The following is a 59,615-nucleotide window of genomic DNA, read 5'->3' on the forward strand; positions in this document are numbered from 1 at the left end:
GCCCGGTTGCAACATCTGTCAAATAAGTTATTTAACAAAGTTAGAAATAAATACTATGAAAATATATAAAATCAAGAAGTTCAAATTTTATGACATACCTGAATTAGTTTTTGCCAAACTTTGAGTTCAGTAAGCTATCACTTTGTGTTTGAATCTCATGCAAATCCACTTAAATTTTTTAAGATTTCATAACATTTGGTAAAACTCCTTTCAATAACTTCCAACTATCTTTCACCTTATCCTTTTTAAAAGGTCTGTTGAATTTTGCTTGCAACTCTTTAGTTATGGAGTCATAAGCCTTTGTTATAAAACTTCTACCCATCTTATTTTTCTTATTTTGTTGATGTAGAAAGACATCAACAAGAGCATTATCCAGTTATGGTGTCCATATCTCTCTTTTTGACGTAGACATAATTCCTATGTAGAAGATCTTAGATTAAATTTTAAAAAATATAAGCATGTTATATAAAAAATGTATATACCAATTAAGATCACAAAAGTAATCATCATAAAATATATCAAATAAATACATAAGTTAAGAAATATAATCTCTCCATATAGAATCAGCTATAAAATTCTTTGAATTCTCCCCTAAACGAGTATGTTCTCTTTCTTGAATATCATCTACTAAGATATAATCATTTTAAGGTGCACTGTGATTATCAATTTCTTCATCCACCTCATCAATCAACTCTTCATCAGGATCTACTACTAACAAAATAATTATGTAGAATATAACATGCTAGATGATCATATTTTGAGTCTTGATTCCATAAGTTGGTTCTGTGCCACTTGCAATAAATGAAAATATTTTTTTTAAATTTCAAAAGCTTTTTTAACAACATTTTACAATGATGAATGTTAATGGTTGAATAATTTTTTAGGTGTATGAGGTGGATTTCTATGGGAGAATTCTTTCAAATGATAACAAGTTGATCTAAATTGTGTGATTAGTTCCTTTCTTAACATGAATCCAGGATAAAAAAAATATAATATTTATCTAATAAAAAGAATATTATTATTGACACACACACATATATATATAGAGAGAGAAAAAAAAAATTGTAATTACGTTTAGGAATTTTAAGACAATTTGTTCTAAGTAGTGCATCTTTTAATACTCTTAAATCAGATGCAGTGTCCTCCCATCTAGGCAAAACATAAGTAAATTTTAGGTCAAATGAACATGTAACTAATATGTTCTGTGTTAGAAGATCTTTTCTACTACCATATTTTGCAGCTTCAGTTGATGACACTTTTACACAAACATGTGTACAATCAATTGCTCCAACACAATCCTAGTATTAGCATTTTGTTATCAATATATATATATTTTATCATATGTATTTTTAATTTTTATACAAAACTATATTTACCTTAAGAAAAGGTAAATATATTTTTGTATAAAAATACTCGTGTCTATTGATATTCATAATAGAAAAATTTATAAATCTTAATCAACTATAGTTAACAATAATTGATTTTTGTTGACTATTCCACATCTAATTAATTACTTCTTTTCCAAGTTCTTATAAGTATTTTATATTGTATATTTTTATTATTTTTTTAAAAATATTTCACACCTTATCTATCATAGTTTCACATCTCTCCTTTAACTTGAATTTTAAATTTTCATTTTAATTTCTTAAGTCTATTGGTCAAGAAGAAGTATTAATGATTGAGTTTGAAAATTATTAATTTTAAAATTTTGATTATTTTTAAAAATAATTTTGTTTGTGGAAAATTTAATAAAATACACAAAATTAATTTTTAAAAAAATACTTGTTTGTTTATTAAAAGAAATCAGATTATATTGTGAAAGTGTAATATAATAATTATACGTTAAATATAAAGAGATATTGAAGCAAAATAATGATTAACTTGTAAAACTATAAAGTTAGTTATAGAAAAATAAATTTAATTGTTGAAATTTAATGTTACTTTGAAAAATGTAACATCCTTATTTATTTAATATAATAGGAAAAATAATTTGAGTTGAAAAGAAAAATTAAATTAAATACTAACATATTTATATAATGCGTAGATATATAAATATTTCATTTAATTTATTCATATTTATACAAAAGTTTAAATGACAAAGTAATGGAAATTAAACAAACTTAAGTGAAAAGTTAAAATAACATTAATATACATTATTTTTATAAATTTACAAGAAGTCAACATTACAAAATATAACTTCAAAATACATTAGAACTCGTCCACATCATTTACAAAATATAAAAATATGACAAGTCCTAATGAGCAATCTATCTACCAATGGACTGAAGACATTACTAGTCATCATCCCTAAACTACCCTTCTATCTCTACTATTTTTTCTGGAGATAAGTCTTTGTCTTCACCAAGGTCACCCTCGTCAACTACCAGTTCAAAGCCCGTAATCTGCTCGACAGTACAATGACTTGGTCTCCCATGCTGATCATGGTCCAGAAAAGTATACACATAATTCCTGCATTTGGTGGCATAATCAAACCTCAGTATATAACTATGCATACAATATGGTGGATTCTACCACTGTCAGGGTAATCTAAGGATACATCATATCCTATAGTCATTTCTAAGGTAAATATAATACTAGAACCATCATTATTACGTACAATAAAACTACAATGACATAACTGCTGTCAATTTATAGCTACATGATCTATTCTAATAAGTATCGAAGATAAACTAACAAGTCCCTGTGGTTTGTCATCTTTATTTCTTGAAAAGTTATGTAAAGATGAACATCTCTTCTCATTACCAAACATGAATTTACATTTAAATCAAACAATACAAGCAAGGATACTACATTAATCAATCACACAGTACAATCATATTCATATAATTATCAATTATTTAATTTATCACAGTTCCTTTCTACTAATTCTTGGAGTTCTCGCTTTATAATTTCACTACCCTTGGGATCTCTTGAGGTCTTCCTTAGCATAAATAGTTACTGGATAATTGAAGCTACACGGATACAATGTGTTTCGACCTGGCCCTTTTTAGCAAAAGCATGGTCAGGAGTTTAGGTCAGGAATTGAGTGTAAGGGTGTGGTGCTCATACTTTCAGTTGTTATGTGTAATTCAAGAAGAGAAATCACCACTTTCATTTTCTTAAGATTTCTCAAATTGTCTCTATCTTTCACACTCCTAGTGTATCTTTGAACTATCCATAATTGTCTTTATTATGTTCTTTTCTCATTCCATTTCTTTTTTCATATCTCTCATATCATTTCTATGTTTTTCATAATGAGACCTCATACATACATTTTTTTCAATACACATACCATTTCAATTCATCAAGAACAAAAAAAACTTATGTTAACATCAAAATTATTTAGACATATATTCACAAACAAGGACACATAGCCAAATCCATACAAGTACAACAAATCATGTTTTCAGTAACGGAATAAAGCTCTCCTTACCTCAATGGACAAGTTTAGTGAAGAAGTTAATGGAAAGGGTGATCCAATAAGCTAAGATTTTCTTACACCTTATTGAAAAGAGTTCTATTTGAGAAAAGAGAAAACAAAGATGGAAATGAAGAATCAAGCTTTAAGATACTCACCAATGATTTCGTAGAGTCGAGGTTCAAACTTGGATTTGAAGTAACTTTGAAGTTTCTAAGGCTTTTCTCTAGAGGAAGGAAGAGAGAGTTCAGAGAAAAAGAGTTAAAAAATGTTTCTTAAATTGTGATGTAAGTCTCAGGTTTAAAATCTCTTTAAATACCTCTTGAACCTTGCGCGCTCTCGCTTGAGCGAGCAGATTCTTGCTTGGACATGCTCCATCTCGCTTAGGTGAGATATGTATACAGTGGTCTCCCCAACTATTTTTTGATATTCTCACTTGAGCAACCTCAATCTATCCTGAGTGAGACGATGTCTAGAGAGTTATACATTTTTCTTGTAAGTCCTCGCCTGAGCAACTCATCTCGCCTAGACGAGTTGACAATTGAGCTAAGTTTATCTCATTCTCGCTTGAGCAAGACTCATTTGGCTTAAGCGAGAATGTCCTGAAATCTTATGATTCTGGGTGCTCAGTCTCGCTTGAATGAGACCTATCTCGCCTAAGAGAGATCCGCTACATCAAACTTTTATCAAAATACTCATAACTCATTCCCAAACGCATTCTAACACTATATAATATCAAACAATTTACCAATTAAATAACTAATGAAGAAGAGAGTGTTACATAAAACATAAAATTTACCTTGTATAATATAAATTTAGTGATAAAATATAAAAGTTAACTTGCAAAATGTGAAAATTTGTTTTGTAAATATACAAGTTAGCGTTGCAGAATAAATAAGTTAGTATTGTAACATAAAGTTAGTAACATGTGTAAAGTTTATGACAAAAGTGTAAAAGATAATGGTAAGGTATCAATATACTTAAGTTAATGACAAAAAATTAGTAGAAAAATATAAAGTTAGTAACATATACTTATAATAGGTACTCCTGTATACATGTACAATAGTAGTATATGACTTATTCTTTCATGATTTTTTGGTTAAGAAGTGTTCCTATGGAACATTCTACATTTTTTAGCTACTTTGGATAAAGTTTTGACTTCTATTTAACTTTAACCTTATTCCTTCTTATCCTCACGGTTAATATTTATTCCTTCATTAATATTTTAAACTTAAATTATTATCCACTTTGATTGCTTATTCATGTAGTATTCTATTAATCATTTCATCAATTTCGTTAAATTGAATATTATTATTTTAAACTCATTTTGTACGAATCCTTCTTTTGTCCTTTACAAATTTATCTAAAATTTTTATATTAAATCCCTTATTTAATCTTTAAAATTATTATCATTGGATAGTTTAGTTATAGAAATTTTAAAATATTTTTAATAGTTCCTAATATTTATTTTTGTATATTAATTTATTCCTTCTATCATTAAAAAATATTAATGAAATATTAAGATGTTATATTAAGTGACTTGTATAATTGATTGTGTTACAAAAATAATATTATAAATACTAAATAGTGTGATATATATATATATATATATATATATATATATATATATATATATATTATTAAAGTCTTCTAGATTCTTAGTACATTTTATTTACCTATCTTTTTTCTTTTTCGTCAAGATTAAACACTAATAAAAGATCTTTTAAGAAACACATATTCCTTTATGATTAGACTAGAGCGTAGAGAGTCTTAATTTATTTTTAATTAGGCCTTTTTCTAACTTCTTTAACAGTTATTACTTCCATGGTAACTCAACACATGCACACTTTACCTTATATGCATTAATAGTGCAACACATTTAAATCATTTTGTTGATATATATATATATATATATATATAGGGACAAGATCTTCTTACACCAATGTAAGTCTAAAAACTCTCATAAATTTGAGCCTTTCAATTAACTTAAATCTAATGAGTTATAATTTATTACTTCACTGGCCATTAGATTTAAGTTAAATGAAAGACTCAGATTAGGTGTAAGAGTTTTTAGACTTACACTAATATAAGAAGATTCTTCTCCATATATATATATATATCATAATTAATCTAATTTTTATTAATATATTATATTTGATTAGTTTTTATAATTATGCAAAATTTTCAAGTTTTATATTTTCAATCTTTACAATGTATTTTGATGTTTCATCATATATGTGCATTACACGTGCTACTAAATTAGTTGAGAATAGTGTAAATTACACATTTTTTTTATAATTTCTTTTTATTCACAACATTATTAATTTTATTTTAAAATTTGAAAATTAAATTTGTTACTTAACTTTTTCTTATTATCTAATATAATTTTTAAATTTTTATAAAATACATATTTTTACATTTATAAAAATTATTTTAATTATTTCTATTTTTCAAATTTAAAATTGAATTTTATCTCTTAAATTATAATTTAATATATATTAAATATTGACATTTAATTAACCTTTTCTTTTGATTCTATAGGATAAAAGTATTATTTTAAAATAAATAATATTTTAAATTATTTAATTTTAATAATTTAATTATTTTATTACATATTATTTGCTAATATTGAATTAAGTAAAAATAATATTTTAAAATTATTTTAAAATAATTTATATATGTGTAATTTTGTATATATAATTATTTACAATTTTAATCATTTTTAAACTAAAATATTATTTAGAGATATCTTAAATGACTATGTCTTTGAGATTATCTTAGGTGGTTTCATATGTATTCAACATCTATCTCTTTTAATTAATGAGTTATTATGTATTATATAGCATTGTTAAACTAAAATATGTTTTGAAATAAAAAATATATTACATGGTAATTTTGAAATTTAATAAATAATTTATTATATAAAAAATAAAATTAAAAAAGTATTTTTTGATTAAAAATTATAAAAATTGAACAATTAATACAAGAAAAATTACATAATATAATAATAAAAAATAATTTCAAAAATATTTTGTTCAAAATAAATTTTTAAAAAATATTATTTAAAAACTAGTGCTCCCATTTGTATATATATATTTTTTCTATTACAGGAGCTCACATTGTATGTAATAATGAAAATTTATTTCCTAATCTTAAAATTTATATTTATATTTTTATTATTTAATATAACCAAATATTAATCAATTATATAATTTTTAGTTATAAAAGTATTTTAATTTAATAATATTTACGGAATATATAAAAATTGAATACTTTAAAGTTTTTTGAAAAAAACTGTTACTACTGTTGGACCATGCTATTATTCCATGAGTTTAATTTGCACGCGCCTGATGCACGCAATAGTTTAAAGCATTAAATCTGTGAGCGGGAAATGACAAGAGAAAATAAAAGAATAGAATATGATTAATTTTTATAAGAGATAAAAAAAAGAAAAGGAGAAGAGTAAGTAGAAGTTACGCGACACGTGCGAGGGTTGAGGAGAGTCGGATTGGGAAGCCAAGGGAACAGAGTGGGTTGGGAAACCCTAAGCTTCACGCATTTGGGGAAGGTCCTTCCTCCACTCGCTCATGCTCGTCGCGTGACCTAACCTTTCTTTCTTTCTTTCTCTCTCTCTCAGATCATCACCACCGTTATCAATCGTTCCTTTCCTTTCAGGTACTCTCTCTAATCATCACGCACTCCAACCTCTCTTCTCTTCGATTTGTTTCTTTAGTTATCCTCATTTGGCGTTTTCTTTGGTGCCTTGCGATCATTAATGATTCACTCACTTGCTAGATATTGGAGTTGAAAACGCGTGTCACATGATAAGCACAATGAAGTAGAATTTGGATTGTAATTGGAAACTGTTTTTGTGCTGTGGGTTTTGGTGCAAGTTTGTTGGGGAGTAGTTTATACCAGGTGGCAGTGTACTGCAACTTCTTGATTTATGGTGTTTGAATTGCTACGTTTAATTTAACCGTTTCTTTTAAATGAAACCCCTCAAAGTTAACTGAATGAGATGGCGTGTTTTTCCAATTTTTTGGTTTGGTTTTTAGAGTTAGTTTACTTATGCTTTGTGTTTCTGTTTGACTTTTGATACTGAACTAAAAAATTAAAATTTAAGTAATGTAGGAATTTTTGGTTAAAAAAGTTTTAGAGATTAAACCCTTTATGAGGTTTCCTGAAGTGATGGTTCACTGTTGGAGAGAATATTAAACTGTCTTAGCATTGGCAGTGGAGCTAAGGCATTTCTGGCTTTCTCTGACGCTGTTTTCATACTGTCCATCTCTGGCTGTTGTTTTTCTTGAATCATGATAACCAAGTCTTTTCAACTTCTTGCTTTTGGGAGGTATGTGTTATTTTCACTGTAAATCTTGGAATGAGGAACTTGAGACCAACAAGATAATAATCTAAACTCATCTTGTTGCCATGCTTGACAGATGTACATCATTTATCTTCCCCTGTGTTCTTGGTATCTCATGTTTCTGAATTAATGGGCGATATATCTTTTTGTCTAAAGGCAATGATTGTATAGTTCCTTAAAGAGAGGATCAGACAAAAGGGTGGAGGCAATTGATGTGAAGGGTCCAAAATCTGGTTAATTTCATTTTGTTCTCTTTTGCCAAAATCCTACAATGTAGATGTTAGTTGTTTTTCTTTCCTTTTCTTTTTATGTGGTAATCTGTTCATTTTGTTGGTAGTAATTATATGCAAATGAGGTGGATTGATTTTCAACTCTTGGGTTCTTGCGCATCGATAAACTTCATGGGAGTGGAAATACAATTCCCCATAAAATTTTAGTATGTGTTTTGGCTGTTGTTGGATCTTGATTATAGATGCTTCATTCTTTTTTAATGTCCTTTGATATGGGAAAACTAATTTTGGTTTGTAGGGACCACCATTTTAAGTTGTGTATATATGCAGAGTATTAGTTACCAACTCAAATGCTAATAATGGGCCTTTTTCTTGTGCTCTCTTTTGTCATTTTACCTTGAATTTTCCTCTTATTCTCTGTGGAAGAAGAAATTTCAACGGAGGTTAAGAAAAATTGTGTATTTATTCTGTTTACCACATCCTTTTTAATTCACTAATGAAAACCATAAACAAAGATAGCAGATACAATAAAGCCATTCATACCCTTCTGTTCTAGTAACAGGGACATGTTCTGAATGAAGCAAGCAAACAATTTTAGTCCTTTGACAATGGCTAAGAGTCCTAAGACAAACTTGCTCTTATATATGCAGGTATTTTGCTCCAGAACAAATGCCCCAAATCCTAATGTAAATGTTATATGGTATATGTACATCACCACAGAACCTTTCTTTGGTTAAGGTTCTTAAAATCCTTAAAATTTAAAACTAGTTATTGAAAATTTCTCATTATTTTGAGATCAAACCCAGTATTCTCCAAAGGATCCTGAAAGCTTTTCTAAGATACAACTGGCATCAAGTCAATTCAAGAAGTACGAACAAGTGAGATGTGTTTTCACAATATGTGCAACATATAATGCTGTGTAATATCCACCTCACTTAAATCTTAGCAATTATATAGTAGATTTACCAACATTAGCACTGTCAATAGGATAGAAGAGGAATGTCATCTGAAGGGTCTCTCCCTAATCTGTATCCATTTTTGTTGGATAAGTTATGGCCTTTCTTTGTTGCTTTACTCTTTGCTTGTGGAAAAGGTTTTTCTATTATCAATGTGGGAAGACTGGATAGCTTAGTAACTTGTTGCATGCTTGAGCTAGTTGCTAAAATCTTTTCTTTTCTTCACTTTCTTTTCCCTGTTATTAGGTCTTCGTATTCTCCCCAGAAATGCCTTCTCTTCTCTTCTTTTGTTTTGTTTTTCCTTCTAATTTAGTATGCTTTATCTTTAAGAAAAAACACGAGAGCAACATTTCATATAACCACTTTTGTTCAACTACATTAAAGATACGGCAGCCTGGTGATATAAATCCCCCACTATGCACAGGGTTAACGGAAGGGATGGTTCTATTATGTGAGTCTATGGCAGGCAACCTTGCTGTTGCAAAAGATTGAATGCTTCACTGAAATCTATGAACATGAAGTCCCACAGCAACAGCATGAATGATTACACTTGGGCTCCCATTTTCTCTGATATTTATCAAAGTAAAATAAAAGTATAGTTTTATTTGCACTAATGGTATTCCTGTTATGACTAAAGAATATTATTGGCTGTTTCTGGATGTTCTCATTATCTAATTAATCATTCTTGGCATGATTCCTCCCATAGCTGTATGGGGTTTGTGCCCCATGCTACTCTCCTACTTTCTATTATTTGATCAAGTTATGCTTTTGTTTACTATATAGTAAACTTCCTTTTTCAGGAGGATAGAGAAATTTCCTAGGCAAAAAAAAGACACATACAGACACTAGTTCAAAAGATCTCTTTAATCTCTGCATATCAGATAAAGAAACACCCTAAAGAAGGCATGGATAGAATCTTGGACTTTATAAGTACATGTTGTAAATCTGTTTTTTCGGATTGTAACTGTACAAAAGGGGAGATGTTTCCTGGTATAACAGCTCTTTAGAAATCAAAGGCTAAAATTCTTACATTTGGACGTCAATGCACAATATGATTGATACAAATGAATTTTTACAGAGCCCCAGGTCTGATATGTCCCTTTCCCCTTATGTTTATATTGTGCTCTGCTTTTACTGAGACTAGTAATCATCCTTCTCTACCCTTGTGTTCATGATAGAGTTAAATGAGAGATAGCCTGAATCACAAGTAATACCTGAAACATTCCTCCATTTCATCCAGCCAGCTTGAATTTAGATATTCTTTCTTCATTACTCTATGATATATCTTCTTGCTTGACTTGTGGTATTATCTCCAAATTTTGCCAGCAAGATGGTGCTAGCTCATGTCACTGAGCTTGCATTCCATGTATGTACTTTCTGTAAAAGTTCATGTCATAAACCTTAGGAAAGGGTTGCAACACTATCATGTAGCAGAAGTAGTGAAGTACACTAGTTTGAGGTTTAATCCCTCTTTTATCTTCAGCGACCTTTATCACCTGTCACTGTAACCATCATGTTTCTGCCCTCATGTTTTCTTCGCTTTGTTCAACTTAAGAAATTGTGCAGGAAAAAATGGCTTGATTTCTGTGGCAACCTTTGTTTGCAGTTTGCAAGATCCTAATTGGAGAATTTGGGACTCTCTGTATAAATTGCCTTGCGTCTTAAAACTTGCAGAATTAGGTTTTCCCCTCTTCTGTTATACTTATATGTTAAATTTTCTTGTCATGATCTATATTACTTTCTTCAGTTCCTAGAAAACACATTCACATTGAGAGGTAACATATATATTACTGAGGTGGAACTACTTTACTACTTGTAGGCTTGACATAATATCTTTTCTTTATATTTTTCAGTACCCTTGAAATCATCAAGCAGAAATCCGTATTCGTCATGGATATAGATCTTCGGTTACCTTCTGGTGAACATGATAAAGAGGATGAAGAAACAACTACAATTGATAAATTGTTGGACAGTGAAGAAAAGATGCATAATGGAGGTATAGATGGCAGAAATATAGTTGATACTGGTATTGAGGTTCATGCTCTAAATGGAGGAGATTTGAATTCACCAACAGTTGATATGGTAGTGTTTAAGGAAGATACAAATCTTGAGCCACTTTCTGGCATGGAATTCGAGTCTCACGGGGAAGCTTATTCTTTCTACCAAGAATATGCTCGGTCAATGGGATTCAACACTGCTATACAAAATAGTCGCCGTTCAAAAACATCAAGAGAATTTATAGATGCAAAGTTTGCTTGTTCCAGATATGGAACAAAACGTGAGTATGATAAATCATTCAATCGACCACGTGCACGACAAAACAAACAAGATTCTGAAAATTCAACTGGTAGAAGGTCTTGCTCCAAGACTGATTGTAAAGCAAGCATGCATGTAAAAAGAAGGCCAGATGGAAAATGGGTTATACACAGCTTCGTGAGGGAGCATAATCATGAACTTTTACCAGCCCAAGCAGTCAGTGAACAAACAAGAAGAATGTATGCTGCGATGGCTAGGCAGTTTGCTGAATACAAAACTGTTGTTGGTCTCAAGAATGAGAAGAATCCGTTTGATAAAGGTCGGAATTTGGGCCTGGAGTCAGTGGAGGCTAAACTCATGCTTGATTTTTTCATACAGATGCAAAACATGAATTCTAACTTCTTTTATGCAGTAGATCTTGGTGAGGATCAACGCCTGAAAAATCTTTTATGGATTGATGCCAAAAGTAGGCATGACTACATCAACTTTTGCGATGTAGTATCATTTGACACCACCTATGTTAGAAACAAATATAAGATGCCTCTTGCACTTTTTGTTGGAGTGAACCAGCACTACCAATTTATATTACTTGGGTGTGCCTTGATATCAGATGAAAGTGCCGCCACCTTTTCTTGGCTATTACGGACGTGGCTGAAAGGAGTTGGTGGTCAAGTTCCAAAAGTGATAATTACTGACCACGACAAGACTTTGAAGTCAGTTATTTCAGATATCTTTCCTAGTGCTTGTCATTGTGTTTCCTTATGGCATATATTTGGGAAGGTATCTGAAAATTTGGGTCCTGTAATTAAAAAGCATGAGAATTTTATGGCAAAATTTGAAAAATGCATACATAGGTCCTTGACCAGTGATGATTTTGAGAAAAGATGGTGGAAAATTATTGATAGGTTTGAACTTCGAGAGGATGAATGCATGCAGTCATTGTATGAAGATCGTAAGTTATGGGCACCAACATTAATGAAGGATGTTTTCTTAGGTGGTATGTCTACTGTCCATCGATCTGAAAGTGTAAATTCATTCTTTGACAAATATGTTCATAAGAAGACTTCTGTCCAAGATTTTGTAAAACAGTATGAAGCAATCTTGCAAGACAGGTATGAAGAGGAAGCAAAAGCAGATTCTGATACTTGGAATAAAGTGGCAACATTGAAAACTCCTTCTCCTTTAGAGAAGAGTGTTGCAGGGATTTGCACACATGCTGTATTCAAGAAGATTCAAGCTGAGGTTGTAGGAGCAGTTGCTTGTCATCCTAAAGCTGACAGGCAGGATGATACAATTATTGTTCACCGGGTTCAGGATATGGAAACGAATAAAGACTTCTTTGTTGTGGTTAATGAAGTAAAGTCAGAGTTGTCGTGTATATGTCGGCTATTTGAATATAGAGGTTATCTTTGTCGACATGCATTGGTTGTTCTTCAATATTCTGGACATTCTGTGTTCCCATCTCAATATATTTTGAAACGGTGGACAAAAGACGCAAAGCTCCGGAATATAATGGGAGAAGAATCTGAACATATGCTGACTAGAGTGCAACGATACAATGATTTATGTCACCGAGCACTAAAACTGAGTGAAGAGGGATCGTTGTCTCAAGAGAGTTATAGTTTAGCATTCCATGCACTGCATGAAGCACACAAAAGTTGTGTGAGTGTTAACAATTCTAGTAAGTGTCCTACAGAACCTGGTACATCAGGCGCTCATGGTCAGCTTTCTACTGAAGAAGATACCCAAAGTAGAAATATGGGCAAGTCAAGCAAAAAGAAGAATCCAACTAAAAAGAAAAAGGTTGTTTGCAAGAACTTGACTTCTACACTTTATGTTTTTGCTATCATGACCTCCTCTTTGAACTGCAGGTGAACTCTGAAGCGGAAGTGATGACAGTTGGGGCACTCGACAACTTGCAACAAATGGTTTGTCCTCCTTTTCTTAGTTAACCTCTCAAAGGGTGTTTGATCGTAGAGTCTTAGGAACAAAAGGCCTGTAGCTGAAATACGGGCTTCATGTTGGGATTTATGAATTTATGTGAACCAGTAAGGGGAAAAAGTAATGAAGCATTACATGAGAATTCCAACTTAGTTAAATGGATACGTCTCTGCTTGCTTCAAGTAAACTGAACTTCAACTAAATGGAATGTTCTTTTGTAGGACAAATTCAGCACAAGAGCTGCAGTAACCCTTGAAGGTTATTATGGCACACAACAGAGCGTACAGGGGATGGTATGAATATGATATGCTGCAGTTCTGATGTTCGATTATTTATGATTAGTGAGTAAAATTAATATATTTTTTTTATTTGATGATTTAGTTGAATTTAATGGGACCAACACGTGATGATTACTATGGGAATCAACAGACACTTCAGGGGCTGGTGCGTGGAAGAAATTGTGATTAACTTTTTAAAAATATTTTTGACAGTGCAATAAACTAATGTTTTATTGGTGTAGGGACCAATAAGTTCGATACCAACCAGTCACGATGGTTATTATGGTGCACATCAGGGCATGGCTGGTCTGGTATGGTTCACTTAAGCTAAGAATAATTTTCTTTTCCTCTAAAAGTTTGATGAATTCTCATAAGGTCCAAACATACAGGCACAACTGGATTTTTTGCGAACTGGTTTCACGTATGGCATTCGGGTTAGTTTGGTATTTTGAAATCTTGGGTTGTACTATTTTCTTTCTGAAGAAAACTTTTGCAGTAGTAATGGCTTCTTCGTTGTGGCAGGATGATCCTAATGTGAGAGCAGCACAGTTGCATGAGGATCCATCAAGACATGCATAAGTTTCACTATCCTTTATAATAAGGTAGTTGATATTTTGTTGTGATTAAACGAGTAACTCGTTAAACATGAATAGTTGAAGCAGTGACTCAAATTTTTCATATTTATATAGGCTGGTGAAGCGACGGCTATGAGCTGATTATCCGTCGTTGAGAATTTGAGGTCATAATGGAAAAGCTCCAAATCCAGTATTTTGTAATATAATACTGCTACATTAATAATAACATAGGATAACTGTTAACGTCTATTATAAATATTAATAGATGTAAGCTTTTAGCGTTCAACCTCATGTGGAGATTGTTGTAATATATGCTTATTCTTTAGGCTACTTGAGAAATTGTAATTATGAAATATTTATGTTAGTAACGAAAGTATTAGCATGCTTTTCTCATTGCCATTAGTGCAAACGAGAGTAGAATCTCGTTCGTTTATAATTTCATTCTCTCCTTTTCTTACTACGGTGTTCCTAAAGTTAAAAAATAAAATTTGAAAAGAGAAAACCAAAAACTTACGAGGATGCCAAGTGTCAATTGTGCCCAACAGAAATGTCTAGACTAATGTCCTTCGAGTGAATCGAACAAGCCATTATTACATCTGGTTCAAGTTTCCATGGCTTCTTTCATCTTCTTAGACAAGCAAGAAAAAACATTGAGAGGGGGGCCGGAAGAAGGCGAAAAACAAAGACAAGTGTTTATAATATTGACCAGGAAAAAAAGGAAAGAAAAAGGAACGTGATAGAGATCGAAAGGGGCTAAAGGATCAAAATCAAAAAGTTAATAACTTCAAAGAAGCAAAGGTCTAGTTGAAGTAGTATAGTTGGTATGATTTATTTTGTGTGTGTGTGTTTAATCTTGTTTACATTTTTGTATTAATTTGAAATAAATAGTATAAAAGGACATCAAAACAGAGCTTATTGATTTGAAATTAATATTTTGATGGGTCTAGAATTTTATTTATTTTTATTTTTTTTGTATTGTGCATGATCTGATGAGATTGTTTTATTTTAGAAAATTTAAAAGTAACGTGAATTAAGGGTCAATTTAATGACGAGTATTATAAGATCAATCCATTTGCGATATGATTATACTGTTTGCATAAGCTTGTAGTAGTAATCTAAGAACTCTTTGGTTTAATGACATTATTTTACCATAATATTCTATGATTGATTACCTATATTGAGTGATTTTGGTAGAGAAGGATTATGTATTTGAAGCCTTGATTTGGTTTATTATTGTATTTGTAGTTTTGAAAAAAAAAAAAAAACTCAGATAGGAAAAGTAATATATTTTTCTGGCCTTAATAAGCTTTTCAGGTAAATAATTGTAAAATTTGAACCCTAAAAGTTGACTAAACTAGAAAGTATGGTAAGTATAAAACGAAATATAATCAATAGTTTATTACTATGATTCTAGGATAACATATTAGCATAAGGCTCAAAGAGACTTTCATGTAGGTTTAGTACAATTATTTTTTTACCATTGTTGGTGATTAATCCTGTTATAATGAAAATTTATTTGCTAGTGATGTCTTATCCTTTCTATTTTTTTAAAATTATGTAGCTAATCTTTTTAGTTCAAGAAGTTTTCTTTTGCTTATAAACCTATATGTGTAGTTGTTTGCCTTGGACCCGGATCCTCTGCTATAACCGGACGTCTAGTTTAGTTGATTTTGTATTTTTGCTTATGTAACACCTTAATTTTAATTTTAATTAAATCAAAATTTCACAAATTCGGAATAAAAATAAATTTTATTTCAATTAAGGTTCTCAACCTTTGGTTTCATCAAATATTTCAAAATAAGGAAAGAGGTTACAATTTCTTTATCAAGTCATTGTTACAGGACCATTCAAGTACATTAGTTTCAAATTAAAATCTTAAGTCCTATAGCAGTTTCATCCACCCCTTCACTGAGTCCGGTGTTGATCATCTTAATTACCTGAAAAATGAATGTAAAGGTGAGTAATCTACACTACCCAAAAACACGCAATCAACGTAGAGTTTCACATCCAGAGCATTTTCAATACATTAAACAACACAAATACAGGCAACAATTCACATCCATAAATATAATTCATGAACACATGCATACGCACGCCAGCCACACTCACATTGACACTGTAATCACAGATTTACACCATAAATAGTCGACGGTTACCCCCATCTCACGGATACCACGTGGGCAGTCACGGGTCGCTCAACAAAGGTATTAGAGGTCTAGTCAGGAAGAGAGTGGTGGCCTGTGGTGCACTCGTTCCACAGTCGGTGTCACCACCACTCTCTTTTCTCCAAGATATTTCTACCGTCCTCATCTCCCACACCCCCAGTGTATCGCTAAACCATTCACAGCACATTACAACAGCGTTACACGCCCCAATCACACACATTTCAGTATACAGCACATAGCCCACAATTTATTCAAGACACACGGCCCCTAGCCTATTTCCATTCATATTACACGGCTCTCGGGCTCACATTTTCATAATATACATTCACAATGCTCAGCATACAAGCCCTCATCCTATCATACAACATTTAGCAAATAAATCACATGTCACGGCATATGGCCCACATCATATTTCACAGCAATTTCTTACCCTCTACTTGGCCATACCACAATATTCCACAAAACACAGCAAATCACACATACAAGAGTAGGGTAGAGTCCCCCTTTACCTTGGATTGAAGACCCACACTCGGATTTGACCACGGACGTGCTCCTTACACAGATTTCGGCCTAAAACACATGGAAAAATTCCATGAGAATCCAAGGAAACCCAAAAACAGAGAAAAGAAGATGAGAAACGGAACTCTAACCATTAAAACTCACCTACAAGCATTCCCCACACAGATTCAACCTTCAATCAAGCTCCCGAACGGCTTTGGAGGCAATTAATTGGTGGAATAGGGTTTGGAAGTGAGAGAATCAAAGGGATTTTGAAGGGAGAGGGAGAAATAATCCTTCCCGAACCCTAACCCCCTTTAAATCATTTTCTAGTCGCGACACTCTCGCTACAGCAAGGGACACGCCCTCTTGTTACAGCGAAAAAATCAGAGAAAACTACACTCTGATTTCTGCAGAATCTCGCTACAGCGAGACCCTCTCGCTATAGCGAGATTGCACCAAAAAATGCATCACAAACTGTCGCTCTCTCGCTGCAGCAAGACGTCTCTCGCTGCAGCGAGAAGGCGACAATTTGCCCTTTTCCTCCCAGGGTCCTCTCGCTACAGCGAGAACAGCCCAGTAATACGCCCTACGCTTAGGCACTTAGCTCATTTCAGCTTTATCTAGTCATGCATACACACAATACACACATCCATACACTTAATACACATAGCCAAGTAAATCAACACACGTATATATGTATATGTATTTAGATTTATATAAATAACAATAATCAATATTACAAAATTCGGGGTATTACAGCTTAAGCGAAAATGCAAAAATTTACTTGACTGAACCGTCCAATTTCCATCTAAACAGCAAAGGATCCTGTTTTGTTTGCCTCACTGTTTTATATCATGTTGTTCAAAGACAATCGTCCAATAATGAACTTTAAGTTGAGGATCATTAAATTTAATACAGGTCAATTTCAGTTTGATAACAAATAAAATTTATCTTACAAGTTAGAGATAATTTATATATTTTTTTAACTTTTCTAAAATTTAAAATAAATTATTTTTAATTTACAAAAGAAATTTTATTAATTTTTATAATAATTTTTTTACTTATATAAATTTCTCTAAAAATTAAATTAGTAAGCTTCTACTTTTAACTTTTGTTGCAGCAACACTAATTTTAATAAGAAAATTTATGTATTATTGTTATTAATATTATTTATTAATTAAAATTAAAATTAAAATTAAAATTTAATTAATAATCAATCCTTAGAACCTCTAAACAATTGTACCTAATATTTGTTTTAAAGAGGAGATTCATTCGTTATCTAATAGACTAATAACCATCCCTTTCCTTCAAAGTTCAAAAATAATTTAATAAAATTAATAAAACCCGATCAATTTTAAAAGTTGGCTGAATCAAACTAATTTACTTTTCAGGTTTTAGTTAAATCTGAATCCAATGTAGTGAACGCAGCATTTTTAAGCTCGCTTAAGCCAAGATGGCTTTATTTGGTACCCACTTTCCTCTTCTCGTCTCCTTCATCCTTCCTTCTTCTTGTCCCTCAATCGTCACAAGGCCTTCTCCCTCTATTCTCCTCACCTGTGTGCTGTGTCCAGCCTCCTCTCTCACTCTTTAGTCGTTCCTAGCTTTCTCCCTTTTCTTATCCACCAAAAAAACTTCTGATATGGCTTCAAGAACACTCGACAAGGAAAGGCTGAGATGGAGGGGGTTTGGAGTGGACTAAAAGGAGAGAGCAATTTGGGAACTAAAAAGGTCATCTTAGCAAGTTGAAAATCCTTTAAGGGAGACTCAGTTGTGCTGCCATTAACTGCACTGGATCGATCCTCCATCCTTATAGAGCATCAAATTTAAATATTACTTAAACTAATTAATTGACAAATTCCCTAATTCGTTAAAATTTAATAATAAATTATATAAAAATTATTAAAATAAATTTAAAAAAGTAAGAAATTGTTCCATAAATTCCATCAAAGCCATGGACCTCTTTCTCTCTCTTCGGTCGCACCTAATTGGCTATTGCTATTGTCCTTCTCCGACCGCACTACATAATACTATCGTGTTTGCATTGGTATTCTATCGTACATGCACACACTCTATTGCACTTACACTTTTCACTCCGCGGATCTTTCTCTCTCTTACAAGGTACTTTTCATCATTCTCGCTCTCGTTCCATTTTTCAAAATCAAAATTATTTCCTAGAGCAGACTCTTTCTTCTCATCCTTGAGTTTTTTTTTTCCCTCTTTTTTTTTGGTTATTTATTACCTATGGTGTTAAAAAATTGAACTTTGTCACTACATTTGAAAAACAAATGCTGGGTTGTGTTGTGTTTGCTTTGGTTGATCTCATTCTCACCCTTCTTCACAAACATTCTCATTTACTACCATTGAATTGGTTGCATGCAAACGGTTCTTCATTTTTCTTTTTCTTCCTCTGTTCTTCAAGTTGTTTATTGAAAAATTTTGCCTTGAATTCTGGGTATGCTTGTTTTGCTTAATTGTTTTTTCTCTGCGGATGTAATATTTCTCAATTGATCTTTTTTTGTGCTCAATTTGTTGTTCTCATTATATTTTCCCCATTTTCAACGCTTATGGGGAAATGGGTCCTGGTGTTTTAACCAAAGGATTTTGGAGCGGAAGTTCCAGAGGACTTTTTGTGGTTTTGAAAATGGAGTTTAGGGTTTCCGTGGGAATTTAGTTGAGGTAACTGTGTATTTTAGCCTGCATGCAAGGGATCAATGTTTTTAAGGCCTTTTTTGATGTACATAATATATATGGAGAGAAATGGAAGAATCTTTTTGTGATTTATGTTTCTGAGAATGGTTTTCATTTACTTAAGTTTCTGAATGCTTCTATGAATGATATTCTGACATGTTTACTGGATTTCATTTTCCTTTTTTTTGTGTCCTATTTCACCCTAGAAGATTTCGTTTTTAAGTTGATTATGTAACTTTCACTTGGTTGTCATTTTATTATTCATTTTGTTAAAGGGATAAAAAGAAGATTAAATATTACATTAGTTTTTCCTTTTTTTCAAAATATAAAATTGACAGGAAATGAAATTTACCACCCTGCTGTTAAATTATGGGTACTCTATTTCTTTTTCTTCTTGGACTGGTTTTGAATCCTTTAAATTTCAAATTATTATGATCAAAGGACCTTATTGTTCTATCCCTGAACGCATATGAATTCAATTCTTCTGTCCAATTTTTCTGTTCTGGCCTCGACTTATAAACAATTTCTTCAATAGCTTTTTCTCACTAGGAGGAGTATACTACACAGATCAAATGATGCCATTGTATTTTGTCAAAAACTAAGTTTTCAAAAAAGGTAAAAAACCATTTAGATCAACTTTAGTTGAATGGTTTCATAGGGTTTTCCTTGATCTTCCTTGTTGAGCTATCCACCACCTAATCATCTTATTTTACTTGAGCCTCATCTGTTCTTCTCCATACATAACCAAGCTATTGTGGGGAAGATTCTATCATAACACACAGGGTTGCTATATGGATCAAACAACCCCATTTAAAATTGAACAACTAGAAAGAAAGAGACCAAAAATGCTGCCCGCTAAGAGAAAAATATTCTCAACTGAGATGTGTTTCTTTGCTTAGTTTTCAGGTTGCGGTTGAGTGGGGGGAGGATTGGGGGACAGAAGATTTGATTGAACAAGTGATGCTTCCCTTCAGTTGACTATTTCCTTTTCACTTTTATTAGAATGCATGCAAGGCTTGTAGGTTCTGCAAATGGTAGAAACATTAAGTTGATCAACTCTGAAGTGCTAATTTCAAATTTTGTATTAGTCAGGTTGTGATTATATGGGGCATATGATTGAAGATTTGAATCTGTTGCTTTTAGTCTTTTAGTGGGAAAATCTATGAAGTGCAAAGTGAATTCTTAACTCTGATAATTGGTTGCTGAGGATCCAAACTATGGGATCTCAAGGTGATGCTGGTGATAATAATGGAAAACATTCACAACTCCAGCCGTTGGTGCGGCAAAATTCAATGTACAGTCTCACACTTGATGAAGTTCAGAATCAATTAGGTGACTTAGGAAAACCACTAAGTAGCATGAACCTTGATGAGCTTCTAAAAACTGTTTGGACCGTTGAGGCAAACCAGTCCAAGGCGGATATTGAGGGTACAGCTCAAGCTGGTCAAGCTACTCTGCAGCGTCAAGCTAGTTTGTCATTAACTAGCACTCTAAGCAGCAAGACAGTTGATGAGGTTTGGAGAGATATCCAACAAAGCAAAGATGACAAGGAGAAGAAGTCTCGATCAAGACAGCCTACATTGGGAGAGATGACGTTGGAGGATTTCTTGGTAAAAGCAGGGGTTGTTGCTGAAGCAGCATCTAATAGAAAGAATACTCGTCCTACAGTTGGTGCTGATGCAAATATAGCAGCACCACAACATGGCCCTTGGATACAGTATCCACAACCGCAATATCAGCATCCACAACAAGGTTTAATGGGGATTTACGTGCCTAGTCAGAATATAGCACAACCATTACACATGGGGGGTGGTGCTACATTGGATGTTCCATACGTAGATGGTGAGGTGGCATTGTCTTCACCTATGATGGGAGCCTTGTCAGACACTAAGAAAACTGGGCGAAAACGGGGCACATCAGAGGACATGGTAGAGAAGACTGTTGAGAGGAGGCAGAAGAGGATGATCAAGAATCGGGAATCTGCTGCCCGTTCTAGAGCAAGGAAGCAGGTAAGCTTTCTCTTTCTTTTGAATGCCATGTTATAAGTTTTTCATTTTTTATCATGCAATTCCCCTTCGTAAAAATTCTTAGCCTGAATGATAACTATAAACAGGCCTACACAACCGAATTGGAGAACAAAGTCTCACGTCTGGAAGAGGAAAATGAAAAGCTGAGGAGACAGAAGGTTTGATTCTGCTTTTAAGTACCATATTTGTTCCACAAAACATGTTTTCTGTTAATTCTAAGTGCTCAATCTAGCTTGCTGTATATTGAGTAATATCTTCTTTTCTCTGAGTACAATTTCCAAATAAATTTGGACAATCTTAGCTGGATTTGGCAATTCCTTGTAAACATTTTTCACACTCGCCTCCTCTCAAAAGATTAAACTGCAGTTGCTATATATTGGTGCATTTTTTCTCCTGCGATCCCCATTTTCATTCAAAGGAAAAGGCTTTGCTTATTTCCTTCTCAGTTTTGCTTTGTAATCTGGTTTTTTTCAGGAGTTTTTGAGAAACAACTTGTTTATATGGATAAATGGACCATTGTGGTCAGTGTTTCTAAGACAATTATTTATCCATATATTTTGAGATGACATTCAGCTGGCCAACATTATTGATATCTATGGTAGTTATGCATGCTTGATTGAGTTTGATGAATTTTAAATTCTAAGTAATCAGATGAATTTGTTCAAATTTTATTAAGACTAGCTTATTTTTCTGACAAAACTATTTTGTGATGTTTTGTGGCTTTGCTTAATTTTACCTCTGCTGTTCATGATGTAAATTAGGTTGTTATCACAAATTATTGGCTAAATAAACCCTTTGAGGTTTTCTGTGACTTGTATTTTCAAATTGGGATTTTCTTTCCACTTGTTCAATTGTGGTATACTGAAGTACCTTAGGGATGGAGCATTGATCAACCTGGAATCCTCAATACATTTAGTAAACGTCACTTACTATGTTTTAAAAATTGATTCTGAAGTTATATTTTTTTTTTCTTGCTTTCTTTTCCTTTTCTTTTATTTGGGCAACTTATGAATATTCTGATACCTGAGCTATTTTAATGGGTGTTTGTATCTTAATAACAATTATGATACTTTAGAACTCTTGAGAGTTTGAGGATTCCTTTTACTCCAATAAAGATTTTTATTATTTTGTAGCCAGATACTTCATCTTAGTGGCTATTTACATTAATTAATGGAAAAGTGAAAATTGGGTGAAAATTGGCTTCTGTTTGGAGTAAAACCTGGAGGAAGAAGGTTGGAGAAGTTTATTTTCATTTAGCCTGGTTTTGAGTAGGGATCACAAACGAGTATCATCAACATTAATGAAATTTGTTGCATTATTACAAAGTCACCGTTGCTTCTTGATGTCATGTATTGGTGCATCTCTCCTGTTGTCACTGCTCTAGCTTGTACAGATTTAGTAAGAAGATTTGGTCAGAAAAATATTTGATCAGGTTCAATTGGTCTGATAAGCATACAGAAATGATCAAGTAAAGTGTGGCTTAACTCTGATGTTGGATATAAAACCATTCATGAGCCTATACTTAACAGCTTAAGCTTCTAGGGGAGTTGGTCCTTGATATGGTATCAAAACCTTGGTGACCAATTTGTCGGGAATTGGATCTGTGCCTAATACCTGTTTGCTACGAATTGAATTTAAGCACAACGATGGTAGGTTTATGTGATGTACACACACTTGATCCTGGTGGGCTCTTGCTATGTGTTTCGATATAAAGTCAATAATGAATCTTACATAAACTGATTAAGTTTTGGGGAGTGCTGTGATAGAAACAAGGTATCTTATTAAGAAAAATTATGGATGAACCCCAATTACAAAACACACAATGCAGAACTTCAAGGGTCTGCACCTCCCAATGCCATAAAGGCTTCAATTTCCTTTCACAAATCACATATCCCCTTCCTCTCTAATCTCCCCTCTTATTTATAGCCAACATGCCTTATGGAAACCAACTCACTAATGAGTCCCTAACTAACATCATAACTAATTACAAATGGGAGTTACCTAACATGCTGGTCCTGGGCATTTTGGACTATCACATGCAATTTTACAAAGATACTAATATGACACTAGGGAGTTTTACAAATTACAAAATGTGCCAATTCCAATCTCATGACAAGTTGGAGCATTACAAATTTCCATCTTACATGGTTACACTTTAATGACTGGTGTTATATATCTTGATCTTGAACTATATGCTTATTTTTTTTCTGCTGCTCCATGTATTCTGTTCTCTCAGGAATTGGTGGTATGTATGATTGTTCCCTTTCATTTCTTAGTTTCACACTCTCCCATAATGGAAGTAATTGGTAAGAGGATCATGAAAGGTTCAACTTATAAATCCTTCATGCAGCTGTTGCACTGCACAAAAACCTTGTTCATTAATCCCGTTGCATGAATTTAGATGTTGTCCATAATCATCATTGCCTATTCAAATCATGGGAATGAATTTATCTTTAGTGGTCTCTGATGCATCCTTGTTCCTTCTTTATGACCAGTTTATTAATTCCTCTCCTCAATTTGCAGGAACTAGAGAAAATGTTATCCAGTGCTCCACCTCCTGAACCTAGATATCAGCTTCGCCGAACATCATCGGCGTCATTCTGACATCTGCACCTGTAAATGGAGGTTTGTAGATATGAGCATCAAGAGAATTACCTTCTTGTCTCTTAGGAGTAGCTATTTGAGGCATTAGCATGCAACGGCTTACTTTTTCTTGTAATTAGGATTGTTTAATTGTAACAGTAAAATCCTAGTAGTAAAAATTTCTGGGCATACATTGTAGTTTTACCATTCATTATGTAGCCTTTCTAATATCATAGCTGGAGTTTATTATGAAATATTGGTGATGGCATGCATATTGGGTCTTGCAATTTTTCAAGTTATGGGAAAATAAGGAACTCTCTAATTTGAGATATTGCTTTCTGATTTCGCTTTTAAATTTTAACTATAAAAATGTCACATTGTGTTTTATTTTATCTTCTGTTTTCAAATATATGTGTAGAAAATACTGAAAACAATCTTTTATTGTTTGTACTGTTTTCTATATAATATTTTGAAAACGTGATATTTTTGTAATTAAAAATAAAAAAAATAAAATTAGAAAATACTTTTCTCAAATTAAACGGCCCTTACTTTTAAATTTTAACCCTTTTCTAACACCCTTTTTACATTTAGGGACAGAATTATTATGCTGTATGCTCAAACAATGCATTCATACCAAATGCTAATGTATCACTATGGACTTCGTTGATCAACATAATAGGATAATAAATTATAGATAAGATATAAGAAAAGAATAATTTTTTATTCTATTTTATATATTTTATATTTGATGTATATTAAGTTAATACAATTGATAACACTATATTGGCTTGTTTAATGAATAAATTATATTCGAATAACATTAGAAAAAAAAATTATATTCAGATGACCAAATCATTCTTTTATTAAAATTTTATAATTTTTAAGAGTATTTTTTATTTAAATTTTTAGTTTTTCAATAAAAATATATTAAAAATTTAAAAATATTTTGTGTACATACACATTAAAATTTTGATATTAAATAATAATATTTTCCTTCAATTTTATTACAATTAATTTTTTTGACAAAAATTATAATTAAGATAAAATAAAATTTTTAAATTAGTTTTTGAAGAATATATTTTTTAAAATATTTTTATTAGAAAAATGTTCATTAATATGGTTTTATAAAAAATAAAATCATATTTTAAAAATAATTATTTTTTATAAAATATTAAAATGAGCATATAGTATATTAGTTTGAATATAATAAAAAACATTATTTTATCGTGATGTTTCCTTACCGGTTATTTTCCTTAAGATATGAATTTGAATTATAAGAATAAATTAGGATTGCTCAACAAACACCAAATAGGATAGGATCAACTATTTCATCCTAACCACTAAATAAATCTTAAAACTTTAAATTGGTCAAAAGATAAAAAGAACTTTTGAATTTAATATTAAAAAAAAGAAATATTAGAATTAGTCTTACAACGGATGTGACTTTTCATTTATTTTAGTCTTTGTTAAATAATTTTCATAGAAATGGTGATATAGTATATTAATATAGTAAATTACATAAATATTTTTTTTCTAATGTTTATTAAAAATGTTATAGTTTAAGGTGATTAAAATATTTTTTGTGTGTACGTTTTTAATAAAGTGTTATATGAGAGGCAAAATTAAAATATTTTTTAGTAATTTATATTATAACATTTTAAATTTTATGTTATAAAATTAAAATGATCTTCACCACGTTTGAATAAAAATCTGAAAGAAGCAATAAAGCCTTATCATTTGTATATGGAATATTCTGATTCGTATATATTCTTATAGTATAAAAGAGGCTCCCCATAGAAGATTACTTGCACTTGAGGAAATCAACATACAATTATTGTATCTGACGCTTTTTAAAAAAATCAACAAAGTATAATAAATTATGAGTTTTATTAACTTAAGGCTGATTTAAATATTCATAAATAAAAAAAATTTATAAAAAAATATAATAAATATTTTTTTAATAAAATTTTATTATTATTAACTACTTATTCTCAGCTCTAAAGACTGATATTAACAAAATTTATAAATTATAACTCATTAATTATAAATTAAATAAAAAATTTAAATCAAGTGTAAGTTTTTAGATTTATATTAATGTAAAAAATAATTTTTTTTATGTATGTATACCAAAATAATTAGAATTGATGTGGGAAATAAAAAAATAATTTGATTACAGTAGCATGAATTTGAAAAAATATTAAATAAATAATTAGCAAAATAGATAATGAAAGCCAGCACTCAAGAACACCAAAAAGGTTGCATGGTGTAAATGAAAATGATGTATCTATTTTAAAATTATGCATAGATAAATGTAAGGAAACACCGGCAGAGAGATTTGTCTCAATTTATTTTAATCTTTTCTTCCCTAAAATTACTCAGGCTAAACAAGATTTTAAGAAAAATAACATTATAATTAAAGAAAAATAATAAAATAAAATGCTGGCTTTAAATTAGTATAACTTCAATTTTAATTCCAAAATATTCTAATTAGTGTAAGGAAACTCCTTATTAATTATTTAAAATTCAAATAAAAACATAAATATAATGCCGATATTCTTATACTGTTCTTCATACTAGTATAACACAGAAGCAGTAATGTGAGCAAATAAATAACTCAGAGAATACAAACACAAAACATTCAAAGTATACGAATTGAAAATTATCCGAGATATATTAATATGATAAAAACATTTTGTCTTTAATTTCTATTTAAAAAGATATTAATTAACATTTGTTCAATGATAAATTTTAAAACACTTTTTTTATATTTTATATACATCTTTTTATCCTCGAGCTTTAATATATGTTTTTTTCAAATTTTTTATTATTTATGAAATGTGCATTAAATAAAAAATACATTCTTTATTTTCTAAAAATATAAAAAATATTTAATATTTTTCATTTAATAATTAAAAAATTAAAAGCATAAAAATGAGAATTTTGAGCATTTTTTATTTCTATTTTAAAATAATTTTTTAAAAATATATAATACAAATTATTTTAATTTTTCTTTGACTTTCTCCCCCCTTTTTTTAATCACATTGTTTATCATATTTCTATTTTTTTTCCTATTTCTTTCTTTTTTATTTTATGCCTCAACCAAAATAAGATAAACACATCACACCATCTCTCTCTCTCTCTCTCTCTATATATATATATATATATATATATATATATTATGTTGGCTTAAATTGAAAATTATATATGCAAATATATTAGTAAGTATTTGAATTGCACTTTAAAAATAGAAATCCTAGATAATATATGCAACACCCCTAATTTCTTATTTAAAAATGCATAATAATTTATAAATAAAGTGATAAAAATGAATTTTTTTTAATTTGAAGAGGTATAAAATGTGATAAAACGAGAGAACCTTCTTGTAAACAAGTTCTTTTGCAAAAGTTTACCAAGTATTAAATGATAAAAGATAAACTATGTATCAATAATTATATTTACACAAGAATATGGAAGAAATATACATGCACTGGATTTCATTTATTTACAAAAGATATATATTTACAAACTGTTAACAAAATATAATAAGACTTAGAACATATTTACAATAATAAAAATAAACTGAGTCTTATGAGTAGTCCCTATCCACACCCAATGTACCATGCTAGTGCTTTATCTCGGCTAACTTCTCTAGCATTAGGTCCTCATCCTTTTCGAGGTCACCAAAATTAGCTACGACTTCAACACTCGTTATCTACTCGAAAGTATATTGGGCAGGTCTCCTAAGAAAATTGTGATCAAGAAAAGTGTAAAAATACTTTGCAGTTACTAGAGTCCTAATAGTCCCTCGATATAAAGATTAAGGGTGTGGCGAAGTTGATTATTTACAAGATAGTCGAAAGGAACACTAATCTAATGTCATTTTTAGGGTAAGATGTGCCTAATTTTATTATTACCTTCCACAACAAATTTAAAATAATTTATACATTGATACTCTCTAAATACATAGTTTAGCACGCAATTTACAAGGTAGTCTACTAATCTAATTACTCCTCGAGATTTAGTCATCCTTGCTAAGTGTTTAGTAAGGATGAATATCTTTCTCATCATTAAACATAATGCATTTACATTATTGAATATCATAACATAAATTTTACTTACAAATCAAGGAAAATTATGCCATAGCACATACTGAAATGCATACATAAGCAATTTTCACAATGCATACACATTTAATTACAAAAATTACTACAATTTCACACTTTCTATGCACCGCGATCACAGATATTCGATGTCTCCAACACTTCATGAGGTCTTACATAGATAGGTAAATAGTTGTTGGTTAGCCTATGCAAACAGATACAACGTATACAATAACTGGCCCCTTAACAAAAGTATAGTCAAGAGTCAAGTCAGGAAACAAGTGTGAGGCCATGTGACGCATTCGCTCTCAGAAAGAGTGTATACATATACACGACCCTACTTTTCTTTTAGATTTCTCATTGTCACCAGACTCTATACCCTTAGTGTATCTCTGTAACTATTCACACTAATTCCTTTTATCACTTTGTATTCATTCTATACTCCTTTTCACATCCATCTCATTATTCGGCTAAAAGAGAGTACTTAGTAAAGCACTTCCAAACTAAGTACACAACACATAGGTTTCAATATATTATAAACTTCCAAAATCATCCACAACATATATTATTAACCCTTCACTACAATTAAATATCATTCGACTAAAAGATCATGCTCATCCAAACATTTCTGGACTAAGTCCTTATCATATGTATCAAAGAAATATAGTATAATCATCCAAATAAACCAAATATGCATCATCAACTTTTCACTACAAAATATTATCATTTAAATACGTATTTCCATACAAGAAACATACAATAGTATTCCTATGAGCACAAAATATACACTATATTATATGACAAAATAGAGCTCTCCTTACCTTGAGATGAAGTTTTGGAAAGCAATTTGTGAAAGATTTTGTTCAAAAAAATGAGTTCTTTCTAAATATTGCAAGAGAGAGCACTTTACAAAAGATAAAAAAAAAGCAGAGAAAACAACTGAAGATTGGAAGACTAAACTCCAAGAAATTTACTTAGAGTTGATCGAAATGAATGTTGAAGCCCAAATTCAGAGAAAGATTGAGGTTTAAGAAAGATTTTCTAAGAGAAGAGAGTCAGAGATTAGAGAGGAGTTCGTAACTTGGATTGTAATCCAAGTTTTCTAAGTTAAAAATCCTTAAATACTTCTTAACTCGCAATATTCTTGCTATAGTGAGTTGTCTCTCATTACAACAAAAAAATGTTGTTGAGTCATCTTTATCTACTTTTCGATACAGCGAGAAAGCTATAAAGAGCCTAATTTTGGATTATCTTTCTTGCTACAGCGAGAGCTATCTCGGTACAACAAGATACCCTGTAGTTTACACTATTTAAACACTTCTAATTTCAATCAACTTACACAAACAAATAACATAAAGTACAACAACAACAACAATAATAATAACAAAATGAGGGTGTGATAGTATAATTATGATATAAAAAAAACTTTATAATATAATCACTTGATTTCTATCAAATTTTTTTTGCTTAAATACAATTTTGATTTTTGCAAATGTAACATATTTGTGATAAATTTTTGTAAAGATTTTTTTTGTTAGGATTTAGTTCTTAAAATGTTAAGATATTAGGATTTAGTTCCTACTATCAATGTATCTTATGTTAAATGTTGAATTAGTTAACAAAGAGTGAGCTTAACACCTCATGTCATTGCTATATCATTTAATTTTAAAATATTTTAGGTTTAATTATTTTTTTGTCATTGTAAATATAGTACGTTTCATGATAAATATTTTTGTTAAGATTTAGTCCTTCAAATGTTAAGAGGTTATGATTTAATTTCTATCATTATAATTGTCACTTATTGTCATGTCATTTAATTTTTTATTATTTAAATTGATATTTGCAAACAAGTTCTAAAACATCTTTTAAATATTTATAAAAAGTCTCTTAGAACCTTAATCTCCTTCCTTCTTTTCCTTCTCTATCTCTTTCTTCCTTCTATTCTTGAGACTTTGAAAGTTCAACGAGTATATTGGTGACAGGTTGAAGAACCTATATCTTGTGGAGAATCTCGATTGTGAGCCATGACACTTCTAATATCTTAAGTGTTAGACGGAAGGTCAAATCAAAAGTTAAAGCTAACGCTTACCTCGAATTAAGTCACCACTCGCAAGTTTAGGAGAAAGCAAAGTTCTAAAGAAAAAGAAGAATCGAAGTTGTTGTAAGTTCAAAGGTCTTTTCGAACGGGATTGTTGTTAGCCCATGGATAATAATAAAGCTTGCTAAAGAATAACCCGAAATCAACAAGAACATAGGGAGAAAGAGACAAAGAAGAAGTATGGGCATATTCTTAAGGATTTTTTTATAAATATTTAAAATATGTTATAAACTTGTTTATAAATATAATTTTAAATAATAATATAATAAAAAATTAAATGACATGGTAATACGTGATGAGTTACTTCTCTTAGAGCCAACTCAGCATCCTAACAAAAATAAAATAAAATTTAATCACAGCTACTAAATCCTAACTAATTAATATTTCAAAGATTATATCTTAATAAAAAAATTTATACAAATTTATCACAAAATGCTACAAATAACCAAAAAATATAATTAAAACTAAAATATTTTAACCATAAATTGATTAACTATTCAAAAGAAAATTATCATTAATAACTAAATCTTAATATTTTAATATTTTAAAGATTAAATTCTAATAAAAAACTTTATAAAAACTTATTATAAAATATATTACATTTATATAAATCAAAATTATATTTAAGTTAATAATTTTATTTTATTTTTATTTAACCAATCACATTAAACAATCTAGTTTTCCAGCATTCATGAAGAAACTTTCATACCCTATAACAAGTTTTTTATAGAAAATTTAAATATCAAAATAAAATATAATACCTAAACATCTATAACAAAAGAAAAATCATTGATAGTTAAAAAAAAAAGAAAACAAAGACAAAAGTGAAAAAAGTCATAAAATGAAAGCCGAGGGAAAATTGTATGTAAAATTTTTCGTATACAGGTATTATTAAATTAAAATAATTTTTAATAAATAATTATATTTAAATCTTATGATTTTTTACTCTATTAAAAGTAACAAAAAATATGAAAAATATAATTCTTAAAACTTTATAATTTAAGTTAATTATGAAAATATTTTTAATTTGTACAAAATTACATATAATAAAGAATAATTCATAAATATTTTTTAAAAAATTACAACATTTAATAATATTAATATAAATTAAATGATATATTTTTTACTAAAAAAATTATTGTATATAATTTATTATTAATATACTATAGAGAGGTTGTTAGGCGCAATGACAGAAAAGTGAGTTTTGTGCGTCGTCTCCGGGGATCTGCAACGACAGAGAATTAGGCGATGAAGCGTAGTTCAACTTCAACGGTAAGGAAACCGTTGAGGTATTCTTCACGGAAGCTTATACGCAACATCATTCTCTCTCTCGCCGTTTTGACCATTTTGCCTCCCATTTTCTTCCACTTCCGCCTCCGACGCTTCCACCAGGTTCTTCACCAAACCCTACTTTCCTCTTCTTCCTGAACGGCTTCGTTTCATTTTCATCTATTTTAATTGCGCTTCAGATGCAACTGCGAAAGTGCCGCTGGCTCAGCGATCCTCCTCTCGTGTGCGCTCACGGTGGCGATTCCTCCAAGGCTTCGCCCAACACTGTGCGTTTTGCTTCTCTCTCTCTCTCTCTCTCTCTCTTCTTTATTTTCTCCATTTTTCATTTCATTTCGGATTCTTGTGCTTTCGTAGATGGCATCGTATCTCTCTGCTCTTCAGTCTCGTGTCGACTGTGTTGAGATCGATGCCTCTCGTTCTTCCGACGGAGTTCTGTTCGCCCTCCATGACAGGTACTTTTCTATGCTCATATTTATTATTAACATTATTCTAATTATGAAAACGTGAGCCGATTTTAATCGACTATAATTAGTAAAATAAAATATTCATTAAATTGAGAATATAAAATTTAATAAATGTTATTTGTTTATTTAATAAAAACTTACTACAATTTTCTAATGTACGTGTAAAATTACATAATAAGAATTTATATATAATAATTTTTTTATCGAAATAACAAAATATCGCCAAATTTAATGCCTTAATATTGAATGATACAAATTTTAATAAAATTTATTAATTTTTTTAACATGTACCCATGAACACACTTTAGAAAAACGGAACTTTTAGTTGGTCCTAACTCATTTCGTGTATAGAGTAGAGTTATAACTGCTTTGGGATTGATGCTCACTCGATGCAGGCAGGGATTTGCAGCGGATATCTGGAAACGCTAGCTCTAAGGTTGGTTACATGAGCTCGAATGAGGTGAGGATAGCGAATTTCATTTTATGTGATCTATTCTAAGTGTTGGTTATGTATTGTTTGAGTTTCCAATTTTTCTTCCCTAGAAGGTCCTGCTATCTTCTGAACTCTGAAGTTAACTTCATTACTACACTTTTCATTGTTGCAAGCTCGTTTTATAGACGAATGATTGTGTTAATATGTGTTTTTCTTAGTAAGAGCTAGGTCACCAACCGCTCTAATCAAACTAGTGGCTAACTGGTATGAAAAGAAAAAAGTAAATGAAATAAATGCAGTTGAAGGTATTGAGTTTGCCTGTTTTTCAGTTGTTTGTGTAACTGTTCAGGTCAGCAGAACCCGGTGGCATTAGTGGAAGTTTTGATTCATCATTGTACTAGAATTGTTGTACTTACAAAGACAGCAGCCGTGTTCACCTCCACACTGAAAACAAAAAGAAAGAAACTGTTCATTTGTCATGGCCCCTGAACGGTAGTTTAGTGACATTATCATGATTCATGGATATGAAAGCTTTTTCTTATGCTTCTATCTGTGTATGTGTGCACATGCATTCATGTAAATTGTGTCTCTCATGCACTGATTGCTAGAGAACAGTTGTAGGCTGTGGAAATATTTGAATTTCAACTGTGTTTGATATAAAAACACATTTGCATGCTTTTCACCTAACAGCTTAAGCTTATGGGATTGTTGGTCCTTGATGTAAAGCCTCTATGATCATTCGTCCAGAATTTGATCCTTTTTCCTCCACTCTTCTAAATAAAAGTTAAATTTCAACACAAGGTATGGTATGCTCGTGCATTATCCACCCTTAAAGTTCTGGCATGAGGTGTTAATATAAACCCATTCATGACAAGCGATTTTGGTGGTGCTCCTGCTGATGTTGCGGTAAATTGGGGCATAAGATATTTTTTAGATGTTGGTTAGAATTTAAGTTTAACATGCAAAGCTGTTGTAGAGTACGATATTAGTCACTAGACTCACCACCAAGGTTTGTGGAATTGCGTTTGGCAATCATGATATTTGCATAAATAAAAAACTCATTATGTATTACAATTTTGCCCTAGAACTTCTTGATACAGACAATTTATAATCGTTTCTGTTTATTCTCTTTTTCTTGTACTTAGAATGCTTTGAGGCTTAAAAGAAGTAACATTGACTAAGATTCTATTCAGTTTATTTCTGTAGATAAGAGAGCTTAGTGCTTCGCATCGGTCTACTGAGAAATTTAACGATGAAAGTATACTCACTATTCAAGATGCTCTGATGGTATGATTCCAAGATTCAGTAAACACTCTTTCTTTTCTTCCCTCAGTGTTTCATTGAATAGTTTTAGATCTATCCCTTTCACCCCATTTTGGTTTACTTCCTTGCTTTGATTATATTCATTTTCTGTTATTGTTGATGACAATCTCCGACCATGTTTTTACCTGTCTACCTGTGTTTCCAATGTTATATCATATTTTTTTACTGTGGTTCAACTGTTTTTTTTTTTAGTTGACTTCAAATTCAGTCCAACAGATAATTCTAGATGTTAAAGTTGGACCCCCGTTTTATGAGAAAGAACTTGCCAAAGATATTATCTCCATTGTAAGTATAATGCTTCTGCTCCTTGCTGTCCATCAACTGGTGATTGTTTCAGTCCCTATTTTCTTTGCTGTTCAGCATGGTTACTATATAAAAGCTTTAGCGTGCCTAGAGATGACAACCTCCTTAAAGTATGTTGTATCAGTGGCATGATAACATTTCCCCTGCTATTGTGGGATTTAGTGTTTACTCTTGACCTTTGGTACCATTTTTTTTTTCAATGTTAAATTTTGAAGAATTATATAATTGTATTCGTCATAGACTTCGTTCTTTCCTGTAAATATAATATCTTTATGGGTAAAATACTGTTTCCCCCTTGAACTTTAGGGTTATTAACACAAGCTCGGTACAAGTTTAAAACCCTACAGAAAACCCCCCCTTATGTTTGGACACGTGAAAATGATTGTTTCTCCACTATGATGGATTGAACTCCTAACCATGCATTGATTGAGCAGCACACATGACCACCATTCCCTTCTCGCTCACCTTTTCTATCCTAACACCAATAGCTCCTCATCAACTGTCCTAGCACAACTTCAATATCTTTTATATTCCTTTGTGATCTTAAATTTACTGGTTCTTTTCTATGTCCTGAGAGTAAATGAAGAAAGAAATAAAATAATGAGGTGGTCATGTTGGCGGAACCAGCAGCTGTTGGTGAACCTGTTGCCATCAACCCTAATCCTATTAGCACTCATTCTCAGCTCCTCTCCCCTCATTTCCCTCCATTACATCTCTTCTGTCCCAGCAGCACGTCCTAATTTTGTTTTCAAAATATTTTCTGCTTGTGCAGCTATTTGAAGTGTCAACATAATATCTGTTTTCAGGTGGAGAATACAGAGTGCAAAAACTGCATCATATGGGCTAAAAGTGACAATTTAGTAAGGGATGTAATTAAGATCTCATCAGAAATTACAGTAAGAAGCAGTTTATTTAGCTTTGTTTACTCTGACTTTTCATGTTTTTACCTATGAAAATCCTATGTTTTCATTTATTTTTGTTATTTTCTTTAGGATTCAGTTCAATCTAAAATGACAAGGAAAACGAATGTGGTTTATATTCCTAAACAGTTGATTAGCAGGGGAACAAAAGATTGTACTGCTTTTGGCTGTATTGACTTGTACACCTACCTACTTAGCAGTTAGCATTGATTTGTGGCTGTCGACAGAGATTTAATATAAACAGTGAATGATGTAAGTAATGCTTAATAATAAAATAATGCTTCTGAGAGTTAGTGTGAAAGTGGTGAAATTAGCAGAACTCTTTCAGCAAAGCTTGGAAAGGCACTAAGCTGGTGTCAATATCTATGCTGATGCAATGCATTTTGTATCTTTTATTGGAAAAACAAAGTTGTCAATCATTGACACTTGGATAGTAATAGTTGCACTGCAGCACTAAAAAAATACTAGTTTTTTAGGCTTTCATTCAGATTATGAAGGATTGAACTATACATAGGAAGCTTCTTTATTTTATGATAAAAACAAGAAATATTATTAGGGAAAGGATAGTGTTGCAAACCACACAAACGCGAATACAAATATAGAGAACAGGAACAAAAAAAAAGGCTGCAAATATAGGAAGAATATTATTCTATAATAAGTAACGGAAACGAACGGAATAAAATGCACTAGGAGAGCAATATCTCCTAATACCCCAGAGCTAGGCTCCTAATAGAGAGCAATCGCTGCTCTATCCTGCAATAGCGAAAGAACAGAATCAACATAACATCCTACCCCTGTCTCATCGTGCCTAAATAATGGAATATTATTCTTTCTCCCTAACTAACTCTGCCAGCACAGCATTTCATTTGTCATTTTCTGATTTCTTCTTTCTTCTCACATAGACAAGCCATTCTTTGGGCCATGTAACTGCTTCTTGGACTAACATTTCCTCTGGCCCAACATTGCCTTTTGGGTCTCCATCATTTTCCCCTCCATCAAAAAAAATCTTGTCCTCAAGATGCAGCTGTGGAAATTGACTCCGAATGTCAGTTGCATTCTCCCACGTAGCCTCTTCTACTGGTTTGTCTGTCCACTGAATCAACCATTGTCTCACCTTTTCACTATGTTTATCAATCACCCTTGAAGCCAACACAGTCTCAGGAGTCCAAATGTCTTCTCCTGCTTCCCCTAGACCTGCAAGTAGTTCAGGTTGCACTCGGTAGTTCCCTACTGCCCTTTTAAGTAAGGATACGTGAAAAACTGGGTGTATCCTGCTTGTTTCTGGTAACTTAAGACGATAAGCTACTGCCCCCACCTTACCAATTACTTCAAATGGACCGTAGTACCTTGCTGAGAGCTTGGGATTGATTCTTGTATGAACTGACTTCTGCCTGTGAGGTTTTAGCTTCAAGAACACCTATTCCCCTATGTCAAAACTTCGTTCCTGTCATTTGAGATCTGCTTGAACTTTCATGCGCTCTTGTGCCTTCTGCAATTGTTCTCTCAGCTGTTTCAAAGCTACATCACGTTCCCATAGTTCCTTCTGTACTTCCTCAACCCTTATTTCTCCTTGAGTTCCCCGGATTAAAGAAGGGGTTTTCCTGCCATATACCACTTCGAAAGGAGTGACTTGAGTGGAGGCATGAAATGTAGTATTATACCAATATTCAGCCCACGGAAGCCAATGAACCCACTCTTTAGGCTGATCTGTTATAAAACAACGCAAGTAAGTCTCCAAACACCTATTAATTACCTCGGTTTGACTATCCGTTTGCGGATGGTAGGCCGTGCTCATGCTTAAAGTAGTTCCGTGTAGCCTAAAGAACTCCTTCCAGAATTGACTCATAAGGATGGGGTCTCTGTCACTCACAATTGACTTGGGTACTCCGTGTAACCGCACTATTTCACACACAAACACCTTAGCTAGCACCTTTGTAGTATATGGGTGTTTCAAAGGGATGAAATGACTGTATTTAGATAATCTATCCACCACTACAAAAACAGCTTCATAGCCCTTAGATCGAGGCAGCTCCGTTATGAAATCCATTGAAACATCCTCCCAAATTCTTTCCGGTATGGTCAATGGCTGCAACAAACCCCCTGGTGATGTGGCTAGATATTTTTGTCGTTGGCATGTATCACATGATCTCACATGCTGTTGTATAGTGTTTTTCATTCCTCTCCAATACAGGTTGGCTGCCATCCTCTGATACGTTCTATAATACCCCGAATGCCCTCCTTGAGGTGTTGAATGATATTCTTCCAATAGCTTTGAGACCCATGGAGACTTCTCTGAAATAACTAGCCTATCTTTATAAAACAAGATGCCTTGTTTGTAGCTGAACCCCGTATAATCCTCTCTCCCTGCTTTCAAATGCTCAATAATCTCCTTTAGCCTATCATCTTCATGCACCTCTGCAATAACTTCTTGGATATCTAACCACAATGGGTAGTATGTTAACATTCGTATTTCTCCGGTCTCTTCCTTCCTTGATAAGGCATCTGCCCCTCTATTTTCAATTCCCGGTTTGTACACAATGTCAAAATTATAGCCAAGGAGTTTCACCATTCAGTTTTGCTGATTTCCCGTGATCACCTTTTGTTGAAGTAGTTGTTTTAGGCTCTTATGATCCGTTGCCACCACGAACTTCCTACCCAGTAGATATGGCCGCCAATGATTAACTGCCAAAGCGATGGTCATTAACTCTTTTTCATATGCTGACTTGCTTAGATTCTTCACCCCCAACGCCTTACTAAAAAATGCGATTGGATGTTTCTTTTGCATAAGAATGGCCCCCACTCCTAATCCAGAAGCATCACACTCTACTGTGAACTCTTCATCAAAATTTGGCAAGGCCAACACCAGGGCTGTTGTTACCCGCCTTTTTAGCTCCTCAAAAGCACCTTGAGTTGCTTCATTCCATTTGAACAAATCCTTTTTGGTAAGTTCTGTTAATGGTTTAGCCACCTTCCCATAATCTCTAATAAACTTTCTATAGTATCCCGTGAGGCCGAGAAAATCCCTTACTCCTTTAACATTCCGAGGTTTGGGCCAATTTAACACTCCTTGTACCTTTTCAGGATCTACCGCTACTCCCTGGTTTGAAATGATGTGTCCTAGGTACTCAACACTTTTCTGAGCAAACAAACATTTTTTTTTGTTAGCAAAAAGCTGATGAGTCCTCATAACCTCCAATACGTCCTTTAATTGCTCCAAATGAGATTCCCAACTCGGACTGTAAATTAAGATATCGTCAAAGAAAACCAACACATATCTTCTGAGCCTTCCATGAAATATGTCGTTCATCAGGGCTTGAAATGTGGATGGCGCATTCATAGTCCAAAGGGCATTACGAGATATTCGTAATGTCCCTCGTGCATCCTAAAGGCCGTTTTTGGGATGTCCTCCTCCTGCATTTGCACCTGGTGGTATCCGGATTTAAGATCCAATTTTGAAAAGAATTTAGCCCCATGAAGTTCATCCAACAACTCTTCTATCACCGGTATAGGAAATTTGTTTGGAATTGTCACTTTATTCAATGCTCGGTAGTTTACGCACATGCGCCACGATTGATCCTTCTTACGAACCAATATAACTGGGCTGGAAAACGCACTTTGGCTGGGACGAATAACTCCGTTTTCTAATAATTCCCTGACCTGCTTCTCTATTTCATCCTTCTGATGGTATGAGTACCGATATGGACGCACATTTACTGGACCATGGTCAGGTAGAAGAGTTATGCGGTGGGATTGGGCCCTCTTAGGGGGAAGCCCTTTGGGTTCTTGAAAAATAACCTTAAATTTGTTCAAAATTATTTCTAACTCTTCCTTCTGTTGTGAGTTCAGGTGCATTAACTCTGATTCTTTTCCCTTGGTTTTAGTATCTTTCGCCGCCATCCTTTCACCAACGCCCCAGTCAAAATCCTCAACCACGATACCCTTTAACGCCATCTGGGCCGAACACACATCTTGCGCTCCTCGTAACAGCACTAAGGTACCCCCTACATTAATCTTCATCGTTTGGAGTTTCCAATCTACTATCATCTCCCCCAACGATGCTAACCAAGACAGCTCTAAAATCATATCCATGTCTTCAAGGTCAAATAGCAAGGCATCCACCACGCAATGCATGCTCCGAAATTCCATCTCAAGCCCTTTACAGATGCCATTTGTTTTGGTTCTTCGTCCATCTCCCATTAGAATCCGCATGTTCTTTGTGGGAACTTTTCTCCATCCCAGCGCCTCATCAAGCCTTTGAGAGATGAAATTGTGCGTTGCTCCACTATCAACGAGCACACATACTGGGATTCCATGGATCCTACCTTCCAATTTGAGTGTTTGGGGTTGTTCCACTTTTGACTGCGATAACAATAACAGACTGAGTGCACTGCACTCCTCATCGTGTTCTTCTTCTTCTTCGAACGCGTAGTGTTCCTCAGATGTGATGTCCTTTTCTCCTATCTCCACGTCATCAGCTAATATAATTCGCAAATGCTTCTCTAGACATATGTGCTGGGGAGAATACACACCTCCACACTTGAAGCACAAACCTTTTTGCTTATGTTCCAGCAATTCATTGTAGGATAAATGTTTAACCCCTCTATCCTTTGGCCCATTTGTGGATCTGTCTAAAAATTCTTTTTTGTGATTAGAGCCAGGCCCATTAGTACCGCTTCCAGACCCGTAGCTTTTTACACCTCGGTTCCCCCTTATTAGGTTCTTGGCATTGACATTCACGTTGGATCTCGTATACCACTATGACCCGGCACGTAAGTCTCCTTTTCCATACGAATTTACAGTTTTGCCCTTCGCCTGCAACTCCATCTCTCTTGCTCTCGTCACGTTCATTAGGCGGGCTCTGGAAAGCGTCCCCAACGCGTGCAGGCTTCTCACCCTGCTTCTAATCTCCTCCTTCAAGCTGTGAAGGAAATAAGCAAAATACTGTTGCTCTGGAATTTTAGGTACTTGTACAGTCAAAAATTCGAAGTCTTTAATGTACTATTCGACATCTCCAACCTGATGAAGTGCTGTCAATTGATCGTATGCATTCCCCTCCGCCAAACCTCCATATCTATCCAACAAAGCTCTTTTAAATTGTTTCCATGTCATGTCCTCTTCTTCATTCATCAAAGAGTTGAAAAAATGTATGGTCCCCCTTCCATACATAGTTGTGCCAAATTGACACGCACTTGATCGCTAGTCTCCTGAACTTGGAAGTAGACCTCTGCCCTAGAAATCCAACCCGCAGGGTCATCTCCATTAAACATGGGTAGTTCAACCTTTTTAACTGACTGACGAAATTCATCCAATGCTTCCCCTTTAACTTCTTAAGACCTGATCCACTGCGTCCTTGCAACTCCTCTAGTGAGTCACCACCTGGACTCTTCTGGTTCTCGGAGTGTTCTCCTTCATCCTCCGAACCTCTGCTATTTTGTTCTGAGTTCTTTGACAGCATTTCCAAGATCTTCGATTGGGTCTCGACATTCTCTTTTCTCATCGCCTCTATAGCTTTCTGCTGTTCATGAGCCTGGAGACGCATTGACTCCATTGATATTCTCATTCCTGAAAGTTCTCTTTCTACAGTCTCAAGTCTAGAATCCATCACTGAATACCCAGTCTCCGACTCAGCTGATTCCGATATTGACCTTGTCTGTTTTTTCTTCTTAGGTACCGCCCAAGGATCCGGCAGGTCAGACCACTGTTGCAAGCCACACAAACGCAAATACAAATATAGAGAACAAGAACAAAAAACAAGGCTGCAAATATAGGAAGAATATTATTCTATAATAAGTAACGGAAACGAACGGAATAAAATGCACTAGGAGAGCAATATCTCCTAATACCCTAGAGCTAGGCTCCTAATAGAGAGCAATCGCTGCTCTATCCTGCAATAGCGAAAGAACAGAATCAACATAACATCCTACCTCTGTCTCATCGTGCCTAAATAATGGAATATTATTCTTTCTCCCTAACTAACTCTGCCAGCACAGCATTTCATTTGTCATTTTCTGATTTCTTCTTTCTTCTCACATAGACAAGCCATTCTTTGGGCCGTGTAACTGCTTCTTGGACTAACATTTCCTCTGGCCCAACATTGCCTTTTGGGTCCCCATCAGATAGGGTAAGAATAGAGATCCTCCTAGGATGAACCAAGAAAATGAAAATATAAAAACATACAGAGCACTGACCTAAGATGGCTCATCTGATGTGCAAAACCTGATAGTCTTCGCACATGAGTAACGTAATAACCCCCCTCTGAAAGGACACAAGTTGAGCACCTGCAAAAACATAAACAACTTGTAACAATGCACATTACACCCTTTTGCATGGGTTTGCCTTCTTGTCTCAAAACCTTGTAAATGGCATTTGACATGAGAAAGTGCACAGAATTGAGTCTCCAATCGTTAACAACAGTACTTGTCTACAGTCTACACAAATAACTTGCAGTGGGACAGTGTGATGGTAAATGACTAGCTGCATGAATAGGGGAAGAGCATAACAACATTAGGAGAGTTACTGTGAATTGGGCCTTTTGGGTGGTAATGCTATTAAATATTTCAGTATAAATGGAAGACTTCACCTTAAGGGAAGGCCTAGATTTCTGAAGAGGTGGTTAACAAAATGGAGGTTATCCTTGTTTGGAGAATTTTATGTTTATAAATTTTGCATGATCATAGGAACTGAAAGTCTTTAGCTTTGTTGTGCCTAATTAATTTGCATGTATTAATGACAAGAGGTTATATGCATCATTAGGAAGCTGCAAGCTGGTATTATCTCTTGGATGTCTTAATTTTGCATATTGTTTTTATTATCCACTTCAACTTGCACTCAGTTCAGTCTGGGATGATGCAGGTCGGCTACATTGTTATGAGAGAACCTTCTACTGGGGCTAGGACAAATTTGTTGAGGATGATAGGCGCTGAGGTTGTTGGTGTCTACCATCCATTGATTGATGAAAAGCTTATGAGAGTTTTGCACAGGTGTGATTTTTTATTTCATCAACTGGCATCTAGCAGCATGGATGCGAGACACATTGATCTTATTATACATTGTGGTTAACAGGAGGAACAAAAAGGTGTATGCCTGGACAGTTGACGATGAGGAATCCATGCAAAAGGTGTTGTTTGATCATGTTGATGCTATTGTTACGAGCAACCCAACTTTTCTTCAACGCCTAATGCAAGATATCAGAACACAATGTCTTGAAGAAGGTTATTCATAACTACACTAAAATTTGTTTCTAGAACGTAACATTTTAGAGAGGCCTTTTATGTTGTGTTTGTTAGAACACTTGTATACCGTGTGATCTCCATCCTTCTCTCTTGGATGCAAATTGATTTTGAGGGTGCAGAAAAACGGAGTATTATCATGCAGGATTAGACCCCTTGCCTTTGGGATTTACAACGGGTTTTATGTAATCCAATTATCATTTCGGTCTTAAATATTGATCATATTCGTGAGGAAATTGCTGGTTGCGTTACCTGGAAACTGCTACCTCTGTTCCTTTTTCTTTTACACTTCTGTATTTTTCTTTTTTTGGCTTTCTTAATGTGTCCATAGACACGTAATAAAAATTTATATGTAGTATTTTTTTTTAATAGAAACAAGATATCACAATTTAATATAATACAAACATTAAATATCACAATTTTAAATAAAAGTTTATTATTATTTTATTTCTTTTTTAGCATGTTTCATTGAATTCATATTAGAAAAGTTTATTTATTTTAATCAATTTTTATTTTTATTTTGTAAAATCAACGAGCAATTTTTTTTTTTTTACAATATTATGTTAAAATGAATATTTATTCTTTCAGAAATTTTTAGTGGTTCTTTTTATGAAGTATGACAAATGTTAGTCAGTGTCTTAAGGGAGTGTAGTTGTTAAGGAATTAAATTTTTTTTGTTAAAAAACATAATAAATATACCTTCTCTTGTGATTTTTAATGTGTTTCAATATAATTTTTAATAAAAATATACTATTTCAAATTTTTTAACTAATACTCTAGAGGCACTAGTTAGCAATATCCATAATTTTTAATAAATTTTAATTTATAAATAAATGTGTGTTAAATAAGTGTTATTATTTCATCAAAAAATAAAAATAAAAATAATGTGTTATTAGTATTTCTTTATAATTTCTATGAAACATTCGTTATCTTATTTTTCATTTGCCTTTAAAATATGAAGTTGATAAAAACTTAAATTAAAACTAAGAAGGATAAAAGTTCATTGTGGGTTTAAGTTTAAAGGTATTAAGTGAAGATAAAATTGTTATGTTATAATAATTTTTAAAAAACTCAAGAAATTTAATTAACTTTAATTACTTTTTAGTTAAAGATGTCTTATAAAATGACCAAATATAGTATAATAGATAAAAGGTTTAATAGAAAGTGAAGTAATATTTTAATAAAATATTTGGAATATTAATTATTTTTTAATTTTAGTGTAAGATTTTAAATATAAAAAAAACAGTGAGTATTAATTTATCTAATTACTGTGATATTTCTACTATATTGGTGCGTGAGTTTTTAAAAAATGTAAAAACACTTCAAATGCAGTTTGGAGTTATAAAAATGTCATTATAAAGGTCCACATTTTATGGTCTAAGTTATGAGCTTTTGTATTATAGGATATAAAATCAAGGGCTCAAATTTTGGATTGAAAGAAGATGGATCCAACATAGATGGTGAAAATCCTTATGGACCTTTATATTGACTATTTAGTTTTAACTATTTTTCAATGACTTAAATCTTAGATGCACGAGGGATTGATGGAGAGAAAATGGACAGAGAGATCTAAATCCCATGCAAAAATCGATAAATTTGTTAGTGTTTTTCTATTCAATCTATAAATAACTTTTATTTTTTAAAAATTTTTCTCATTTAATTTCTAGTTTAGGTTAAGGTGAGTTAGTTATTAGTCATGATTGAGTGAATTTATAGATAAGTCTCTATAATAGAAGAAAAATAATATAAAAATAATAATTTTTTAAAAAAGTTAAAAATAAATTCTCTTTTCAAGTTTTAAAGAAGTTAAATAAGAATAACTTATAAAAAATAGAGAAGTAAAAATTAATTTTAATTTATAGAAGAAGTTTTATTGATTTTTTAAGTTGTTATTCTTCTCTTACAAAGATCAAAGACTTGTCCATAAACTTAATCAAATAGAGCCTAAATAGTGCATGAGTAGTTAGCATGTTATTGCTGTTAGATATATTTAAAATTAAATTAACAGTTTAAATCTTTTATTTTTACCTAATAATACTAATTTTTATAAATTTATTATTTAGCTCTTTATTAAAATTTTGAAAAAAAAAAGTTTTTGAACATTTAGAATTGTTAATTTAGATCTTAATAAAATTGTATTGATAAAATGTTTAATGTTATTTTAAATTTTCTCTACATCAATTTTATATGTAGTTGATGATTTTAAAATTAAAACTTTTTATATGTACTCTTGTAATTTTAATTCATCATAAAAAGTAACTTATGTTTTAATATACTATTTAATATCATTTTAGATCTTCACTTAAATACTATTTATATAAGTGTGTGTAATACTTTTGTTTACATTTATTATTATAGAGAAAATTTTTATTTTAAACAATATTTAATTATTATTTTTAAAGTAATTACTAAATTTTTTAATTTATTCTTATTAGAAGATTTAATATCTTTTAATAATTAGAAGGATTTATAAAAGTAAAACATAGAAATAAGAATTATTAATAAATAAATAATAATTATATATTATATTGAACTTTTTAAAAAATAAATAAAATTACATTTTTAAATAACAAAGAAAAAAGAATAAACTGAGGGAGTAAAAAGGACATATCTCCTTCGGTTCCATTACTTTTTACTCTAGTAATTGTTGATATTAGGAAGAACCGTAGGACATGTTATTACCACAATCATATCTAATTATTGATATATTATATCATTAAATATTTTGTTTTTCCTTTTGTAAAGTTGTAGGGTGCCATCTTTGAAGAGTTGCACCTTTATTTATAGTTCAAGCATTTAACACAGTAATATGCACCTTTGGTCATATCAAGATGTGTTCTATAATTGACAATCATTAATGTTGGTAATCGAAGTTGGATTTATAACTGGAAGAAGGCTCTTTTTCATTTTGACAATGTTTGAATTGTGACAAATATTTACAAGGTACGAATAAGTAAATAAATTTAAAAAGTTGGAGTTATGTCACACATTACAAAATATTTAGCTCAATTTTGACATAACTATTGTTTATGAAATAGTCAATCACAAAGCTGGAAAAAATAATTCACCTCTTCTTGCTTTCGATGGTCATGAATTCTTTATTGAGGATTGATTCACTTATCTACTAAATTTATTTCAATTGAAGACAGTGAAATTAATAAAACTGTTGTAACCACAAATAAACAGGTCAACATGCCATGCTTGACAATAACTCATTTTTTACTAAATAAAAATTACACTTGTATGTATATCCCATAAAATTGATCGAGCTTAGTTAATATATTATTAAAATTTGTATCTAAAGAATATTATTTAAAAAATGATAATGAAAAAGAGAAAGAAACAAAGTATAAATAAAGTTTCAAAATTAAATTTCAATATTCTTTTAGCAAAAGTTGTTTTACGTGTGAGATGCGTGTCTTTTTTAATCATAGCTTAAACATGATACTAAAACTTTGTTTTGAAGTTATTTTTTGGAGAAAAAATGAAGGAATGACTGTTGATGATAATTTTTATTTGAGTTTTCAGATGAGAAGAGATTTTATAAGCATTCTAAAACCCTCATAAATCCATATTTTTAAGTTCTCCAAATTTGAAAGATTTTTATTAATCTTCTTTCATTTTTCTTTCTCCTCTCTTTTCTAAATAAAGCCTTAGTTAGGAAAGGGAGGGAAGTACTGTTAAGATTACATGGATTACAAACTGATTTTTAAATGATTCCTAACATATTTCATTATTAAAGATGGATTTATAAATAGGTTAGACTCGTTTATACTTTTCTCATCGATAAATTAATACAGACAGATTGTCAAATCCGTTTGTAAATTATAGATGAAAAGATATGTCTGAAATGATAATAAAAAATATAAATGATTCAAATATTCAACTTGTAACTTAATAATACAAGTATTCATATCATTTAATCTTGTTTAAAAATTTGCATATTACTATTTGGGCCTTCAAAACCTGATATTTTATATCTTTAAAATTTATTATCTTTTCCAAGCAGTATCACTTGTATATATCCTGTATCTAGGAAGTGATTTTAAGAAAGTATGCATTTACATGCACTGGTCCAATTTTAATTTATAATAAAAAATAACTTTTAAATTAATAGAATGTTGAATGTTATTTTAAATCTTCAAGATTCTCCACAAATCTTATTTATGAAGTTAATGATTTTAAGAATTAAATCTTTCACATCTTTTGTATTAATAAATTGTTCAATGCTCTTTTAAAGCTTTCCAATGCCCCCCCTACACAACGGTCACTTCTGCATTGCATAATTTATGTAATTTTTGCTTAAGTCATTTTTTGCTAGCTTAAACAAAAAATACAAGAGAAAAATGGCTCACTGGGATTATTTTGCTTAAGCCACACAAGATATTATAATTTTCGCTTAAGTGAATAATATTTGGTTTAAACTTAATTATATTGGCTTAAGCAAATTTTGATGAAATTTTTAGGTTCATCACTGTCCATAATTCACTTAAGCTAATTTTTGTTGACCTAAGTGATTTTCAATGAAATTTGTTAGTTAATCACTATCTGTAATTCGCTTAAGTGAATAATGTGTGACTTAAGCAAAAATTACAGCAGATAAATTTCTTACACTTTTTATCCTTCAACCACATCTTTCTAGTCATTACTCTCTATTCTGATTGCACCAAAGTGTTAATTTATAAGATAATTGAGATAAGTATATGATATTTTTAAATTTAATTCGTTCCATTTATAAAGATCACAATTCAAAGTATGACAATGCAAATAGGGTATGGTTATTAAAGTTTAGGGTATAATTAGGAAACAAGTTTGCATGCCATTAAGGAAGATTTGAAGTAGGATAAGTAGAAATTGAACAAAAATTTCACGACAATATTGCAAGCGAGGATTATTTGCTTCCATTTGATCTTTTACATTGAATATCTCTTTTCAAACTTTTTATCACTTAAATTTTAATTATAGTCACTCTATCTATCGTCAAACTAGTTGTAAAAATATAAAAAAATTCTTGAACTTGCTTCAGAAACAAAGATAAGAGTAAGTTTGAAAGAATAGGATTGAGTTTTAATTGAATAAACAATTATGTTCTATAAAGATAGTTACCTTCAAAAAATATATTTTAAAGAACTTATTTTAAATATCTAAGAGATTGAGATCTTGAATCTGCAAAATTTATAAAAATAAAATTATAAATATTATAACTTTTAAAACATGTTATAAGAGATAATTTTATTTATTTATTTATGAGTCATATACTATATTAACTCTTTGTAGCCTTCACCCTTTTCATTTAGCTTCTACCTAATTATTAGTTAAATTTTTTTAACTATTTTATATTTAATTAATAATAATTTAAAATTTATATTGATGATTTTGTTGCAATTTTTTTGTTATTAAATATTATAATAATGATTATAAAATCAAGACTTTTAAATAGAGAGTAATTAATTACAATAATTGAAATTATTTAAATACTATTAAATATGATAATAATAAAATAATATTATATTTAGATATCATATGAATATTATTTGTTTTTAAAATTTTATTTTTTTGTGTATTTAATATTTTTATATCATAATAAATGAATAAGTAAATAAATTATTATATTTAAAATATAAATGAAGTTTAACTGTTATATATATATCTTTTGTTTTAAAAGTTAATCAATTTTTATTTATTTTTTAATCTTTCTTTCATATTAAAAAATTAACATTTGATGGTTACTGTAACATCCTTATTTTTAATTAACATAATAACAGTATAAAATCGGAGAAAATTCTGAATAGCAAAAATTTAAATCAGAAGAAACTTGAATAATAAGACATTAGTCTTTAAAACTGGTTAAGAGAACATCAAATAATATAGTCATATTTGTTTTCATAATATACAGTAGATATCAGTACCTTCAAATATACATAAGAGTTATCAAAATACATTAGGACCATTCATTTACATTTACAAATACTCAAAATAGTATTGGTCCTAATGAGCAGTCTGCCTACCAATGACTAAGTGGCACTAGTCTTCCCCATGTCAACCCTCTATCATCGTTAGGTCTTCAGAATCTAACTCATCATCTAAGCTAAGGTACAGATCACTTGGATCGGTGGTGACCTGAGTACCCATAATCTGCTCAATCGTCCATCGCGATGGTATTTTGGAATGGTCGTGATCATGGTACGTGACCAGATACGTTACTGCTGCTGGGGTTCTCTTAGTGCTAGAAAAGATATAAATACAGAGGGTATGATGGATTCGATGTACAGACAAATCAAAAGGGATGCTAAAAGCTAACTCCAACTCCATCATAACTACCTCACTATCATAAACAAGAATTTTAAAGTAACTAAGTCTCTGGTACTCGCCAAATATATCATTTACATTACCTATTACTGAACTATCTACTACTCTCATTCCCTCTATGGGTGTTGTCATCTAGATTCCCTGAAATGGTTACGTAAGGATGAGTCTCTACATTCATTACCAAACATACATACATAGAGAATTCAATAATACAGATAAAACATTCAACATGCATCGTATAACAATTTAGTTATGCATCCAATTTATGTTTATCTCTATTTATCCTTTCGATACTCATTTCCATATTCAATTCCATTCTTAATTACACTGTCATTTCCACTGCCCCTGGGATCCCTCGAGGTCTTCCTTAGCATAGATAGTTGCTGGATAGCTGCAGCTACACGGATACAACGTGTACCGACCCGGCCCCTTTTAGCAAAAGCATGGTCAGAAGTATTAGTTAAGAAATAAGTGTGAGGCCTGTTGTGTTTCTACTCTCATTTGTGTTGCGCAATTCAAGAGGAGCATCACCACCCTCATTTCCCCAAGACTTCTCAGTCTTCTTCATCTTCCACACTCCCAGTGTACCTCTGAACTATCTATACTCGTCCTTATCATATTCCTTTCTTACTTCATTTCCCTTTAACTATATTTTCCCATTTCATCTCTATGTTTCCCATTCTCTGTTTACTAATATATTATTCACACTTTTATCTCTCTATTTTACTCTAGTTTTATTATTATATCATACATCATTTAATCATTGCCGAGAGTTAGTCCCCTCGGACTCAGTCCATCACATACATGCATATACACTCAAATCAATGATCTTACACTTCATCAAACACTACAAAACATGCTTCAAACATAACAAAAACACGTTCTTGTCCAAAATACACTCAAAATCATACATTTCATCACAACCTTTTCATGAATACAAACATAATTTATTGGTAATAAAATAGAGCTCTCCTTACCTTGAAATGGAGGTTTAGTAAAGGGTTTTTGAGGGTTCTTGCTCAAAACGTGAGATTCTTCGTAAATATCACGAGAGACCTCATTTAGAAAAGGAGAATCAAGAAAATAACCAAAAGAATGGAGAACCAAGATTCAAAAACTTAGCAAAGAGCAAGGAAAGTGATCTTTGAGACTTTGATTGGAGAAAAGTTGGGGGTTTTTTCAAGGATTTGCTGAGAAAATGAGGAGAAAAGTCAGAGAGAACGCATGAGAGTTGTGACTTGGATTATAATCCAAGTTTCTTAACTTGGAAACCCTTAAATACCCCTCAACTCGCGACATTCTCGCTATAGCGAGCCAATTCTCGCTACAGCAAAAAAATCAGACAAAATTGCACTTTATTGTCTGTCATTCTAACTACAGTGAGAGCTCCTCACTACAGCGAGAGAGCACTAAAATGATTGATTTTGATGCTGATTTCTCGCTACAGCGAGACACATCTCGCTCAGCGAAAAATCCTGCAACTCACCCATCTAAAACTCTCCTAATTACAAGCAACATGCATTAATAACTCACATCAAGTATAAAATTAATAATTAATAAAGTAGGGATATTACAGTTACTTGATAAGTAATCATATTTTTTTAAAATTATAATTATTTTTAAAATAAATTAACTAATAAAAATATAAATATATTTGTGCAAACCTGTACAACGCATGGATATATTGATAGATCTGGATCCTATGCAGTCTAGACAAGAATTGTAGCGTGGAGTCTAAATTTGTTTAAGCAAAGAAAATTTGCTTAAGCAAATTTGATAAAAAAGTGATTTTTACTTAAATAAATTTAGTGAAAAAATAAATTTCGCTTAAGACGAAATTTTAAAAAATTTTAAAACTTCATCTTTTTTTTTTTAACTACAGAAAATTTAAGGAACTTTTGTTTTTTTTTTATCAATAGCTATCTATTTACCAAAGACCTTTGCATATATCATCCACCAAATATTATAAATGTATTGTCTAGTATGTTACTTGTGCTAAACATGAGTAAGGTGTAATCATTTGAAATTGAGTTAATTTATTGAGAACAATAATAAAGATTATAGGGATAATGACTTTAAGAAATTGGTTGAGAAACAATTATAATATCACATGATCTAGTACTCTTAGGTTTTTGTAGTATGACAATTTCTATTTGATAAGTCAAAAGATATAATGGAATCTGAAGTATTAAAAGGCTTCTGATTGACAGACTTGTGGATTCTGTTACTCTTTATTTTCTAAAGAGATTCTTTGAAAATGAAGTCATTTGTACATGCATGGTTAGCAATAAAAATGACTACAAAGTGTGACCACATGATATTAGATAAAGGTTCCTCACAATTTTCATAATTTAGAGAATAATAAGATAAAATTTTAAATTTTTACCGATTTTAGCTTAAAGCTCAAATAACTTTTGTGCCAAATTCACTCAAGCGAATTTAGATTGCAAGCTACCAAAATTGTGGAGGATCTGAATCTTATATTTTCTAGTTTATATTAAAAATTATGTTAAATTGCATTAAAATTTATGATGGGAGGTGTACTAATATAATAAAAAAATATTTTTAACTCTTTAATCATCACGTAAATTGAAGGAATTTGTTAGAATTTATTTAATAATAATAATTTTCTCACATTTTCTATTATATTTTATCTACATCTATTTTTGCTTGAGCTTGCATATATTTTTCTATATATCTTCCTAATAATTTTTATATTACTTTATAAAATATATATTAAATAAAAAAGTACATACACATGGATTCATGTATGAGAAAGAAATGTTACTTGCTTGTCGAAAGGATGGATTTGTAAGTGGCTTAAAAATAGTAAGAGTTGTTTGATATTTTTTTTTAACTAAATTGAGATTCACACTTAAGACATGCACAATTTTTGGAAGGCAATACAAGGTAGCCAAATGCAAGGGAGTGTTCCCATTAGCATATTTTGAATTGCTTCATTAGTGGATTGTAAGATGTAACTTATGTAACACCCCAATTTTTGTTTTTATGTTATCTTACATTTGACAATTTTGGAATTTAAATTTTCTTAGTTTGCTTTATTTCTTTCTCTTATATGTTTGTGATTGGTTTATTAATTGATCTAAATTAATATTCCATGGAAATGAAAAGAATTTTCTAAATCATTTTGATGACATTTCTTCTCTCTAATTATATGTCTAAATCCAACTATAGTTCCTAAAAGTAAAATTTTTCTCACATAAAAGGCTTTGTATTTTCTTTTCCTCTAAAACCTAAAAGTCTTTTTCCTTCCTAAATTTACCTTATTTTATTTTTCTCTTTTACTTCCTCGACTCCCATCTTTAAATTGACTCAAATTTTGGCAAGGGACATGCACACCTTGTGTTGGAAAAAGCCATACATAACTTTTCCTTTTCAATCATGCCCACATTACTACGTTGACACTCATCCATAAAATTGAATGAACCATAGGTAGAATTGGACTTTCCTACCTTGCAATATTTCACTTCCATTAATGAAAGTCATGACTAATTGTACTCATCAAAAAGTAATAAAGGAGTTTTAGAGTTAAGTTTATAAATTATCATTTTACAGAAATTATTTTTAATTATCAAGAATATTTTTATTCAATTGTTTAAATAGAGAGGATGTGTAATAGACTAAAATAAAAAAAGAGTTAAATTTAAAAAACAGTTTAAAAGAAACGAAGGAGGTTTTTGACAAAAATTAGATGAGAAGAGCCTAGGGCATAGGGTTACTTATTACACCTTTCTATGTTTTCTTTAGTTTAGTCCCAATGTTAATTTCTTTAGTGTTTACTAACCACCCATACTTAATCTATTAACATCCAATGATTATGTAATATTAATATTCTTTTTCCTAGGCGGTTACCTCCAATGACCATGCAAGCCAAAAGATAGAGAAAACATAAAGAACCTATGAGTTTGTTAATTTAATAACAGTTGGAAGAGAAGGATTAAGTTTGATCCGCCTAACCCTTCGTCCTGTTTTATCTTATGGTTCCATTAATTATATGTAGTATGATCGTCCATGATGCAATTAACTATGAAATGCTAAGGGTGATCATTTTTTCACATGCACAATTTAATTCAATAAGATAAAAACTAAACATACAAAGAAAACAACATTATTATTAAACATAAGAATCACACAGAGTGTGCAATAGTTTCCACTATAGTCCTAGATATCATTTAACTACTCATAACAAAACGAACAACAAAAAGCATAAAGAACGAAACCATAAACACAAAGAATAATTCAAACAAGAGAAACCCAAAAGGAAAAAAAGATGAAAAAAGTTCTTGTTCTTCAAGGGGTGCTCAATCACTCGCTCGGATTCTGAAGGGAGGCTCATCTTCTTTGCCAATGATCTTCAATAACTCTCAACGGTTAAATAAGTCAGAACTAAAAGGGAAAAATGGTGTGTAGAAGATGGTGTAGAATGAAATTGAAAAGTGTGGATCATAAGTCCTCTTTATATAGGATATATCTTGAGTTCCCAATCGGTTAAATTCTATCTTTTTGAATTCGTTTTATCCACAATCAGAATCTCAACCAAAATCTTTATTTGAATTTCAAATTTGAATCTAGATCAAAACTCCTGTAAGGTTTGAATTTTAAATTTAAACTTTTGAATGCATATTCATTCAACACAGCCATGCACCCTTATCCAGCACGGTCGTGCTAGACAACGAAGCACGGTCGTGCATAAATGTAGGACCTGCTAATATTATCCAAGTTTTTCTTAGAATATTCCCAAAAAGTATCGGTGGTTCTCTTATGCTTATCTCTGAAAATTAACATTAAAACTAGTGAGAAACCTTCATAAAATAATCTTCAGTTACAAAAATATAAGTCATAAAGTACATCAAAATATGGACTTATCACTAATCATTAAAACAAATGGAACAATTCCCTCTCCACCTTAATAGCTACACGGATGACACATTTAGTGACTTAGGAGAAATGCCCCACCAAATCTACACTTGTAATTAACAATGGAAGCTTCCATATCCCATCTTGTTGGCGTTAGTGGCCATGGAGGAAGGAAGGGTCCTTCTAGTCCCATCACCTCCCTTCCCCTGCAATTGAAATTCATGCAAAGTTCTTCCACTCTTCCAAAATCTACTCCTCAGATGGCACTGATAAGGGTATAAAATAAGTTATTTGAGATGGTGACTTGAATACTTTTTATGTTAAAAGTTTGATTATTTTGTTAAATTCACTTCAAACTTGAAACTTTTACAAATACATATATAGTTTTTTGAAATGAATGTAATTATACAGTTTTAAGCTCTTTTTGATCTATTTTGTAGCTGGAATCACAAGAGAAACATCACTTAAGGTTGAAGAAGATTAGAAAAAGATAAAGGAGGAGTAATTGAAGCATGAAGTTGCAGAAAACTCAGCTTCTAGAGGTTTCTCATTGTAGCGAGACACACTCGCTGCAGCGAGAAAAGCTATTGTGAAGAGGGTGATTCTGTGTTCTTCTCGCTACAGCGAGAATGGCTCGCTGTAGCGAGATACTTTTGGATCGCTGTAACGAGAATCCTAGCTACAGCGAAAGGCAAATAGAATGACCTAATTTCTATCTCCATTTTTTACAGCGAGAGATTGTCACTGTAGCGAGATAAGTTCAACCAAATCAGTATAAAAGGCAACATTTATGTTCAAGTAAGAGGTTACTGTTCCAAAAACGATTTCCAGAGGTCCAGAACGGCGCAAGGCAAAGAAAGAGAGTAGAAATACTCGATTTTTTATGTTTTACCCTTTTTGTATCTCCATTTTTGTTGATATGGTTGCCATGAGTAGCTAAATCTTGTATGAGATTGAATGTAAATCTTCAAACCTGATGTATTCTTAGTAATCTATATAAATATAGTTGTTTCTTCTTCATTTCTAATGATTTGGTGATCTATCCATTTTAATGGTTGAATCTGATTATTTGACAGTTTCTGGAGTTCAGATCTGAGTTGTATTTGAGAAGATATTGTTTAGATATAAATCTGATTAAGATTACTCAATAATTGGTTGTTCTAGGAATAGATTTCAAGTTGTTGATTGCTTTTAAATCCTGATTTTAATACTGGATAGTTTATTAACTGTTTGAGGAATCAACATTTAAGAAATTATCTTAGGAATATATTTTCAAGGAATTGAAATATATGACTTTCGTGTTTTGCATCAAATTCATTGGAAGTGATTGCTATATTTATCACTGGATTACTAGTATATAGAGGGGGAGATAGGTGAAACCAATCCCAGTTTTTTAACTTGAATTTTACCATATTTTACTTTAGTGCTTTACATTTTAATTGTTGTTTAATATTTCATGAAAATTATTCACCAATTCTATTGTATATAAGCTCAATTAATTTGTATCTTATTAATTAATACATTTGAATTGCTCTCTGAGGACGATATTCCGGTACTCCACCAGTTATTACTTGCAACAAACTTGGTACACATGCTGTGTTTGAAGGACAGGATCCAACAAGTTTTTGGCGCTGTTGCCGGGAAGCAATTTGCAAATTGTATTAGTTTTTAAGTATAATTAGTTGAGTACTATAAGTAGTTTTAATTAATTTTCATTTATCGGATTACTCTTTGTTGCTAATCTTGTTTCAAGTTCCTTGTTTATGATATTGCGAGGAAAAGTTCCTACAGAACAGTTGCTATTTGATCCAGAGATTGAAAGAACATCCAGAAGAAATAATAGTACAACAAGGAAGAAAAAGAGGCAAGCACAACAAGGGGCATCTTCAACTTCACAACCACTAGAAAATTACTCAGATTCAAAAAAGGAAGAAATGGTAGATCTTGGAGGAAATAACCAAGGTGGCAATGGGAATGGTGCAAATCATGGAGGTAATGAAGGACCAAGAGCAAATCCACCACCAAGAAGAACTCTTGGTGATTATGCCATGCATCAAGGTTCAAAGCACTGTTCAAGTATAATGGTTCCACCCAATGCAAGGGCTGTAGAAATTAAGCCTGCTTTCCTAAATTTGATAAGTTCACATCAATTCTCAGGAAAGGACCATGAAGACCCATATGCCCATCTTGATACTTTCTATGAGTTGATATCCACTATGGGATTTGATGATGATGAGGAAGAGGCGGCATATTTGAAGCTGTTTCCATTTTCTCTAATTGGGGAAGTAAAAGAATGGTTGAAATCACATCCAAGTCAGAGTTTGACAAGCTGGAGTGATGTGGAAAGGAAATTTCTTGCCAAGTTCTTTCCACCTTACAAGTATGTTAGTGCAAAATCTGATATCTCCAGTTTCAGACAAGGTCAGGATGAAGCATTCTATGAAGCCTGGAAACATTTTCAGTCCATGCTTAGGAAATGTCCTAATCATGGGTTTGAAGATGTGGATCAATTGAATATATTTTGTAATGGTCTTCGGCCTGACACTAATATGATTTTGGATGCTGCTGTTGGTGGAACAATGATGGCAGTAGATGCAGAACAAGCCACAAGAATAATTAATGTTCTCTCATCCACTGATAGGCAAGCTTAGCATAATAGGAGGGCAGTGCAGAGAAGAGGAGTTTTAGATTTGAGTACATCTGACAACATCCTTGCTCAAAACAAAATTTTGACTCAATAGATTGAAGCCCTCATAAAGCAGATGACCAAGTTGCCACAACAACTTCATTCAGTTCACTCCACAACTAGCTAAGCACTCAAATGTGATTTCTGTGGAGGGGACCATCAAAATGGCAACTGTGCTTACCCAAATTATAATGCAAAAAATGAGGAAGTTCATTATATGAGTAACCAACCTCGGGGAGGTAATTTCTCTAACCCTAACTCTAATTCTTATTCTAACAATTTTTCACAGGGTTGGAGGCAGAACTAAAACCAAGGATATGGGTGGAGACAAGAAGCTGGACCATCCAACAGACCATCTTTTCATCAGCAACCATCATACAACCAACAACAACAACATCCATATTTTTCTCAAATTCATGAGAGGCAATCCAAACTGGAAGACACTTTAGAAAAATTTATGCAGATGTCAATGACCAATCAGAAGAACACTGAGGCATCCATCAGAAATCTAGAGACATAAGTGGGGCAATTGGCAAAACAGCTATCAGAACAGCAAACTTTAGGACAATTCTCTGCCAACACATAAACCAATACAAAGGAGCATTGCAAATCAATTACCACAAGAAGTGGTAAGGAGGTTGGAAGAGGGATTGATGATCATTTAGCAAATAAAGAGAATATGGAGGAAAGAGAAGAGAAGGAGAAAAAAGAGAGTGAAAAAGAAAAGAGTGGAAATGAGGGAGAAGTTGAAAAGAATAATGAAGAAAGTGTACATAGTGAAAAAAAAATAAAGAAAAAGAGAAAAAAGAAAGTAAGAAAAAGAAGGATAAGGGTGAACTTCCACAACTAAAAGATCTACCATACCCTAAGATTCCTTCCAAGAGAGACAAGGAGAGACAATTTGCCAGATTTATGGACATTTTTAAAATATTGCAAATCAATATTCCTTTCATGGAGGCTATGGAGCAGATGCCAACTTATGCTAGATTTATGAAATAGTTGCTCACAAAGAAAAAGAGATTCTCAGAGGAAACTGTGGAGTTAGAGGCAGGTTGTAATGCAATAATTTAGAAATCTCTACCTCAGAAAACAAGGGATCCAGGTAGCTTCACAATTCCAATAACCATAGGTGCATTACTTGTGGGAAAGACCTTGTTGGATTTAGGAGCAAGTATCAACCTGATGCCATTATCCATGCCAAAAAGGATTGGGAGCTAGAAATCAAACTTACAAGAATGACTTTGCAATTAGCAGATAGATCTATGAAATTTCCTTATGGGGTAGCAGAGGATGTATTGGTGAAGGTAGATAAATTTGTATTTCCAATTGATTTTGTAATCATGGATATGGAAGAAGATGCGAAAGTTCCTTTGATTTTAGGAAGACCCTTCATGAAGACTGTCAAAGTGATTATTGATGTAGATTATGGTAAACTCAAGGTGAGAGTCCATGATGAAGAAGTTAATTTCAATGTCTTTGAAGCTATGCATCACCCCAAAGATAAACAACAATGCTTCAAGATGGATGTAATTGATGAATTTTGCATGGTGGAAAAGACACAATTGCATAAGTCCAGACTATTGGAGAAAGCTTTAATTGAAGCTTATCAGGACTTGAATGAAGAAGAGGAAAAGGAGATTGAAGATTGTTTGAAGAATCTTGAATCCTCTAAAGCACTACCTCCACATGAAGCTCACCATGAAAATTTGTTTCAAGAAGAGAAGATAGAGGAGCAGAAGTTAGAGCTGAAAATGTTACCATCTCATCTCAAGTATATGTTTCTGGAAAAAGGAGGGAAGAAACCAATAGTAATCAGCAGTGCATTATCAAAAGAAGATGAGAAGAAATTTATTTCAGTTTGATGGACTTTATCAGATCTTAAAAGTATCAGTCCTTCTTATTGCATGCATAAGATTCATATAGAAGCAGATTTTAAACTAGTGGCTCAACCTCAGCAACGTCTGAATCCTACCATGAAAGAGGTTGTAAAGAAGGAAGTGATGAAACTGTTGGATGCTGGAATGATTTATCTTATTTCAGATAGTACCTGGGTTAGTCCAGTCCAAGTAGTCCCAAAAAAAAGGGAAATGACTGTAATAAAAAATGACAATGATGAATTGATTCCAGCAAGAATAGTTACTGGCTGGAGAATGTGCATTGATTATAGAAAGCTTAATCAAGCCACTAGAAAAGATCACTTTCCTTTGCCATATATGGATCAGATGTTGGAAAGATTAGTTGGACAAGCCTTCTACTGCTTTCTGGATGGATATTCCAGGTATAATCAGATTACTATAGATCCAGAAGATTAGGAAAAAACTTTTTTCACATGTCCATTTGGTATTTTTGCTTATAGAAAGATGTCATTTGAATTGTGTAATGCACCAGCTACTTTCCAAATATGCATGTTGGCTATCTTCTTTGATCTGGTTGAAAAAAATATAGAAGTATTTATGGATGATTTCTCAGTTTTTGGATCATCATTTGAAGATTGTCTGGCAAACTGAGACACTGTACTGAAACGGTGTGTTGAAACAAATTTGGTGCTCAACTTGGAAAAATGCCATTTTATGATAACTGAAGGTGTGGTGCTGGGCCACAAGATCTCCTCCAAGGGCATTGAAGTTGATAAAGTAAAAGTAGAGGTGATTGAGAAGCTACCACCACCAACAAATGTGAAAGGAATTAGAAGTTTCCTTTGGCATGCTGGGTTCTACAAGCAGTTCATCAAAGATTTTTCAAATATTGCAAAGCCACTCAACAACTTACTCAATAAGGATACTTCTTTTAATTTTGATGCTGAATGTTTACATGCCTTTGAATTACTGAAGCAAAAATTAATTTCAGCTTCTTTCATAGCTGCCTCTGATTGGAACTTAGATTTTGAATTAATGTGTGATGCTAGTGATTATGCTGTAGGGGCTGTACTAGGACACAGAAAGTCTAAAGTTTTCCATGCCATTCACTATGCTAGTAAAGTTTTAAATGAGGCACAAGTAAATTATGCTACCACCAAAAAATAATTACTAACAATAGTATATGCATTGAAAAAATTTAGATCTTACTTGATTAGTTCCAAAGTTGTAATTTATACTGATCATACTACAATTAAATATTTATTAACTAAATCTGATTCAAAACCAAGACTAATTTGATGGATTTTGTTATTGCAAGAATTTGATTTAGTTATTAAAGACAAAAAGGGCAGTGAAAATTTTGTAGCTGATCATCTATCAAGATTAGTGAACTAGGAGGTGACCAGCAAAGAAATAGAGGTAATAGAGGAGCTTCCAGATGAAAAACTCCTCTTGGTGCAGGAAAGGTCATGGTTTACATATATGGCTAATTATAAAGCAGCAGGTGTTATACTTGAAGATTTTAACTGGCACCAGAAGAAGAAGTTTTTCAAGGATGTTCGGTACTATGTCTGGGATGATCCTTATCTTTTCAAACTGGGAGCTGATAGATTGTTACGAAGTTGTGTGGCATCAAACAAAATTCAGAGCATATTATGGCATTGTCACAATTCTCCTTATGGTGGGCACTTCAATCGAGAAAGGACTGCTGCAAAAGTCCTCCAATCTGGCTTTTATTGGCCCAC

The 59,615-nt window shown here is 32.0% G+C and overlaps 3 protein-coding genes across 15 annotated transcripts; all 3 read left to right on the forward strand.

Moving 5' to 3' along the window:
• Positions 1–6,852: 6,852 nt before the first annotated feature.
• On the forward strand, positions 6,853–14,448 carry LOC113854290 (protein FAR-RED ELONGATED HYPOCOTYL 3). Of its 10 annotated transcripts, none has more exons than XM_027485208.1 (12): positions 6,901–7,093; positions 7,938–8,217; positions 8,662–8,879; positions 10,574–10,647; positions 10,821–13,026; positions 13,095–13,151; positions 13,386–13,457; positions 13,546–13,608; positions 13,685–13,753; positions 13,832–13,876; positions 13,965–14,044; positions 14,132–14,407. In XM_027485208.1, exons 5-11 carry the CDS (start codon positions 10,858–10,860, stop codon positions 14,019–14,021), a joined length of 2,532 nt encoding a protein of 843 aa, XP_027341009.1. In that variant the 5' UTR covers positions 6,901–7,093; positions 7,938–8,217; positions 8,662–8,879; positions 10,574–10,647; positions 10,821–10,857; the 3' UTR covers positions 14,022–14,044; positions 14,132–14,407. The 10 variants fall into 10 exon arrangements, 9 of the variants coding, with proteins under 9 accessions (XP_027341007.1, XP_027341009.1, XP_027341012.1 ...); XM_027485209.1 differs by lacking the exon at positions 8,662–8,879 and adding an exon at positions 7,653–7,766 and having other exon boundaries at positions 7,006–7,093; positions 7,858–8,014; XM_027485211.1 differs by lacking the exon at positions 8,662–8,879 and having other exon boundaries at positions 7,938–8,014.
• Positions 14,449–20,494: 6,046 nt separating this feature from the next.
• Positions 20,495–24,002, forward strand: LOC113855435 (ABSCISIC ACID-INSENSITIVE 5-like protein 2). The gene is made up of 3 exons (XM_027487078.1): positions 20,495–21,380; positions 21,485–21,556; positions 23,922–24,002. Exons 1-3 carry the CDS (start codon positions 20,589–20,591, stop codon positions 24,000–24,002), a joined length of 945 nt encoding a protein of 314 aa, XP_027342879.1. The 5' UTR covers positions 20,495–20,588.
• A 7,362-nt stretch (positions 24,003–31,364) lies between these two features.
• Positions 31,365–42,394, forward strand: LOC113854141 (glycerophosphodiester phosphodiesterase GDPD4). 4 transcript variants are annotated; one of them, XM_027485010.1, is made up of 10 exons: positions 31,397–31,571; positions 31,649–31,735; positions 31,824–31,921; positions 32,333–32,393; positions 33,573–33,653; positions 33,882–33,974; positions 34,799–34,888; positions 34,985–35,023; positions 41,765–41,892; positions 41,975–42,344. In XM_027485010.1, the coding sequence occupies exons 1-10, from the start codon at positions 31,428–31,430 to the stop codon at positions 42,132–42,134; spliced, it is 981 nt and encodes a 326-aa protein (XP_027340811.1). In that variant the 5' UTR covers positions 31,397–31,427; the 3' UTR covers positions 42,135–42,344. The 4 variants fall into 4 exon arrangements, 3 of the variants coding, with proteins under 3 accessions (XP_027340811.1, XP_027340812.1, XP_027340813.1); XR_003502737.1 differs by lacking the exon at positions 34,985–35,023 and having other exon boundaries at positions 31,365–31,571; positions 32,329–32,393; positions 33,560–33,653; positions 41,975–42,394; XM_027485011.1 differs by lacking the exon at positions 34,985–35,023.
• Positions 42,395–59,615: the final 17,221 nt, after the last annotated feature.

This window comes from Abrus precatorius, unplaced genomic scaffold, assembly GCF_003935025.1.
Source record: "Abrus precatorius isolate BTA unplaced genomic scaffold, Abrus_2018 Scaffold11, whole genome shotgun sequence".
Taxonomy (NCBI): domain Eukaryota; kingdom Viridiplantae; phylum Streptophyta; class Magnoliopsida; order Fabales; family Fabaceae; genus Abrus; species Abrus precatorius.

Bases quoted from the DNA above. Each gene is read 5' to 3' on its own strand.
- LOC113854290 (XM_027485206.1), top strand. From the start codon at position 10,858: ATGGATATAGATCTTCGGTTACCTTCTGGTGAACATGATAAAGAGGAT. The intron at 13,152-13,385 runs GTTTGTCCTCCT...GTTCTTTTGTAG, and splicing joins TCGACAACTTGCAACAAATG to GACAAATTCAGCACAAGAGC. The intron at 13,877-13,964 runs GTTAGTTTGGTA...TCGTTGTGGCAG, and splicing joins GTTTCACGTATGGCATTCGG to GATGATCCTAATGTGAGAGC.
- LOC113855435 (XM_027487078.1), top strand. From the start codon at position 20,589: ATGGGATCTCAAGGTGATGCTGGTGATAATAATGGAAAACATTCACAA. The intron at 21,381-21,484 runs GTAAGCTTTCTC...AACTATAAACAG, and splicing joins GTTCTAGAGCAAGGAAGCAG to GCCTACACAACCGAATTGGA. The intron at 21,557-23,921 runs GTTTGATTCTGC...CTCAATTTGCAG, and splicing joins AAAAGCTGAGGAGACAGAAG to GAACTAGAGAAAATGTTATC.
- LOC113854141 (XM_027485010.1), top strand. From the start codon at position 31,428: ATGAAGCGTAGTTCAACTTCAACGGTAAGGAAACCGTTGAGGTATTCT. The intron at 31,736-31,823 runs GTGCGTTTTGCT...GTGCTTTCGTAG, and splicing joins CCAAGGCTTCGCCCAACACT to ATGGCATCGTATCTCTCTGC. The intron at 32,394-33,572 runs GTGAGGATAGCG...TTATTTCTGTAG, and splicing joins GTTACATGAGCTCGAATGAG to ATAAGAGAGCTTAGTGCTTC.